At 49.6% G+C, this 60,948-nt stretch overlaps 2 protein-coding genes across 2 annotated transcripts; both read left to right on the forward strand.

Moving 5' to 3' along the window:
- Nucleotides 1-11,629: 11,629 nt before the first annotated feature.
- Nucleotides 11,630-13,744, forward strand: ID3 (inhibitor of DNA binding 3). The gene is made up of 3 exons (XM_080920881.1): nucleotides 11,630-12,550; nucleotides 12,665-12,747; nucleotides 13,246-13,744. The coding sequence occupies exons 1-2, from the start codon at nucleotides 12,251-12,253 to the stop codon at nucleotides 12,722-12,724; spliced, it is 360 nt and encodes a 119-aa protein (XP_080777007.1). The 5' UTR covers nucleotides 11,630-12,250; the 3' UTR covers nucleotides 12,725-12,747; nucleotides 13,246-13,744.
- Nucleotides 13,745-37,067: 23,323 nt separating this feature from the next.
- Nucleotides 37,068-56,450, forward strand: E2F2 (E2F transcription factor 2; the record flags this gene model as incomplete). Its single annotated transcript, XM_080920773.1, has 7 exons — nucleotides 37,068-37,325; nucleotides 42,325-42,430; nucleotides 44,350-44,569; nucleotides 45,256-45,414; nucleotides 47,747-47,861; nucleotides 50,387-50,579; nucleotides 56,167-56,450. The coding sequence occupies 7 exons, from the start codon at nucleotides 37,068-37,070 to the stop codon at nucleotides 56,448-56,450; spliced, it is 1,335 nt and encodes a 444-aa protein (XP_080776899.1).
- Between the last annotated feature and the right edge of the window lie 4,498 nt (nucleotides 56,451-60,948).

A 60,948-nucleotide genomic window follows, 5' to 3' on the forward strand; every position in this document is an offset into this window, starting at 1 on the left:
CCAACGTGTTCTCACCAGAAGGCTTTCCCAGCAACTCAAGTGTACCCTAGGACTTCCTGGCTCTAAGAAACAGTGGTACAACTTGAAAACCTCAATAGTATCAGAGACTCTACCCTGAGCAATGAATGAACTGGGTGTGATGGTAGCAGACACTTGCAAACCCAGCATGTATGAGGTCGAGGCAGGAGTATCAGAAATTCAAGACTGATTCTTAGCTACCTAAGGAACATGAGGCCAGCCAAAAGTAATTTAAAAAGTTTAAATGAGCCAAGCATTAAAGGTGCGCACCCTTAATCCTAGCATTTGGCAGGGACAGCCTGGTCTATATTGTGAGTTCCAAGACAGCCAGGGCTATATATAGAGTTCTCAAGGAAGTGAGATATAAGATGCAGGGCAGCTTGTGACAGGGTGACAGACACTGTCCCCTTTCTGAGTCATAACGAATTATGGCTAAGGATAATAAAGGCATAACTGCCTAAAGCTATTGGGAACATTTTCCTCCTTGTCGTCTTCCTTTTCCTCCTGTTTCTCCTCTTCTTCCTCTTTCTCCTCTTTGTGCTCTTCCTCTTCCTCTTCTTTATCTTCTCCTCCTCCTCTTCTTCCTCCTTGTTTTTTCACTTCTTTTATCCCCCTCAGTCCCGGTGTGAACCTGTAGATAGAAGTGATCCTCCTGCCTCCATCTCCTCTTGGATGATAAGCCTGTATTACTATGAACAGCGTCTTCATTTATTTCCTATGAGTTTCATTGAGCTGTAATTTACATAAGATTCATGTGCTTTAAGTACACGGTAAATTTTTTGCATATTTCCAGAGCAGTGCGACTATCCTCACCAGCCTAAGAATATTTCGTCATCCCCCACAAACCCGGTTCCCATTAGGATTCACTCCCCAGTCCCAGACAACCACCAATCTACCCCATGTTTCTCTAGATTTGCCTTTTATGGAAATTTCGCATAAATGGAACCATCCATTGAGTTTCCCTCACTTAGCACAGTTTTGGAGATCCATCATGAGACTGCATGTTCCCGTAGTTTTTAATGGCTAAATAATATTCCATTGTGTGACCCTATCATACTTGGGTGATGTAGTCACCCATTATAAACATTTGAGTCATTCCTGCTTCTTGGCGGTTATGGAGCTGCGGCAATGAACATCTTTATGAGTCCTTGGGTAGACGTGCTTCTGTTTCTCCGGATATCCTATAGCTGGGAAAAGATTGCTCAGTCACATAGTAAACTTGGGCTTAACTTAAAAGCAAGCCCTGTCAGCCTTTTCAAAAAGTGTGTGTGTGTGCATTCACATGCATGAGTCTGTGTGCACCACAGGTATGTAGGAACTGGAGTTACAGCTACTTATGAGCCATCTCCTATTGATGATGGGACTAGAACCCACGTCTTCTGGGAGAGCAGTGAGCGCCCTTAGCCCCTGAGCCATTTCCAGCCTCTCGCCAATCCAATGTTTTGTTTGTGTTGATATATTCCGTTCAGCAACGTGTGAGAGTTTGCTGAGAAAAATTAATTACAGAGAGCTTAGGATGGTATCTGGTTATAGGGGCTATTTAAAATGAGAGGCTAAGAAGATACCTCCAGGGCTGGAGAGATGGCTCAGAGGTTAAGAGCACTGACTGCTCTTCCAGAGGTCCTGAGTTCAATTCCCAGAAACCACCTGGTCTGCAGGGGTAAATGCAGGCCGAGTGCTGTGTATATAATAAATACTACAGGCCTAGGAGAGACTCAGCTCCAGCCCTGCTGAGAATTAAATCCACGGTGCTGTGCATTCTAGGCAAGTGTTTCACCACTGAGCTACATCCCCAGCCCAGCAACTTGTGGCCCATCGAGACAGTCACTCCAACCTGTTGGAACCCTTTTTCTTTATGTTTAGATGCCCTTTAGCCCAACTCCCAAAGATACCCTATGTACTTACCCAGCCTTGGCTAATCTGTTCTCCCCTTGACCCCTGTCCATTCTGCCTAATGGACTTGGCCTCACATCATCCTGTGTCCACCTTCCTTCTCTTCTTGTGTCAAAATGCCAGCCATCCTCAAGGCTCAGTGACTCTTAATGGCCAGTCAGTAGACAGGGTCCAAGCTGACAGTCCAGCCCCTGAAATGTTGTTGGTCCACACTGACACAATGCTGAGCTTTAAAACAATCACTACACCTTAATGACTTACTGTGGAAAAAAAATAGTGTAAAAAAAAAAAAAGAATAGGTTTTACATCAATTATGTTTTGGAATAATAAGGTCAGATGGTCATTGAAACCAGTTTCACATGAGCTTGATAAAATTTCATGCTTGTTAAAATTATTTATTCATTTATTTTTGCTTTCTTGAAACCAGAGTTCCATGTAGCCCAGGCTGACTTTGAACACCTGGTGTAGCTAAGAATAACCCTGAATTCTTGATCCTCCTGCCTCTACCTCCCTTGTATTAGGATTACAGGCTTGTGCCACCCTACCACGATGTCCTCTTTAAAAGACAACAAAAGTCCCTATGAATCTCCGATTTGCTAAGAAAAGAACACGGAACCCTCTACACTTATTTCACTTAGAGGGACCTCTCCCCCTTCCTCCCCAGTCTCCCTGTAATTTTTTTTTTTTTACATGTTTCTACTAGACGATGTAAAGTTACATATGTGGCTCACATTTGTGGTTCATATGTGGACAGGGCTTGTAGAAATCAGAGGACAACTTTTAGGAATCCTTTCTCTTCCTTCACCACACGGGTCCTGGAAAGTTACCTCGCCGGCCGTATTTCTTACATTTTAACGTCTGTTGCCTTGCGTGCTTGTATCTGGCACAAGGCTCAGCACACTCCCGTGTAGGGTGGATGTTGTGACTATCCTTTCTTTACAGAGAAGGAAATCCAAGGGAGACGGTGACCTGGCCGAGGTCAAAGATTCCAGTTTCAAGCCTAAGATGCCTGACTCCAAAGCCTATCTTCTCCCATGGGGCCTTGCTGCCCAGGTTACTATCCGGGCTGTCTAGAGCTGGAGTGAACTTGTTCTAGATTAGACCAGCTAAGAGTGATAATGGATCGTGTTAATCAGCCCAAACAGAATGCTTGTCTTTCATACAGACAGAAATGAGAAAACAGATTAGTATAACAACACATGTGCTATCTATTGACTCTTGGGATACGTGGGTAAAATAAAAGGCCAAAGACCCCTGATCTGAGCAAGCATCTTATATTGCCAAGTATGGGGACTGATGCTCACAGAGGAGGATGGATTTTCCAAAGGCTGTGCTATGCTGGCAGTCCTTGGATCAGTATTTGCAGAATCCTCGGCTCAGATTCTCTCGGGACATCAGTCTTTACTGGGAAGGTTTCTGCCCTCAACCACCTAGAAGCCCTTTTCTTGACCCAGTCCCTTCCTCCCCTTCCGGACTAGAGTGAGGAAGGGCACAATCTACTTCCCACCAGGTCCCAAAGCCACCATCCAGTGCTGGGCCAGGAATTCCTTCAGAGACTTAAACACAGTCAGAGATAATTGTGAACTCTCGGAGGTCTCCAAGGGCCCTCTGCTCCATTTCTCTCTCAGTCTCCCCAAAGTGTCTTTCCAGAGGTTGTCCTAGACTTCCCAGCTCTGCCCCATCTTCTCTCACTCATGATGAGGAGGTGTTGAAACACCCACCTACCTCCCCCTGTGCCCTCTTCCCAGCCCTGTCCAATGAAGCAGGAGAAACCGCAACAGAGACACGCTGAATCCATCAAACCCCCGAACCCAGGAAACCACAGGCAGAGGCTGAGAAGGCGCCACTGGAATAGAGGCGCGGAAACAAAGGCTCAGAAGGAATGTCCGGGACAAAGAGGGAGGGAAAAAAAATGGATGTACGGACTTGGGAAAAGGCCTGGGGAGAGCGACGAATGGAGCCAGAAATGAGGGAATCTGGAGATGAGAGAACCAGAAGAGAGAGTAATAGGGAAGATGGAAAAGTCGAGAGTTTGAAAAGGGGCGAGCGATGGAGACAGCGCTGGCTGGAGACCCAGGCGCGCGGGGCCGGGCGCGGGTCCCAGGTCCCCGGGGGCGGACCCTGCTGGCGGCGCCTGGCCCTGCTGCGGCCGTCGGAGCAGCCACATTCCTCCGGGTTTCCCACACATTCGCCATCAAAGCGTCCCCAAAGCCCCAGCTTTTCCCGCGCCCCTCCCCCGCCACTGGCTGGAGAAGCTATTTTTCACCCCCCTCCTGGTCTTTAATCTGTTGTGGGAAAAGAAAGCGGCTTTTGTTGAACGAGGGGCTGCTGGGGGGGGGGCGGCGGGGAGGAGGCGCGGGCGATTGTGTGTCCCCGCAGCTGCGCGCCAACGCTGGGGTGGGGGCTGCCGGGGCGCAGGCCGAGCTGGGGTGCCGGGGAAGGTGAGCCAGGGTGGAAGGGACAGCCTGGTCGCGGAGTTCAGGCCAAGTTGGATCTACCCATGAAGGTGTGTTAGGGCTACAGGTTGTAGGAATAGCCAGGGTGCGGTGTGCAGGCAGGGAGGGTGGCAGTGAAGACACATGGAGGAAAAGGGTACCAGAGTGCCATTTACTAGATTTCAAGAAGACAACTCACATTGCCTGGGCACATAGAAGTCTGCTCAGGCTGGGACTGCAGCCCTGCAAAGGACTGGGCGCCATTATTTTGTTTGATTTTCATAATGCTGGGGATAGCGTCCTGGGTCCCTTGTATGCCGGACAAGCACTCCACCTAGGAGCTACACCTTCAACTACACAGCTTGCATTTAAATCCGGCTTGCATGGGACCCTCACCTGTAGGCCAGACACACTCAGGAGGTCTCACACCAGAGTGAGACAACACATGCTGCTTGACCCCAAAAGTTCTGTGAGGCTTCCAAGGGAATTCCTTGGAATTTCATGCCCACGGCGTAACTTTGCAACCCTCACTGTTCCGGCCTTGCTCAGGTTATTTCGAGCTTCAGTCAGTAATGGGGACTGACCCATGCTGATCCATGTAAAATGCCTGCTCAGTTAGGTCTGGTGGGACACGGCCTATAATCAGAGCACTTACAAGGCTGGGGCAGGAGGACGGAAAAATTTCAGGACAGCCTGGGCTACATAGCAAGACTCTGTCTCATAAAACATATAGAAAGAAAAGAGCTGTCAGCACAGAAGTCAGCTTGGTGGCACACTATGATACTGGATTGGTGTGACCTGCAGGAGGCTGGCTCCCTGTGAGCTTCCGCTCAGTCTCTGCCTTCTGGCACCCCAGCCTTGCCAGTCCTCTGCAGAGCTAGGTGGGGGTGTGGGGGGAGCAGGGGGGGTGGGCTCTCTTTCCTCTCTGGCAAGGTTAACCCTGTCTTCAGGCCCATTCCTCCCTCCCCTCCCATCTCCTTCCCCTGGCAGCTTTTGAACTGGTGCTGGGCCTCAAGCCAAAGCAGGACAATGTCTGGGCAGGGTGGACACTGCTCCTCAAGGTCTATTTTGTCTCCGTCCTTCCTTGCTGCGGACTCTGGATCTCACCGTACTTCCCTAGAAGGACCTTTCCTAAATCCCCGAACTCAGCCGTCTGTGGCAGGGAGCATTATGCCTGGAAGTCACAGAACCAAAGGATAACCTGAATTTGAACTTTTACGTTTTTATTTCATTTGCAGGGCTGGACATCAAGCCCTACAGCTGCCCCGCTGCTGTCCCGTATTCTCTCTGCCCAACCCCCACCTCCCAGGTTCAGTATCTAAGTTAATCCTGCAGGCCAGGACCGGGTGCTGTACACTTATAATCTCAGCACTCAGGGAGCAGAGGCAGGAGGATCTTTACAAGTTACATAGGCTAGTCTGATCTACATATGAACTCCAAGCCAGCCGGGGGTGGGGATGTACAGAGAGACCTGACTCAAAAAAACAACCAAAAAAAAAAAAAAAAAAATTCCTATCTGTAAGTGGTGTTGTCCCCAAAGTGCTGATGATTACTGGGAACTGAACTCATTTGTCATCCGTGTGTGTGTGTGTGTGTGTGTGTGTGTGTGTGTGTGTGTGTGAGCACATGCACATATATTTGGTAGTACATATATTAAAGTTGAAACACTACAGAAAAAAAATAGGCTTGGCCTGTGAACAAGTCGCCCAAGTTAGTGAAGCATGCTGTATTAATTTTTTTTCCTGTTAGCATGTGTGTACACATGATGTATGTAAGGATATACATGTCACGGCATGAGTGTGGAGCTCAGAGGGCAACTTTGTGGAGCTTATTTTCTCATTCCAGCTTCATATGGGTCCCAGACTGAACTCGGTTCGTCAGGAAGCACCTTTATCCACTGAAGCATTTCACCACAGTCACTTGTGAACATCCTCCTGACTCTGCCTCCTGAGCGCTGAAACTGTTAAGTATATGTCACCAGGCCCTGGCCTGAAGGACTTAAAGCTGCCAATACTTAGAAGGGACACAGAAGAATTCCAGGTCATATTGGGCCACATAATTAGACTCCATCTCAAAAACACCCACATCTTCCCCTCAATAAAACAAATATTCACACAAGGAAAGTGCTCAGAAAATAGCTCCTTCTGGCTTACCCTATGCCAGAAGCAGAGCTAGCTCGCCCTGGGGCATCTCATGACTAATTCTTTGGTCACAGTGTTACCTCTGAGGAAGTGTCACACTGGAAGACAGATGGGATGGTCAGAGAGTTGGAGATTTGGGTGTGTGTGTTCTGTCTCTAGCACCTAAATAAATAACCTTGTCTGTCACCCTACCTAATGGGCCCAATTTACTTTATTTATTTATTTATTTAATGTATATGAGTACACTGTCACTGTCTTCAGACACACCAGAAGAGGGCATCGGATTTCATTACAGATGGTTGTGAGCCACCATGTGGCTGTTGGGAGATGAACTCAGGACCTCTGGAAGAGCAGACAGTGCTCTTAACCGCTGAGCCATCTCTCCAGCCCCCAATTTACTTTTCTCTATCTGGTGGAACACAACCTTCTCAGGGCTGGTGAAATGGCTCATCAAGCAAACTTGATGACCTGGGTTTGGTTTTCCTTGAGTCATACAGTGGAGGAAGAGAAACACATTTTGCCTTCTGACCACCATACATTTACCATGATGTGTGTGCTCATACACACACACACACACACACACACACACACATATGAATACATGTAATAACAATAATTCCTAAGAGTTCCTTTGGAAAGATGGAAGAGAATTAATACTCTCAGAAGGATAAATGTTTACCACCTAACAGCTACGGGGCCTGCACACAAGCACTTCCGTCTCTCTGAGCCTCTCTCTACTCCTCCAGAAAATGGGTCAGTGGAGCAGGCATGGTGGAGCACATTTGTAATCCCAGCATGAGAGGCTGAGGTAAGAGGATTTGAAGTCTAAGGACAGCTCAGGCTAGCCCATGAGCCTCTGTCTCAGAGTAGTCATGGAGACAAAGCAGGGCTGGGGCTAAGGCAGAGAGTGGAGGCGCTTGCCTCTCATGGGGTCACAGGTTCCATCCCCAGTACTGGAAAACCAAAACCAACCAACCAAACAAACAAAACAAAACCAACAAAGATTAGGTAAACAGTCCTTGCCAAACAGGACTCAATAGCAAGTCAGTGACAGCTCTAAGTGTTTCTGAAGTGTTTAAAAGGCCATCTTAACCCCCCCATCTCCATCTCTATAAGAACCCATGTCTCCCCCATACCCCAGTTGTTCTTCATACTGTCTTTCTTAGGAACACCCACATTTCTGGCAACTACTTCTAGAGGAAGACCAACTTCCAGGGGTATCTTAGATCCCACCAAACACATCAAATCACGGAAAGGTTCTGACTTCACATCCTTTGTCCCCACGGTCCTCCCAGCTGTCAGATGGTAAATATCATTTTCTTCCCAATCTTATGGAGCTGATAACTGAGAAGGAGCAGCCTAAGGGAGACAACGTGAGGGTGAGTAACCTAGCCAACGCCGGGGTCTCCTGTTCCTTACTCGTGTCCTCAGGTTCTTGGGTTGTACTTTGGGGTTCAAATTTGCCCAGAGAAGGAGGGACAGGCTCCCAGAACAACTTCACAGCCACTTTCTCAACAAATAGGTAGATATCGAAAAACCGCATGGGCCCGGCAAGATGGCTCAGTATAAAAGTGCTTGCCCTGGACTCCTGAAGGTCTGCATTTGATCACTGGACCCAGAGTAGAAGGAAAGAACCTGGTTCCCAAAAGTTGTATTCTGACATTCTCAAATACACTGTGGCACATACACATTGTGGCACATGTGTGACTGCAGTTACATATACATACACGGCTAACACATTCACAGACCTTCTATGTAACTTCGGACAAGGCTCTAAGGTCACCTGGATCCCCAAGTCTACACATGGAGAAAAGATAGCCAGCTAGGTTGACAGCAGCCCAGTTTAAGCAAGACATCTGCAATCCTCATCATCATGACATTGACTTTGAAATTCACAGCAGAGAGACCCCACTACCACCACGTCTTAAATTTCTAAAGACCAAACAGTAATAGCTTGCAGTTCTGCCAGCTCCTCAAAAAAAAAAAAAAAAAAAAAAAAATCAGAGAGCACAACATGGGCTCCTTTTTTTTTTTTTTTTTTTTTTTTTTTCCTTTTTATAATTTTGGCAGAGGAAGATGCAGTTCCTGGAAATGCTTACAAAATGATTCCTGACACTAGGAGGAGATAGTTAAAAGCGGGGGGGGGGGAAGGAAAGAGAAAAGTTATCTATACACAGACTGAAAGGAGGAAGATGGAAAGAAAAGGGAGAAACAAAAGAACTAAAAGAGAAAGGGGGGCTTTAAAGGGCCCCAATTCAGGGGACGTTATCAAGGTCTCAGCATCTGCTATTCACAAGCCGCTCGCCGGCTGGGGTGGCGCAGGCCCCGCCCCCATCTCGGGTGTCCGGCGCTCATTGGTGGGAGAGGCAGTCGCCGGCCGGTGACTGCCCGAGGAAAGGTTGCCTGGGACACGCATCCCTGTGTGAACGCATGACGTCCCACCCTGGCGCCAGGCTGTCTGGGGCTGAGTCTTAGATCAACACAGCTGTGGGACCCGGACCCACAGCTGGGCAAAGGAGCGGATTCCTCAACAAAAAATAGGATTGTGGGAAAAGTTCTGAAACAAAAACAGCGCAGACAAAAGCCTTAATGACATCCTTTCATAAAAATAAAAAATGCAAGAGGGGGGAAAAAGCTGGTAAAAGGAGCAGAACTGGGAACAGAAAGTTCAGAGGCGTTTGGAGTAAGAGGCTGAGGCCCCGCCACCGCTAAACAAGTTGCAGAAGGCCAGGGCGAGCCGGCCAGTCTGCTGTGCAGGCAAGAGAGAGCCTTTGGGGTTTAAATCTATTCAGTGATCCCAACCCGACCGAAACCCGCTCCTTTCAGACTTAGACTCTTAGGTCAGAAAAGACCCTTAAAGGTCATTTGCTCCCTCCCCCAAAGTAAGGTCCAGGAAGAAAGGATTTGGGTCCAACGGTGAGTTATTGGCATGCAGAAGGACAGAATGCGGCTTGATAACCCCACAGCACCTTTCTGCCCTAGCCCCACATAGCCTACGGCTATTTCAGCCTGGAAGCGTCATGAGGAAATCATAAATGCTATATGAAGGTACTTTACAAACTGTAAACCCAGCGACCGGCTATCCAACCCTGAGGCAACAGACGTAGTAATGGAGGACGGGGAGATAGTGGACCTGGGTGGGCTAAACACCTACTGCACATCTGGCCCCATGAAGACGGAGGGAAGGAGGAGTGTGCTATTCTCAGAGAAGAACTGTATGATTCTTTTCTTTCTTGAGACAGGGTTTCACTCGCTATTCCCTGGCTATCCTGAAACTCACTATGTAGACCAGGCTGGCCAGGAACCTCACTGCTACCTGCCTGCCTCTGCCTCCTGAGTGCTGAGATCAAAGGCCTTTTTTTTTTCTTAAGATAAATTAGGTCAGAGTCGGGTATAGTAGTGTGCCCCTTTATTCCCAGCACTAGGGAGGCAGATGGTCTCACAGTTTGAGACCAGCCTAATCTACTCAGAGAGTTCCAGGACAGCCAGGGTTACACAAAGAAACCCTGTCTCAAAAAATAAACAAAAGGGGTCAGTTTCATTAGCTCCATTTAACAGGCCTGAAGACTGAGGCTCGAAGAATAATTTATTCCAGATTCACACAGCTAGGGAAATAAAAACAAGTTACGTTTTGAACATAGGTCTACGGGGCACTGAAGGCCATGATTTTTCTAGAAGCTCCTGACTTAACTATTTTGCACATACAAACAGAAGTAAGTCTTCACGGCAGCCGAAGAAAGGGTTCTCTGTTCAGTTTTCAAGGAGTCCACACAGCCAAGGAGATTTCCCTTCCCGTGACCACATCCCTGGCATTTGACTTCTTCAGCGTATACAGTCTGCCTTGTGTTTTCCCAGGTTAGATCCTTCCTGTGTTACTGTGAAACAGTGTTTCCAGGAGAAAACTTTTCAGAGCCATCTTTCTTGGGACACAGGGGCCCAAGGTATGATGGGAAGAATGAAGCTTCCAGACTGGTTTACCTGTGATGTCATACGAGAGAGCCAGTTTATATGCACTGTGCTGGTCCACACACCTCATCCAACTGTCAGACAAGCATCTGGGGTTCTGAGTCAGAAAGTATTTATAATAATCCTTTAGTGCCCTCTCTCTCTCTTTCTCCTCTCTCTCTCTCTCTCTCTCTCTCCTTATATGGCTAATCAAAGCTGGGTTTGCTCAAGATTATCTGTAGATAACCAGCAAATGGCAGAGGTGTCGGATTGAACCCAGGGCTCTGGCTCCCTGGACCAGTCCTTCCAACTATTGGAACTGTCCCAGCTCAGAGGTCCCATTGTTCTGATGACCAATGCCACACACTACTGATCGCTTAATTGTTTCCTGTGTTAATCTTGTCCCCAGACATTGTGAGATTCTCGAGAGCAGGAGCCTGTGTTTCTTGTGAAGCAACTCCATAAATATTTACCAGGCTGATCGATTAAGAAGGCATTTATGACTGCGGAGGAACCCCACCTGTTCTCTTCCAAGACGGAAACCAGAATTTGAGAACTGCAGAGGCTTTCAGGTTCTGGGAAGCAGAGACAGGCAAAAGAATAGAGTGCACTGTCCCTTTTGCAATATGGGTTTGCCTGCCTTCTGGCTCCTCTCCTGCTGTCTCAGATGGTGACCAGGGCTTCTTCAGCAGGACTAGGAATAATCATGTCCAGGTGGCTGCCCTTCCACAGCAGAAAGGGACAGACCACAGGGCGATGAAATTGCTATCACTTTCTTCTCAGACCGTGCAGTGTGCAGAGCGAGGGAGATTGTGCAAAACGAGGATGCAGAAGTTAGACTGCTGACCCATTTGGTGTATGTATGCCCACGGAGGGAACCTTCTAAAAAGGTTTATGCAGCAAGCATTCCTTGTACCCTCCATATTTGAAACCTTGTCCAAAATTCGAATCAAATTCACTTCCAAAACACAACTGGGCATATGTTTAGTTCCTTAAGGAGTTCATGGTGCAAAAGGTCCTCGGTTTTTCTTACTCCATGGAAAAGGATTGGACTCAGGCTGCTTTCTTCTCTCTCTTACCCCCTTTTCCCCTGTTGCTCAGATAAATAGTGTTCTTTGCTCAAACCTCCCCTTCCCTCCTCCTTCTGCAGTCTCAGCGCCTAGCCCAAATCTGTTTTCTTCATTGTAACCTCAGCTTCACCGCAATTAATTTTTCCCCCCTCTGGTCACAAGATAATTCCTGACGCCAGTGAGTCTGGAGGTCAGACGAGCAGCAAATTGGGGAACAAGGCGGCACTAATTCCTTACAAGTTTTTCTCTTGAAAATTCTTGAGAGAGGAGAGAGACTCTTTAGTTTCTTTAGTTGTTTAAGGGATTTATGACCTCGGAGCTGTGGGTTCGAACCAGTATTGGACAGGGGGGAGGGGACCTCAAAGAACTTGGGCGCCTCCAGAAAAGGCAAATTCTTAAAAGTTAATGGTTTTAAGTGATTTTTTTTTTTTTTTTTTTCCAAATCTGTGCTGGCTCAAGAGCCCCGCCTCTCCTCGCTATCAGTGCTTCCTCATTCCTCGCATCCGAGGCTCGGCGGTCCCCGGCGTCAGACCAGCCTGAGGAAGCCTGTTAGCAATTTAAACCCACTGTGAACGCCCAGGGCTGGGGAGGCGGTGCCCAGGGTGGGCGGGGGTGGAGCCTTGGCGGTCTGTTTTGAATAAGGGGTGTGTCCTAGAGCGGACACTATAAGAGCGGGCAGCAGCAGGCGCGCTCGCACAGTTTGCTGCTTTAGGTGTCCTTCTCTGCTCTTTTACCTTTACTCTCCAACATGAAGGCGCTGAGCCCGGTGCGCGGCTGCTACGAGGCGGTGTGTTGTCTGTCGGAACGTAGCCTGGCCATCGCTCGAGGTCGCGGTAAGAGCCCGTCGGCCGAAGAGCCTCTTAGCCTCTTGGACGACATGAACCACTGCTACTCGCGCCTGCGGGAACTGGTGCCCGGAGTCCCGCGGGGCACTCAGCTTAGCCAGGTGGAAATCCTGCAGCGTGTCATAGACTACATCCTCGACCTTCAGGTGGTCCTGGCAGAGCCGGCGCCTGGACCCCCGGACGGTCCGCACCTCCCGATCCAGGTACGGGAAGGAGCCAGACCGGGCTGATCTGAGCGTGCGGGTTGGGAATGCTGCGGGTCTTCCCCACCGGATCCTCTGAGTGCCTTGGCTAACTCGTCTCTTATCCTTTCTCAGACAGCTGAACTCACTCCAGAACTTGTGATCTCCAAGGACAAGAGGAGCTTTTGCCACTGACCCGGTCGTCCTGGCACCTCCCGGTAAGTTTTCTCCTGAAACGGGCGAGGAGGGAGGTTTGCATGGGAAATCCTACCTTTGACAGAACATTGGGAGGCTTAGGGTTTAGAGAAAGCCAAGCCACCGAGAGGCAAAAGACTTCTCCGTGATCACTTAGAATAAAAGAGAATAAAAGACAGAACCAATGTCAATATCCCGTGCATTCCTAAGGCACGCTGTCTGTGCTCATCCCGGGTGGCCAGAGCCCAGGGGAGTGGGCGCGCGGGTCGCACCAAATGAGTTTTTCAGTAAAAGGAGCCCCCCTCCCTTCCACTAGTGTTATTTCCAAGCGGGAGGGGGAGTGGTGACTCCGCCTGTGGTCCTTTGGCGCCAACTGGGTGGAGGCAGTGTGGGGCGCGGAGTTATCAGCTGGAGGTAGAGACCGAGTTTCCTCCCTGGCGCCGGCCAGTCTGCGGCATCCTCCGCCTGGGCGCGCTCGGCGGAAACTGACGGCTCCCTCGCTCTTCTCCTCCCCCGCCCAGAACGCAGGTGCTGGCGCCCGTTCCGCCTGGGACCCTGGGACTCTGGGACCCTCTTCTCCAGCCGGAAGCCTGAGGGCATGGATGAGCATCGATCTTGCTCAGCCCTCTCCACTTACCCTGAACTCATGCCTCGAGGCTGGACCTGGAGCCCGAGAGCGAAGGACTGAACTTTGGGTGGCCTCAAGAGCTTGCACTCGCCGGTCAGCTGCTGGGCAACGTCACTCTGTCCCCACCCTGACTCGAGTCTTAAAGGACTGGCTTTTCCGAGAATGGGGTGTCGAGGGTGTATGTGGGGGGGGGTGCGAGTGGCTACCCTCCACACTCTGCCAAGGCAGCGCAAGAGCTGGTCTTCTGGTTCCCTCTGAGAGAAGCTCTGCTGCCCTGATTATGAACTCTATAATAGAGTATATAGCTTTTGTACCTTTTTTACAGGAAGGTGACTTTCTGTAATCATGTGATGTATATTAAACTTTTTATAAAAGTTAACATTTTGCATAATAAACGGTTTTTGAAAACTTGGTTGTGATATCTTTCGCCCTCCAGGGAGTTTGGGATGAGCAAGATTAGCATACCCTTTTAGGGGGATGAGAAAGTTCTCAGTTGAAACTGAGGGGGTAGGGTGGCTTAGTAGGAAGGGCTCGACATAGGACTCCTCAGATCCATTGGAGGTTAAAGGCAAGGACTTGTGGTCCTTACTCTCAATTACAGGAGCCTCTCCTACAAGTGTGAGTCTTTTTTTTTTTTTTTTTTTTTTAGTTCTTTACTCTGCAGCCGCTCTTAGATGCTACAGATTATTGGGCATACCTTCCTGGCTCCTCGGTATAAAGTGTGGGGATGAACCATTTTATATTAAATAAGCCGCCAGGCCTGCTTCCCCTTTGTGCTTTCTGGTCTGGCTTCCTCCCAGACTTCAAAACTTGGAGAAAGAAACCCTGGGGATCCAGGTTTTCAGCATTTGTGAGGCAAAGACATACAGACCTCTTCCGGGTTTGAGACCAGGCTATATATATGTAGTGAGTTCCAGGATGGCCAGAGCTACATAGTAAAGATCCTGTATAGGAAAACCAAACCTGGAGCTGGAGAAATGGCTCAATGGTTACGGACGCTGACTGCTCTTGCAGAGGTCTTGTTTAATTCCTAACAATCACATATTGGCTCACAACCGTCTGAATCGGGATCTGATGCCCTCTTCTGGTGTGTGTCTGAAGTTGGTATCAGTGTACTCATACATAAAATAAATCTTAAAAAAACAAACAAGCAGGCTGTTACCTCAAATCTGCAGCCATTTTTCGGGGGTGCAGGCTAGCTGGGGAACCCTCTTTAAAGTTTCCCTTAATGTTCAGTAAACTTTGACCTGGGATTTGAAGAATAGTAGTAAGTAGTATTGTGGTTGGCATTAGACTGGCCATTTTTGGGGTCAGGCCTGGGAGTTGGGCAAAAGGCAACGAAGCTATCAATTCGTGCCCCCTTTATCCACCCCCCAACGAGGTGCCTCCCCAGGTGGGCTGCATCAGACCCCCTTCCTCACTGAATTCCTGTTTATATGATCTCATCTGTGTCGGCCTTGGCATGTGTTAACTTCTGTTTCATAACATCTCATTACCCTTTGAGCATTAACCCTGGTGAGCTTTCTGGGGTGAAGCAGGGTCGTGGGGGAAGGGGGGAACAACCTCTTCGCCAATCGTCCTTCTAGTCTCACTAGTAGTTTTTAACCTGTTCTGGGACCTGGTTTCCTCTGAGCTGGTGGAAGATATGCGCATCCTTCAGAAATCACACAGGGAATTTTGCAGAGTAATAGCAGACCTCCCCCCTTCCTGGGGTCCTGTTTCTATGTGAGAAGACTTTGCCTTAAATTTAAGACTCCAGTGGCATCCATCTTGGGTTGTGTTAATAACGTATGCTCTGTTCTCTGAATAAGTCCTGGGTTGCCTGAGAACTGCAGGCTACCCCTCCCATGAGCGAGTTTCCGAATTTGTACCAAGCAACAGTTCTGAGGCTCTGTTCACTTAGGAAGTTCACCAGGGAAGGGCCTGAAGCTTCTGTGGAGCAAGTCGCTTCACCGGGAGCCCAGCTGCCTCCAAGGACCCAAGATAATGATGGGAAACTTCTTTGAAATGCCTCACACACCTACGAGGCATTATTAAGCTAATTCCAAGGAAATTGCTTGTCAAGACTCCCAGGGCTGAGCAGTTCAGGTGGCCGGGACAAAAGCTTAGGACCATCTCGCCAATCCATTAGTCATTAGAAACTGAAAGCAGTTTAGCCCTAGGTCAGAAACCTCTGAGGTAGTCTGCTGTGGTAATCATTTAGGGGCGTGCCTACAGGTGCTCCGAGTCCATTTCAGCCTAATCTTTTTTCTAATCAGCAAGGTGAGTTATCTTGAATAGGTTGATCAAGGTCACAGCAAGGAAGCGGGAGATGGAATTTAGGAAAGACGGCTTCCTCTAGTTTTAAAGTCTGGGTTCTCATCTCTACTTCTGTCAGAAGTGACTGGGGAAAGAGCCCAGTAAGAGTTTGTGGAGGAAAAAAAATAAACACGAAAGTTATCTTAGTTCTGCATGAAATGGAATGATGGTACATCCCCTGAAATTGTATGGTTCAGATAAAAGACCACACATGAAATATATTCCTGGCTTCCTTTTAACTATGTAATTTAGAGTCCTGAGCTGATCTCGCAAGCTCCGAAGCACACACAAGCACGCACGCAAGCACACACAAAAACACATATATGTTAGCACATGGCTATACAATTCCTAAATCGACAAAGCAGGGATTCAAATTCCTGCCCGCGACACTTGCAAAGGGTGGCCTTCCAAGAATGGGACGCCCCTCTTCAATCTCAAGTCTTCCGAAGAGTTATGGCAGTCCGTAGTTACCACTCTTTCCCAGGCCACCCCCCACCCCCCGGCTGCACCCTTAAAAACTTCTGGCGCTCGCTTTCCCGCAAAAGTGCAGCTCTACCCACTAGCCCGCCTCCAGGCGAGAAGCGGCTGCCCGGCGCCAGGGCAGGGCTGAGTCTCGGCCCACGTGGCCCAGAGGCTGGGAGGGCGTGGCTCCCGGCCCCGCCCCCAGCTCGGCCCCGCCCCCGCCCCGCTGCCCGCGCTCCCCCGCCCCCCGCGGGCCCTGGGGGCCGCTCGCAGGTGTTCGCTGGCGCCCGGATGTCTGAGCTCTGGCTCCACTCTGGCTCCGGCTCCCTCCGCAGCCTGCGGGCGGGGCTTGCAGCCCATCCGGAGCCTCGCGGCGCCCCCGCTGCTCTGCCAGCAGCAAGGCTTGCAGCTTCCAACCCGGCCTGGGGGGAGCCAATCCCCCCCACACACACACACACTTACACACCCGGCCGAGTCACTGACCCCACTGCTCCCGCGCTGCCCCCATCGGAGCTCTGGCCGCTGCAGCATTAGCCGCACCCCCACCCGGGTTTCCTGACTCTCGGCCCGGAGGCCGCCTGCATCGCATCCCGCTCCTTCCTTCCTTCATTCTTTCAGGCAGCGCACATTCCTCGGTCGCCTGCGACTTGCCCTGCACAAGGCCTTGCCGACCTTCCGAGAGTGGCCTCCGGCCACCAGGCTTCCCTGTCCTCCCACCCCACCCCGCCCGAAGCTGGCTGTGACACCCTACTTGACGCCAGAGTTCTCTGATTATTCTCTCTCCAGTCAGGTTTCACAGTCCGAGGCCAGGCTAAGGGGTCGATGTTGTAATTATGAGAGGGTCAGTCTGCAAGCCCACTAATGGGTCAGAGAGTGGCTCGAACTGGGGTTCCAACTAGCTGTGTAATGGCTTGTGGCCAGAATAAAGGGTCCTGGAGACCAAGATTTGGGGTTGCCTTTGACAAGCTATGTAAGGAAGGGCAGCTTTCTGTAAGTAGGATGTGATGTCACGTGCTACTTAAGAGTCTTGTCTTGACCTCTAACTTGAGCACTGAGGAGGTCGAGTCAGGAGAATCCTAAATACAAATGCAGGAGTCTTGGATACGAAGCAAAAAATAATCTTAAAAGTAAAAATAAGGAGTTGGCGAGGGGGCTCACAGGTTAAAAAGAAAAACTAGCCTGGTCTTCCGGAAAGCCAGAGTTTGGTTCCCAGCACACACTGCAGATCCAGAGCAACCAGCGCCCTCTTGTGGCCATCATGGGCATGAGCACACATATCATACCCAGATAATGAAAATAAATCTCTAAAATAAATACGTACGTGGAGTCAGGCGAGGCAGTGAATACCGGTTATCCCTATACTTGGAAGGTAGAGGCAGAAAGATCAAGAATTTAAGGCCATCTTCCACTACATTGAGAACTGGAGGCCAAGCTCAGCAGGTTAAAGGAACTAGCTGCCAAGCCTGAGGACCAGAGTTCAATCCCCAGAGCGTCCATTATGAGAAAAGAACACCCTCCCGTGTTGTCCTCTGATCTTCCGTGCATGCTTCAGCATGCACATGCCCCAAACACAGTCACACACAACCCACTTTTATAAAGTCCTCCGGAGGCCAATCTCAGCAACAGAAGACTCTATCTCAAAAAGCTACAAAAGACCAGTGCATGGGGCACTGGAGAGATGGCTCAGTGGTTAAGAGCACTAGCTGTTTTTCCAGAGGTCCTGAGTTTGACACCCACACGGAGGGCTCACAACTGTCCATAACTCCACTTCCAGGGAACCCAACACTTTCCACACAGTTACGCATTCAGGCAAAACACCAATTCCCATAAAATAAATAATTCTTAAAAAAGAACATTGGACAGGAAACACTGAACGATCTAAGCATAAAAGTACAAGGGAGAGTTCAAGACCAGACTGGTCCACAAGTTCCAGGACAGGAAAAAGGAGGGGGGGGGAGGAGGAGGGGGATGGGGAGGGGGATGGGGAGGGGGGAGGGGGAGGAGGAGGAAGAAGAAGAAGAAAAGCTTGAGCCTAAACCTCCTAGATTCTAGGTCTTTCCAACCACCAGCCACGGAGGTGTCCCTCAGCCAGGGCGTACTGTCATGCCTGCTTTGGGGATGGGGTGAGCTGGAGTCTTGCCACAAGAGCTTCACCCACAATTCTTACAGAATAACTTCGGGGGGGGGGGCTGCTGGAAGGCACAACCCTGAAGAGGCTCTGAAGAGGGTGCTCAGGAGGACACTTATGCTCTGCCCCGGCCCAGCCCTTTCCCTGCACCTCAGCGCCGGGAGGGAAGGAAGCCTGTGAGAACTGCCCCGGCGGCTGAGCGGCCTTCTTACAGACACATCCGGAACTCATTACCCTACATCAAGGTGGTCGCTGGCAGGGAGTGGGGTTGAGGCTAGACGTGTGTAGTGTACAGCAGGAAAGAACTTAGGCCCAGCTGAGTCTCCAGGATGGCTCACCCACTCCATGACGCTGGTTCTTCTTACGGAGTCTTCTTTGGTTTGTCAGCCTGTGCTCTTTCTAGCATCCCAACAAACAGTTTTAAGACACTGGCCTCTGTACCCTGTGCCAAGGCCCTGTAGGTTAAGTGGAAGACTTGGGGGGGGGCACCAATACAGATGAACACATTCTCCCCATCTCGCACCCCCCCCATCCTCACCAGGGCTGGAGGTCCGATGGGTCTGCCAGCGGCGTCCAGATGTATGACAAGCTGCACTCACTATTCATGGTCTCTTGGTTTTCTCCCAGGACTTATCCTGGTGGGGGGTCCTACAACCTGCCAATCACCCCTTTCATTGCAGATGCAGATGCATAGACCAGAACATCAAGACACTGTTCAAAAGAGCCTGTCAGGAGTGCACAGCACCTTACAGCCTACGTGACAACACAGTCTGAAGGAAGGGTGTGTCTCCCATCTCACCCCCTGAGGTCCTGTGACCCTAAGCCATTAGGGTCTTCTCGGAGTGCCCAGTGTTTGCTGTCTGCGAGGCTTTAGAATTTTTGCACAGCTTGGGGACCCAGCTGAGCAGTAGCCGTTTGACCTCTAACACCATTCCCATCTTCAAGTAAAAAGAGAAGGATCTCATTACTTAAAGCTTTGAGACTGAGAAGATGGCTCAGTTAGGAAAGAGCCTACTATGCAGGCACTGAGGACCCCTGAGTCCTCATCTCCAACACTCACATAAAAAGCCGGCACAGCAGCCTGTGCTTGTAATCTGGGTACCAGGGAAGGAAGAGACAGGAAGGCCCCGGGGAGTGGGGGCGGGTTACTAGTAAGTCATTATGGCCCAACCCCTGAGCTCCAGGTTCAGTGAGAGGCCCTGTCTCAAATATAAGTTAAATAACGGTAGAAGAAGATGTCTGACCCCGACCTCTGGAGTCTGCACATACATGTCCTTGGACACACATTTGCACACACACACACTGCAAAAGCCCATACTGATCCACACAGCATACAAACGTCCCAGCCACGGCAGCTCTTCTGGAGCATGATTTCCGTGACCCTCGAAGCAGACACACCTGGCTGGATTCCTGGCTTTGTCCTTAATCGGCTTTGCCACCACAGCTAAGTCATTTTCCTCTCAGAGCCTAGCTGCATCGATGACACGTGTAAAGCTCCTGGCACTTGATGGGTGACCTCCCACCAAGGAGTCTGCGGGGTGCAGTGTCACATTCCCTCACAGCCCCCCCCCCCAGAGGCAGAACTCAGCATCCCAGGGCTGCCTTTGCAGTGGGTGTAATCTCCACAGCTCGACAGCCCGTCCAGGGGAGCCCACCAGTACTTAAGGAACAAACTGAGCAGGCAGGCCATCAGCTGGACTCCACTCCTGAGCTCTGGCACCTTGGACAAACTGCTTAACCTCTCTGTGCCTGAGGTGCCTCTCTGCCATCCCTGAGAAGAAACAGCATCCCAGAATAGATGATGACTTAGACAAGGTCATAAGGAAAAGAAATACTCACAGACCTGGGACTGAAAAGCCAAACTCTAGGGGTCAGGGACCAGATGCTTGGTCTAGTGACCTGTTCACTGTGAGCAGCCTCTCACAGCCTTCTAGCCAAAAAAGTCCAGGAGGGGTATTTGTCCTCCTATCTGCTCTGTCCTCCACCCCTCCTGTTCTTTCTACATTGCCCCTTTTTCTTCTTACCAGATTCCTCTCCAACTCCCTCCATATAAAATATAAAACAATGGCCTTGAACTTTAAAAAAAAAATTATTTTATGTATGTGAGTACACTATTGCTGTCTTCAGACCCACCAGAAGAGGGCATCAGATCCCATTACAGATGGTTGTGAGCCACCATGTGGTTGCTGGGAATTGAACTCAGGTCCTCTGGAAGAGCAGCCAGTGCCCTTAACCATTGATCCATCTCTCCATAAAAAAAAAAAAAATATATATATGTGTTTATGTTTTACTGTAAGTGTGTAAATGTTCTGTCAGCCGCATATCTGTGCGGCACATGCATGCAGTGTCTGAGGAGGCCAGAAGAGGGCAGCAGTTCCCCTGGAACTGGAGTTACAGACAGCTCTGAGCTGCCCCATGGGTGCTGGAAGTTGAACTGGAGTCCTCGGAAGAGCAGCCAGCGCTCTTAACAGCAGAGCCATCTCTCCAGGCCTGACCTTGAACTTCTGACCCTCCTGCCTCCACCTCCTACGAGCTAAATCACAAACATGCACCGTCATACCCTTCTCCTTCTTTTCCTATTCACCACCATCACCACCACCATCATCACCATCTAAGGTTTGCGTTTGGGCACAATAGGCCACAGCCTGTGGATAGACAGCAGAGAACATCTTGCAGGACTCAGTTCTCTTCTACCAAGTGAGTCCTAGGGAGTGAACTCAAGTCTTCGGTTTGGTGGCAGACACCTTTACCTAGTGAGCCGTCTCACTGGCCCATGGTTGACCTTTGCTAGGGAAGCACTTTACCAACCGAGTTCCGCCCTAAGCCTCCTATGTGAGTGACCCTGTTAAAGCTTCCGTTTGAACATGTGATGGTTAATATAGATATTCAGAGATTTTGTATGTTGTTTTTCCAGACAGGGTTTTTTTGTGTGCATTCCTGGCTGTCCTGGAACTCATTCAGCGGATCAGGCTGGCCTTGAACTCACAGAGATCCGAGTGCCTATGCCTGAAAGTGCTGGGATCAAAGGTGTCACCTGGTCAGACATTCTAATATCTGTGGATTAAATAAATACCTGTGCGTGGCAGACTTTCCCTTTTACTGGCTAAGCGGATTTGGATGTATGACTTAACCATTTCTGTACGCAGTGTCCACATCCTTAGAATGGGAGCAATGGTAGTTTCTTTCTCTGACAGTTGTGAGGACCAGTTAGCATATGGTACCAAGAACTGTCCTTTCTCTCTCCCTTTCTCCCTTTCTCCCTCTCTCCCTCTCCCTCTCTCTCTCTCTCTCTCTCTCTCTCCCACCCTCCCTCTCTCCCTCCCTCCCTCCCTCCCTCCTTCTCCCTCCCTCTTTCCCTTCCTCCCTCCTTCTCCCTCCCTCTCTCCTTCTCCCTCCCTCCCTCCCTCCCTCCCTCCCTCCCTCCTTCCCTTCCTCCCTCCCTCCCTCCCTCTTTCCCTCCTTCCCTCCCTCTTTCCCTCCTTCCCTCCCTCCTTCCCTCCCTCCCTCCCTCCCTCCCTCCCTCCCTCCTTCTCCCTCCACCTGGCTGCCATTCATTATCTCAGATGCCAGGAGAGGCCTCTGTTCTCAAACATTCTGTAGCCATCCGTGCTGTGTCTTCGTGTAAAAATGTGGCATCGTTTTTTCCCCCCTCTTTTCTCTTTAAGTTAAATTGACATCTCAGGAAGATATACCAGATTTTTATCACATGGTTTTTGTGAGACCCGGCACCAGGCCAGCTTCACACAGCCACACATGTGCCTGCATGACACAACCCTGCGGACACACATGGTCTGAGAAGCCTGGGCCACGCTGAGCTCCTTTCCAAATGGGCCGGAACAGGCCGTGAAGAGCTGAAGGCGGGCTGAGCAAGGAAAGGCCGCCACGCCCAGCCCTGCCTCCGTCCCTCCTTGCTACGCAATCTGTGGAAAAGCTTCCTCCCTTAGCTTTCTCAGCTCACCTATAAAAAGAGTTCATGGTCTGTACATTTGGGGTTCTTTTGTGTATCGTTGGGGATTAAACCCACAGTCTGGTGCATGCTAAGCAAGTGTGTTCCTCCATCACGACAGGTCTCCAGTCCCTCACGGGTTCTGGCAGGGTCTACAGAAAACGTGGAGAATTCCTGACTCAGAGATTGCCATGTTCCCAATGATGAGCGCCCTTACACATCTGGCTTGTTTTCAGTTGAGGAAAAATTGTTTTAAGACAGTGAAACTCGGCTGGAGAGATGACTCGGTGGTTAAGAGCACTGACTGCTCTTCCAGAGGTCCTGAGTTCAATTCCCAGCAACCACATGGTGGCTCACAACCATCTGTAATGGGATCCGATGCCCTCTTCTGGTGTGTCTGAAGACAGCTACAGTGTCTTAACAGGTCTGCCGTATTACCTCTTAACACCCCAGTTAAGTCAATGAAAGGTTTTCCTCATACAGTTATTTTATTTCATCCTCAATTATGAATAAGAGATTAAATATGTTTGGGTTAGGGAAGGAAGACCAGCAAGGCAGAGTTTTCAGTCTAAAGTGAACATTTCTTTTGAGCCATAGTGTGTGTGTGTGTGTGTGTGTGTGTGTGTCTGTGTGTGTGTGTGCTTAAATGGCTAATAGCTTTCTCTGTTGATTGGGGTTTTGTTGTTGCTGCCCATGGTAATGGAAATTCACTCTGGTATGCCAGGAAAACACCCTGACCACTAGGCTATCTCCCTAATGCCTCCCACCCAGTAATTCTGAACCCAGGCACAGAGGTGCAGTCCCATCATCCCTAGCACTGAGGAGTCAGAGGTCAGAGCATCGGTAAAAGGGATAGCCTGGGCTACTGAGCAAGGCTCTGTCTCAGCAGACGGAGAAAAAAGCAAAACCAAGATTATTCTGAGAGCTCCCTGAGGTGGTGAATGTGCAGAGGTGAGGCCAGGGAGAGATCAGGGTCTGTGCGCCCTCCCCGCAGGTGAAGTTCTCAGAGCGAAGCCTTCATCTGGACCACCCTCTGGTCTCCGCATTGGGGGTGTGGCTGTCAAGTCAATGGTGCTAATTAGGACAGCGTTCCTTATTGGACACTTGGTGTGTGAGGCTCTGGTGACCTGAGTTGGGTCCCACAGTGAAAGGACAGAAGTGAATCCTAAAACCCCTCCTCTGACCTTCAAGAGTGCCTTAGGCAATAGCACAGGCAACATAATTACCAAAGTCATAGAATGGGGAGGCACCATAATTACAAATGCCACAGGGTGTGGATACAGAGGACATTTAAATTGTCTTTGCTGATTCTACCCTTAAAACGTCTTTGGTTTTTGAGACAGGTCTTTACTCTGGTCTAAGCTATCTTGGAACTTCTTATGTAGCCCAGGCTAGCCTCATACTCATAGCAATCCAAGGACACAGAAAGAATTTCAATTGTCTTTGCTGATTTCCACACTTAAAACGTTTTTGGTTTTTGAGGCAGGTCTTTAAGTCTAAGCTATCTTGGAACTTCCTATGTAGCCCAGGCTAGCCTCAGACTCCCAACAATCCATCTGCCTGGCCTCTCAAACGCCAGGATTATGAGTAAGAACCACCACCACGTTCCACTTCCTGCTGTCTTTCATTGTTATTGTTTACTTGGGTTTTCGTTTGTTTTGAGGTGGAGCCTCCTATGGCCTTGTCTATCCTAGAACGCAGTATGTAGTCAAGAATAACCTCGAACTTCTAATTCTCCTGCCTGTGCTGAGATTACAGGGTGTAACACCACAACTGGTTTATGCAGTGCTGGAGATGGAACCCAGGGCTTCATTCAGTGTGAGGTAAGCCCTCTACCAACAGAGGTCCATCTGTAGTTGTTTGTATTTATTTATTTTTTTACATACAAAGAATCTGTTTTACTTTTTTCTTGTGTGTTTTCTATATGCAGATGAGGCAATTTTTTTTTTTCTTGAGACTTATGCATTTGGGACCCAGTCAGTTGAGTAGCCTGGCAGTCTGGGCTGAGGATGTAGCTGGAGTGATATTTGCCCGGCTTGTAGGTGGCCTTGGGCTCCATCGCCAGCACCCCCACGGGGATAGTTGTACACCCTCACTTCCTTAACATTAATATGGAGTTAGTGATCCGCTGGCCTTATTCAAGGCGTCCCAGGAGTGGGATTCAGTGAGGACAGCTCCCTAACTTTTCCCTTCCCTCCTCTCCTACACAGCAGCCTATGATGAGGTCTAGACAGCAGGTGACAAAGCTCTTCTGAGCTTCTTTCTTCCTTCACACAGTGTGGCGCCTTCTACAATGATCCTCCATTCTGAGACCCTGGGCCTGTTGCTCAAGTCCCATCTTCTTCAGAAAAGCTCCTTGAACTCCCATGTTACCAACGTCTTGACCATCACAAACACCCCTCCGCACCCTGGATATTCCAACACCATATAATGGACCTTAGTACCAAACAGGTGTGTGTGTATGTGTGTGTGTGTGTGTGTGTGTGAGAGAGAGAGAGAGAGAGAGAGAGAGAGACAGACAGACAGACAGACAGACAGACAAGCAGGCAGACAGATGCAGAGACACAGAGGGGGCAGAGACAAAGAAAGAGAGAGAAACAGAAACCTGGAGAGATGGTTCAGTGGTCACCAGTACTCTACTGTTCTTGCAGAGGACCCAAGTTCAGTTCCCAGCGCTTACAGGCAGCTGACAATTGTAATTCAATAGACAACCTCTGCACACACATACACATAATTGAAAACAATCACACACACACACACACACACTCACATTTTAAGAGGTCAGGCATGGTGGCACTTGTCTTTAATCCCAGCAGAGGTGGGCAGATCTCTGTGAGTGGAAAGCCAACCTGGTCTACAGAGGGAATTTCAGGCCAGCTAAGATATACAGTGATAACCTGATTAAAGAAAAAAAGAGGGCTGGAGAGATGGCTCAGTGGTTAAGAGCCCTGACTGCTCTTCCAGAGGTCCTGAGTTCAATTCCCAGCAACCACATAGTGGCTCACAGCCATCTGTAATGGGATCTGATGCCCTCTTCTGGTGTGTCTAAAGATAGTGACAGTGTACTCACATTTATAAAATAAATCTAAAATAAATGAAGGAAGGAAGGAAGAAAGCAAAGAACACAGATTTGGACTGGATTTGGACTGGCAAGATGGCTCATATGGAAAACCACCTGCTGGGATAACACGAGTTCAATACCCAGCACACACATAAAATCCCAGAGCAGGGCTGGAGATACAGCTCAGCAACTAAAGCACTGGCTGTTCTTCCAGAGGGCCCAGGTTCAATTCCCAGCACCCACACGGCATCTCAGCGCCATCTGTGACTCCAGCAGGCAAAACATCATTGTACATAAAATAAGAATGGATGGATGGATGGATGGATGGACGAACAGACAGATAGACAGATGGGTAGATAGATGGATAAATACCAGCACCCTTGTGATCTCTGCTCTGTGGAGATAGAAGCATCCCTGGAGTTTGCTGGCCACTTCGTCTGGCTGAGTGTGCAAGCTCCAGGCTTAGTGAGTGACCCACTCTCTGACAAAGGAAAACAAGCGGGCTGGAGATGGCTCCTCGGTTAAGAGCATTTGCTTTGCTGAGGCTCTGTTTCTAGGACCTAGATGGTGGCTCACACTAGCGCTAGTTCCAGGGGACCCCGTGCTCACTTCTGCCCTCTGCTGGCCACAGGTATTCATGCTGTGTCAGTGCATTCATGAAGGCAGAGCATTCATACACATCACATACATTTTAAAAAGCTAAAATAAAAAATTTTAAAAGGTGGATGGTAACCGAGAAAAACACTCAATGTCAACCACTGGTCTACACACACACACACACACACACACACACACACACACACACACAGAGATACACATACACACATGTACACACACATGTATACACAGACACACACAGACACACAGATCACAGATACACAGACGTAACACACTTACACACATACACACATGAATATACAGGGGGGGGGGTGAATGAACAGGGACACACACAGAGGAAAAAGTTATTGCTATTAATCTGATGCATGGTATCAAAGTAAGACCCTGTTCACCCTAGGCAATGGCTTCAAGATTAAACCACCCCCTCAACCTTCTAAGAACTTTGTATAAACTCAATGCGTTTCACCCTTACACCTTTCTAAGTCCCCAAGTCACAGATGGGTACTCGAGGGGCAGAGAGAGGGTCCTTGTTCAATGCTGTGTCTCAAGGCAGGCCTCAACCTCTCTGAATCTCGGACTCACTCTGAGCACCTTCCTGTCTGTAGGCTTTGGCCTGACATCTGCAGCAGTTCACTAAAATGGTGCTGTCCTCATGTGTTAAGGATGTTGAGATTCAGGTAAGCGAAATAAGTCACCCAGTCACACGGTGAGGGAAAGACAGCATCATGAGTTTATCAAAGCTAGCCCCCCACTCCCCACTCCACCCCATTCCAGTGCAGGTCTTTTATTTAGTGTCTGGAGGCCTCTGTGTCTTCCTGTTAGGGACCCTCAGATCTAACTTCCATGGCCCTAAGAAGTGACTGAGTCTCTGGTGCAGCAGCGTGGTACCCCAAGGCAAGGCTGACTACAAAGACTGCCCCCCTTACCCACCTCCTTCAGCCTCAGCAGCTAGGGTCAGGGGGCTCACCGAGAGGGCACTCAAGGCCAGGCTGCAGCCACAGATCTATGCACACAGCTCAGAAACCCCCAAGGCCCATTGTCTCCCCAGGAGACAATATAGATAAAGGACCTAGCCAAGTGGGCTGCTTGCATCCTTCTGTAGTCATGGAAACCCCTAGGGAGACAATTCCAGAGCCCTCCCTGTCACCCCCCTACACCCTGCAGCTGTGTCCCAGCCCCCTGCAGGAGGGGAACTGTTGTTAATTGCCACCGCCCCTCCCCACTGCCACCTCTAAAAAGGACACAGCTGGATCCCCCTCAAGCCCCCTCCCCCAGCAGAACTGATACTGCTGAAGGGTCCTTGGGCTTTAAGTTCTAAACCTTCTGGGTCAGCTTAAGGTTCCGAGGTGATGAGAAACGCACTTGATCCCAGAGTCAACTACCAGAGAAAAAGGCCCAATAGAATCCGCCAATTCAGAAAGTGATAGCATAGGTTTCCGGAGTGTGACTGCCCTCTTGTGGCCATTGAGTGTAACTGTCGGCTGTCCCACTGGAGAGAGAAATGGTTTCCCTGGTTCTGTAACGACTGTGTTGTGATTACTCTCACTCTGTGCGGTGGGAGTTCTTATCCTACTTTTGAAAGTTTAAGCTGAGACTCCCAGAGAAGATCCCAATCAAGTTAAGAGGATCAACCTAAACAGCATTAATTCAAAATACTGGCCACTGCTTTACCTGCCTCAAGGCTGTAAAGGGGGAAATGACCAGGGTGGGTGGATGAGTAGGAGGGGGAAGTGCGTTAGAGGGAGATGCTAAGGTTCTTCCTCCAGGGCCTGGAGAAGGAAATGCAGGGGAATGTCAGCCTCCGAGATGACCCATCACCCTTCCAGGGTCCTGACTCAGTATTTCCCCAGACACAAAGTTCCAGAGACTGTGTCAGTGGCCGGAAACTATGTCTGGGAAGGGGCTACCATCTGCTTCCCCTTCGCCTTGTGAAGACTAAGCCTGACAGGAGACATGGAGCTAGACCAGGAGCACCTTTAATCTAATGAGGCAGAAGAGTGTGTCAACAGCTATAATTACGGTGGAATTGGCTTTGGGCTAAGATACAACAGGTGGTGTGAACTGGGGTCATAGTGGCATCTGGGGACGGGCATCAGCTATCACTACCCAACACCAGTAAGATTCCAAAGTCCTGGGACTCTGGGCTAGGAGTAAATTTGTTTTTGTTCTTTATTATATATAAGTACACTGTATCTGTCTTCAGACACACCAGAAGAGGGCACCAGATCCCATTACAGAGGGCTGTGAGCCACCATGTGGGACTTGAACTCAGGACCTCCGGAAGAGCAGTCGGTGCTCTTAACCGCTGAGCCATCTCCCCAGCCCCTAAATTTGTTTTTGACGTCTGAGTGCCCATCATGCCAGAGAGGACATCAGATCTAGTTCACACTATAGATGGATGTGAGCCACCGTGTGGTTGCTGGTCCTTTTTGAACCCTGTGCCTGAGATCAGTGGCAACTGGAGCTACTTTGGTTTTGCTGGAGACTGGACTCAAGGATCGGCGACTAGGCAAGTGCTGTATCTGACACCCTCCCATGCCAGGCCGGGCTCTACCACTCTGCTCGGTCTGGAGTTCAGATTTTACTCCAGAGTTTCGCTTCTATTGTTCTGAAGCATTTAAGGCACAGATGAGTTCTTGTTTTTTGTTTTTTTTTTTTTTTTTTTTGTCTTGTTTTTAATTGAGAGTACTTTGAATCAGGAACAAACATTTTCAATGACTTAACAGGCTGAAAAAGAAAGACAAGGGGCCTGGTGAAGCACACTGTAGTTTCTGGTCTCCCAGTGCCCGGTGCAGCGGGGAGAGGGTTGGAGTTTGAGGTCAGCCTAGGCTATACAGTGAGGTCTATCCTTGGCTACATTGAATGCTGGAGGCCTGCCTGGGCTACCTGATACACCCATCCCAAAAACATCTGCAAAAAAAAAAAAAAAAAAAAAAAAAAAAGATGAGACAGACAGACAGACAGAGACAGGGAGAGCTAGCAAGCACAGAGTGTTTTTTCCCCAAGGTTGGAGGCAAAGAAAGACGTTTTAAGCAGAACACTGTGAGTCCTCGAGGAGTGGAGGAAGTTGGGAGAAGTGTGCTGATCAGAACTCAGGGCCAAAATGTGAAGAGGCTGAGAATCAAAGGTCCTGGTGGCTGGGGAGTGGGGCTGGGGGCTGGGGACGGATGGTCCGGCCATGGTGGGGAGCTGCTTGCTAGACCATAAGCCAGAAAGAGACAAGGTGAAGCACTCTCAGGAACAGGAAGAGAAGAGATTGATCATGGCGCTCCCCCAAACTACTCCAGACACGCCCATTGGTTCTCTCTCTGTTTGGATCTAGTCTGGCCTTGAGCTATAGGCAATCCTCTTGCCTCAGCCTCCCAAGTGCTGGAATTATGGGCACAAGCCACTAACTAAATCCAGAAGAAAAAAAATTTTTTTAAACTAGACCAGCAGTAAATAAATAAATAAATAAATAAATAAATAAATAAATACATGCAGCAAACGTTTAAATTAAATTTATTCGCTGACAATTTCATGCATGTATGTAATGTGTTCTGATTACTCTTAATCCCACCCTTTTCTCTACTTCCCACTCTCAGGCCCCCTTATCCCCAAGAGCAGCATTTTTTTCCTTAGTTCTTAGAGTGTAGTAAACAAGCGCCACATCAAGTGTCCTATCACTGAGCTATATGTGCAGATGGATGGCCCCCTTTCATGTGGGGTCGCCTCCCCAGGTCCCAACATCTGTGAAAAACATTGTCAACATCTGGAAACATCTGGAAAGAATCTGCCCAAACCGGAAGCCCGGGCCGCGTCCTTCTCTCCACTGTCTACGCATGCGCCAGGTGCGACAGCTGACCACTAGATGGCAGCCTTCCCCTTCTTCCCCAGCCCTTGTTCAGGGGCACCGAGAAGGAAACCGGGCAAGCAGGAGGACTTGCGGAGCCCACTGCTTGAAAGAATGGGGGTTCACCAGCAGCGCATCGCCCTTGGGCCTGAGAAAACAAAGACTTAAAATCTCGCGGATAGGTGGGAACAGGGCCGGTTCGTTACGTGTTCTCCTTCCCTCAACTCTAATGAAGACCAACCCATCCCCAGCAAACACTAGTTCAACCTCTGCCTCTGTGCAGACCGCCCATTCCTGGACTAGTCCAGCCTCTTCTGCTTGGCGAAATATTTTAAAGGCTCATTCATGTTGGGGTATAAATGGTTCTTCTTTTCTTTTTATGGTATATATATATATATATATATATATATATATATATGGTATATATATGGTATATGTATATATATATATTTGTGGTATATATATATATATGTATGGTATATATATGGTATATATATATATTTGTGGTATATATATATATATGTATGGTATATATATGGTATATATATATATATATTTGTGGTATATATATATCCCAAACACACAGACTCACACAATTGTATGGCTACGGTTTACAGTTTATCTCATTTATCCATTCATCAGTTAATGGCACCTGGGTTATTTTTACTCTGTAGTCATTAAAAATAAACTGGCTATGAATACTGTGTACACGTTTATTTGTTTGTTTGTTTGACAGGGTCTCCCTTATGACTGGCTTGGATCTCATGCCTGCCTCTGCCTCTGCCTCTGTTAGAAGCAAAGGCATGTGCCACAATGCCTAGTTTGCTTCTACTGTTTTGTTTCTCGAGACAGGATTACTCTGTGTTTCCTGGCTAGCCTGGAATTAGCTCTGTAGACCAGGCTGGCCTCAAACTCACAGAGACCTGCCTGCATCTGCCTCCTGATCGCTGGGACTAAAGGCATGCACCACCAACACCAGACTGGGCTTTCAATTTTCTGATGTTTATATCCAAGAGCTGAAGGGATGGTTCAGTGGTTAGAGCACTGACTGCTCTTCCAAAGGTCCTGAGGTCAATTCCCAGCAACCACATGGTGGCTCACAACCATCTGTAATGAGATCTGATGCCCTCTTCTGGTGTGTCTGAAGATAGATACAGTGTACTTATAATCAATCAATCAATCAATCAATCAATCTTAAGTTTTGGAGACCAAGCCTCACCATGTAGCCAAGGATAGCCTTGAACTCATAGAGATCTGCCGGCCGTCCAAGTTCTGTGATTAAAGGTGCGTGTCATGCCCAGACTTTATGTTTGATTCATTTACCTATATATTGATTTAACGAAGGAAGGAGCCATGTTGAGACAAGATTACAGGCCTGCTCTGTCTGTGTGTGGGTTTTTGAGAAACCGCCAAGTTGCTTCTGGAGCAGCTGCACAGGAATTCATCGCTCCCAGCAACACACGGGGCTCGGATTTCTCCACATCCTGGCCAACACTTGCTGGTGTCCATCTTTCTATGTTGGCCATGCCAGTGAGTGGGAAGCAGATGCTCGTGGTGGTTTTTCTGCCTCCCAAGTGACTGAGGATATTGACTGTGTGCTGATGCACATTTTCCCCGGGGAAGCAACACACACACACACACACACACACAGGCACATTCATATCCCCATCCCAGATTCACTTCAATACAGCCAGCATCAGCCTCATCGTTCAGGGGGAGAATGGAGGTTCAGGGGTGTTCCAGCAACCACGTGGTGGCTCACCATCATCCGGAATGGGAGCCGATGCCCTCAGAGCAAGTGTACTATAAAATAAACAAATCTTAAAAAGAACAAAAAGGGCGCAGGACTTGAGGATGAACTACTTTGGAGTCTATGAACTTAACTCTCCATACAGAATGGCTGTACAGTCTGGGGCTGGAGAAATGGCCCAGGAGTTAGGAGCACCGCTGGTCTTCCGGAGGACCTGGGCTCAATTTCCAACGTGGCAGCTCATTTCTGTCTATAGCTCCAGGATCCCAAACCTTCACACAGACATCCAAGCAGGCAAAATACCAATGCACATGAAATAAAAACAAATACATTTCAAAACTAGAAAAGGGATTCTAAATTTTATTTTTATTTATGTATATGGTGTGTGTGTGTGTGCACGCGCGCACACACACGTGCACCTGTCCAGTTTATGATACAGAGTGGTAGCCCATGATTTAACTAATCCCAGCACTTGGGAGGTAGAAGCAGGTAGATCTCTGTGAGTTCAAGGCCTGGTCTACATAACAAGTTCTAGGACAATCAGGACTCCATAGAGAGACCCAGTCTGAAAGAATCAAAATATAAAATCAAAATATTTTTATTTATACATGTGTGTGCGTGCACACCTGTGTGCTTGTGCATAAAATATTTTTATTTATATGTGTGTGTGCATGCACACATGTGTGATTGTGTATACTGTATACATGCAGGTGCACACCTGTGTGACTGAATATAAAATATTTTTATTTATATATGTGTGTGTGCACACCTGTGTGACTGTATATATAATATTTTGATTTATACATGTGTGTGTGCATGCACACATCTGTGATTGCACATACTGTGTACGTGCTGGATCCCCTGGAGCTAGAATTGCAGGTATTGAAAGCCTCTATGCAGAAGTTGGGACCCCAAGCTGGGTCCTCGTCTCTGCAAGAACACTAAGGGTTCTTAAGTACGGAGCCATCTCTCCGGTCCCATCGCATTGCGTGTTCTCTAATTCTGTGGGGGGGAGGGCGGCGTAGTCCTACAACCCTAGCTGGTCTGATATTGCTATGTGGCCTAGGGTGCTCAAGGCAATCCTTCTGGTTTAGTGTGCCAGCTGCCAGGATTACAGGTATGAGTCACCACATCTGCCTCCCTGAGAAGCCTGTACCAAGTATTTCAGGCTTTGATAAACAGGATTTTTTTTTTTAATTTGTTTTTTGAGGAGACACATCAGCGGATGACCCACATGGAGAAGGGAAGTTGGCTCCGGCTTGGGGACTTTTCCGAGGCTCTTTGTGCCTGACAGGGACTTTGTTATCAGCTCTGTGCCTCAGGCAGGTCCTTACTGCCCAAGTCACGGTTTCATCATCTGGTAAATGGTTCGAAGTATCCCTAATGCACCCAGTGGTGAGCAGTATGTGTGTGTGTGTGTGTGTAAGTCACAGTTTTATCATCTGGTAAATGGTTCGAAGTATCCCTAATGCACCCAGTGGTGAGAAGTATATGTATGTATGTGTGTGTATGTATGTGTGTGTATGCATGTATGCATGTGTGTATGTGTGTGTGCATGTGTGCATGTATGTGTATGTATGTGTGTATATGTATGTGTGTATGTGTGTTTATGTATGTATGTATGTATGTATGTATGTATGTATACAGGGTCTCATATAGTTCAGACTATCCAAAGATGTAGTTGAGGCTGACCTTGAACTGCTGCTTTCACCTCCAGCTTCCAAGTGCTGGGATTGCACATCTGTTCTGCAGCCTGGTCAGCCCTGGCTCACTGGCAAGGCATGCATTTCTGAGACTGGTGCTTCGCTCAGCGTTCTTGGTATATGGCCTCATAGAGTCGGCTCAGCGGTTAGGAGCACTGGCTCTTACAGAGGACTGGGGTTCAATTCCCAGCACCCACATGGAGGCTCACAACCATCAATAACTCCCTCCAGCACTGGGCATGTGCGCGGCACCAAAACAAATGTTCAAGCACAGCAATTGTACACATAAAACCTTTTTTTAAAAAAATGTGTACATCTTTTTTAAAAAAGACCTCAGTGTCTTGGGAGATGGAGATTGGGGTTTGGTCTTAATTTCAATCCTATGAAACTTTTGGTCAAATCTCTTTACATCCGAGGTTCTTATCCTGTGGGTCTCCTTTTGGGGGGTGGGTGTCGAATGACTCACTGGAGTTGCCTAAGACTGTCAGACAACACAGATATTTAAATCATAATCCTTAGCCGTAGCAAAAGCACAGTAGCTTCGAAGTAGCGATGAAGTTGATTTATGGGGGGGGTCACTGCAACATGTGAAGCGGTGTTATAGGGTCTTGGTCAGCATAAGGAAGGTTGAGAGCCACTGCTGACATGGCTGGTCCTCAGTTTCCCCATGTGCTCATGCTGTACCTGTTATAAGATGACTCAGAGGCTTCAACAAAATAAACACGTGCTTTCTTTTTTGTTCTTTTGAAACAGAGTCCCAGTATGTAGCCCTGGCTGATTTGGAACTCACTACGTAGATCCGGCTGGCCTCAAACTCGGAGATCCGCCTGCCTCTGCCTCCCAACTGCTGAGGTTAAAGGTGTGGAACAACATGCCCGGTCAATGGCATGTGATTTTTAATCTCACTACTTGGGAGGCAGAGGCAGATGGAGCTCTGTGAGTTCGAGACCAGCCTGGTCTGCAGAGAGAGGCCAGCCATGGTTTCAGAGTGAGACCCTGTCTCACAGGCACCACAACTTCTACCAAACAATCAAAGTGAGCACGTGAATGCACAGCTGGGTGTTTACATCAAGCACCTAGGATGCTCCTGGTAGTCTTCTGTGGATTCCTTGGGGCGACCCAGAAAACGAACAGAAGGGCCACTTTGCCATCCAACTTCAAAGGCACAAGAGTCAAAGCTTCGAGGTCCAACACCCTGATCGACACCAAAACAAGAAGCAAGAACTGAAGCGGAAGGAGACCGGCTTGATCCATGCCCACACCTCTCACAGGAATCCATCCGTTCCCAGGCACTGAAACTCCAAAGCCAACCCCAACCACCCGAAACTCAACCACAGAGAACTGGCTCTGGGCCCCCTCACTGGCTGCTGGTTCTTTTCTCTCAGCTCCACCCTGCCACCCCCATTCCCTCCCTGGCCCTGGGGCCCTGCTTCGGCTCCAAACCTGCTCAGCCACAATTCTGTCCAGGTTCCCTCATCTGTAGAATGGGGACAATAACACTGCAGTGTGTGGGATTCAGAGGAGACCTCGGAGGTGAAGCGCGTGTGGTGTGGTCTTGCTACAGACCAGTGGCCAAGTGGGAGCTTTCTCTGTACTGGGTGGCTGAGGGAATGGAAGTTCAGAGAGGTGGGGCGACCGTGGGTCTGCCCAGGGTTGTTCAGCTAGGAAGTAGTGGGGCAGGACTTCGTGAGGGACCCCTAGACTTTCTGATTTCAAATCTCACTCACTGTTGCTGCTCTTTGCCGGACACGCAAGCAAGTTAAAGTATTTATTATCCACTTTCAGCATGCCACGCCAGGCCGCCTTCAAAGAGACAGCACTGAAAAAAAAACTTAAGAGAGAAAGCAATCATTTACAGGGCAAGAAAGTCAAGCCTTGCCTGAGGCAAACCACAGTAAACTCGAAAAGAGTAAAGGCCTGCAGGGAGAGAGGAGGGCAAACAGGCAGGGAAAGCTTCCTGGAAGAGGAGAGGTTTAAGCTGGGACTTGAAGGACCAGTGAGGTAGCAGACTATTTTTATTATTATTATTATTTGTTTGTTTGGCTAGTGGTTTTTTAGTAGTGGTAACTCTGGCTGTCCTGGAACTCACTCTGTAGACCAAGCTGTCCTTGAACTCAGAGATCTACCTGCCCCTGCCTCTCAAGTGCTAGGATTAAAGTCATGTGCCACCACCTCTTGGTGGTCTACTATAGATTAAAGGGGTCTGTGTGCCCCAGATAAAGTCGAGTGTAGTAACAGCTGCCAACTGTTATGGACCAGGTTGTGTAGGAGGCCCCTCTTTTTCATGGGATTTCTCTGTGACCTCCAAGGGGTGTCATTAGGAACAAGGGAAAAAGGGCCAGAGAATCGAGAGATCTTCCCAAACAGCTTTTGTAAAGGGGGTAGGGTTGGGGACTCCTGAGGGCTTTGGATGGCAAAGTCCGAACTTGAAACAATCAAACCAAACCAAACCAAAGCCACACAGCAGACCTTGAATAGGCCAGCACCTGCGGACGTCCCTGACTCTCCCTGCCTGACACTCAACTAGCCTCTCTAAATTTTCAAGTCTTGGAATTTAAGTGGATGGTCAATAAGGAAACTTTGTGTATGAGGGAGACTGTTGTGGTAAAATAATTGTTTAGAAGAAACACAGAGGTGTTTGACTCAGTAAGAGTGTTGGGAAAATGTCCTGTCCTGACAAACTCTGGACCCTCACCCCTGCTGTGCCTGTTAAGGGCAGGGAAAGCTTGGGAGAGTCGGGGGAGGAGCTCTTTAAGGAACAGAGACTCCCAACCTGGATTGTCCTACATTTGATTGCCAACTCTCAGATCAGCAAATCTGTGAATGACCCTAGGCAAACTCTCTGCCCCTCCGACTCTCTGGTCTCACCCCCTCCCACTTCTCAGAGGTTAGTTTTCCTGAAGAAAAACATAAATGGGAGGCGTCACCCTTCCCTGACCCTCCGCCAGTCACAGCCAGGAGGAACAGGTTCCTGGCTTTCATTTGAAGAGAAAGGGGACATATTGGTTTTATTAATTAATATATTAATAAACGATTTCATATGGCTAAGCAACAAAGCGAATAAACAAAGGTTTTGTGGCCAGGGAAATGCACTTGAGGGTCAAGGCTCAAGTCCAGACTAACTCTCCTTCAAGTTTTTGGTCCCTCAAGGAAAAGTCCATTCCTCAGTGCTCTTCGTAGTACTGTTGGTCGTTAGGCTACCAGATGCACCTCCTGCCTCAGTTTCGCCGGCTGTTACAAGAGGACGCAGAGTCAGCAGATGTCGCGGCCCCTTTAAGCCACTAAGCTCCTGTGTAATCGTTGTTTCTCAGACGAAGCCTTTCCGGGGGTGGGAGGGTGGGAGGAGCTTATATATGTCGTCGCAGCCAATCGAGGTGCGGCATTTTCCGCGGGAGATCCGAATTTGGCGGTACATAGTTTGGCGCTAAAAAAAAAAAAAAGAAAAAGAAAAGAAAAAGAAAAAGAAAAAAAAAAAAAAAAAAAAAAAGAAAGAAAAAAAGGAGAGAAGAAAAGAAAAAAGGAGTCCAAGCAAGGGACGGGAACTAGAGGGTGAACGGAGAGCTCAGCGGGGCGCACAGAACACCCTTCCCGGGTCAGAGCACACTCTTGTCGGCGGAGTCCGTGGGCATCCGGGGACGCTTTCACGCACCGGGGCGACCCCGGGCGCCCAGACATTCGGGTCGCGGGACCGAGCCGGGCCAGCCCCTGGCAGTGCCACCCGCGCCACGCGATCTCCGAGTGGCGATCTCCGAGCTCGGCAGCGCTGGGCGGCGGGCCAGGAGGGGAGGGTCCGGCCTTGCCCGGCGGGCGTCCATTGGCGGCTGCTCCCGGCGTCCGCGGTGCAGCCGGCTGCAAAGCCCGCAGGTGCCCCGCGCGCGCGCGCCAGACCCGAGTGGGTAGGGGGCGCCGCACTCGCCATGCTGCGCGCGCCGCGGACCCTGGCTCCGGCCACGGCGCAACCCACAAAGAGCTTGCCGACGCTGAATCCCACCGAGCTGTGGCCTTCGGGTCTGAGCAGTCCCCAGCTCTGCCCCGCCACCACCGCCACCACCTACTACACTTCGCTTTACACGCAGACGGTGCCTTCCTCTGCGGCGCTGGGCACCTGCCTCGACGCCACTCCCCACGGACCCGAGGGCCAGATTGTGCGATGTGTACCCGCAGGCCGGCTGCCGGTAATGCTGGGGACCCCCCTGTACTTCCCGTATACGTGGTCTGGGTGGGGAAAAAAGAGAGAGGGTGCTTGGGACTCCGCACAGCTTGATTACAGCTGGTTGAGGTGGGGAAGCGGGACTGGCGACAGAGAGAACCCCTTCCTTTTCCGACTCCATGAAGTAATCTCGCCTGCTGTTTCGGCGTGCAAAGAGCACTGGACTGGGAGCCTGGAGACCCAGCCCAGTGCCCCCAGCGCCTGCGTGACCTTGAAGGAGCCCACAAGGCAACGAGGTTGCTACAGTTCATTCATTCTTTCATTGTTTACGCCAGAACCAACACCTGCTATTTCAGGCCAGGGGCTTGGCCTGTGGAATTTCCTGGTGACTTTAAATCCGGATAGGTCTCTTAGGTTTCTGGTCCAGCCTGGTAGGGACAAAGTTGTCTAGCCAGCTCCTCCTCAAGTGCTGTCCTCAGGTCCTCCCCACAGCCTGGTCATCCTCCGAAATAGCCAGTAACAGATGCAAATGTAGTCAGGCAGTCTCTTGGGTTTCTTGTTCAGGTGGACTGTGTCCTCCGCGGTGCTGCAGATGCGGTGTCAGGGAGGGCCTGAGGGAGCTTGAGTGAGGGTTGGGTGGCTGGTTTCAGCTCAGCTCACTCATCACTGTGGATTTGGATAAGTCAGGGCCTCTGTTTCCTCTTCAAGAAAAGGTTTTACATTTATGTGGGGAATGGGGCTGTTTGTGTGCCACGATGTGTTTGGAGGTCAGAGGACAACTTTTCAGAGTTGGTTTTCTCTTTCCCAGTGAGTCCTGGGGATCAAACTCGAGCCCTCCAGCTTGGTGGCAAGCTCCTCTACTCGCTGAGCCATCTTGACAACCCTCTTCCCCCTTCTAGAAAATATACCTTCCTCAGCTCCTCTCTTCTGTTACTTCCAGCTCCAGGTTTGGAAGCAGGTGCCAAGGAGGGGAGATGGTATTTGTAAGGTATGGTAAGTCAGGGGCAGGGATAAGATCACCCTGTGTCCCTGGGGGCATTTTGTCCCATCTATGGACCTGTCCTACCCCTCCAGGGCAGGCTCAGAGCTCAGTGATCTTAGGAGCTGCATAGATCAACTCTCTGGCTACAGGCAGAGAGCCCCCCCCCCACCCCCGTTTCTGCCTTTGGAGTCAAGCTTTATTTTTACCTCCCATCATCCCTTTCCTGGGAGTGCCGGAAGTTTTTGTTGCCATCCCCATTTTACAGGTCGAGAAACTGAGGGGGGCTCTCATGTTGCTCTGTCTGGTCCACGGCATCTTACGGCCGAATGCGTTTGTGTTGTTAGCTTGTGAAGTAAACTTTGTGGTGTAGAAGTGGGAAACTGAGGGTCAGAGGTCATCCAGGGAAACGACCCATGAGCCGAGTCTCTCCATACAGGCGTGTTTACCCCTCAACTGCTCATTTTAGGAGCTAGGTGCCCCCCAGGAAAGGGGAGTTTGGAGGGCTGATCTCTCCTTGGACCACCTGCTTTTGGATGTAGAGTGTCAGTAACAGCTGGGGTTTTGAACTTCCCCACCAACTCTGCATCTGTCTGTTCTGCACCCCCAGGGAGGGCTCAGGGATCTTAGCCAGAGTGGCTCTTGCATGCCAGGCACTGCTTGGCACTCTGAACCAGTTATCTTTTTTAAGGGATGAGGCTCTCATTAGGTGAAGAAACCAAGCCGAGGTGAAGTCACTTGCCCAACTCACAAGCCAAGAAGTGGGGGTGTCATCCTTGCATCAGACTCCCTAAAAGCCTGCCAGGCCCAGAGACCATCTCTGGTCCATCTCCAGATGCTGGGGCCCCAGTGCCCCGTGGGCAGGCCTAACCCCCTGCTTACTCATTTTACAAGGGTGTGACCTGGAGCTGCTCCAAACCCAACCCTGGGTGTGGCCTTCTGCTTTGTGGCTGCAAAGTGTGGGGTGAGCAAGATTTGTTGGGGAGCCTGCAGCTGAAGGGGTGACAACTGTTGAGGTGTAGAAGCCGGGCCAGGAGTTAGGTGTCCTTGCTTCCTGCCCACTGGTCCTGCTATCTACCAGCAAAAGATTCCAAAACTTTCCCTACTGAGTCTGACCTCTGGCCAGGTTCATGGCATTTTTCTCTTGGTCCTACAGCCGGTATCTGTGAGGACAGTGGGGGCTGTTCTGTGTTTCTCTTTGCCTCTTAATTTGTGTTGTTCACATAGCTGCCCTGGAACTTACTATGTAGGCCAAGCTGGTCTCGAACTTAGAGATTCACCTGCTTCTGCCTCCTGGGATTAAAGGCACGGGCCACACACCCGGCTGTTGTTGAGATAGGGTCTCGCTGTTGCCAGGCTGGTCCAGGATGTCTAAGCTCAAATGATCCAGATAAGCTGGGCATACATATACTTACGAAGTCCTAGCACTGGAGAAACTGAGGCAGGAAGACTGAATCTTCCAGATCCAGCTGAGTGTGGTGGCGCAGGTCTTTAATCCCAGGACTCTGGAGGCTGAGGCGGTATATGGATCTGTGAGTTTGAGGCCAGCCAGGGCTGCATGGTGAGAACCCGTCTCAAAACCAAGAAGATTCTGCCTCTGCCTTTCCAATGGCTTAGATTGTAAGACAAACAAATCTTTTTAAATTCTACCCACACCAGGCCAGGAGAGAATGTATAGGCTCAGGGATAGGATGACATGTCTCAGGCTGTCCTTTGGAGCTAACGGCAAAGTGGTCCCTAATTTTTACCTCAGTACCTGCCCTAGCTTGGAAAGGAGACCCAGCTCCCTGCCCTTGTGACCTTGGGCACTTCATTTCCCTCCTCTGATCTCCGTGCTCCCTGTGTTTCCCTGCCAGCTCCTCTGTTCCTCCGGGGCTCTGGAGCAAGGGGTGTGTTCTACACACAAGGGCTTGGCAAGTAGATGAAATCCTAACCAGGCGCTGCTTCAGAGGGTCCAGATTAGAGCCGCGCTGGCCTCTGGGTGTGCTCACAGACCTTTGTTCTTCCTATCCCCTGCTGTGCCTTAGAAGTTCACCCTTGAACTTCATTCACGGGGATACCCTTGCCTGAGTGGCTGCATTGCCTTACTGACTCCTTAGTGTGAGCAGACTGACCTAATTCCGTAAGTGGGTCAAGGTTATCTGACCTCCCAGCCCGCCTCGCTAAGGTGAGAGAGAAGTCTAGCTTTGACACCACCTGACCCCAAGCCCTCTGCTGAGTCTTTCCTGGTGCCACCTGGTCTTTGACAGCTCAACACAGCCACATGCTGACTTCTGGGCAGTACCAAAAGGAGTTAGGTTGGTGTCCTCAGATGGGGGACACATTGCTACTTAGGGACCCTGGGATTGCAATGAGTGTGCATCCAGTGAGAGGGAGGGGGAGAGAGGAGGAGGCAGCGTGGCGGAAGTGTGGGGTGCTGGAAGCAGATGGCCATACCGAGGCCTTGGCCCACATTCTGGCAGTCCCTGGGGGAGTGGGAATAGATGGTTGGCTCTTGTAGCCTGGCACGTGGCTTCGGCGTTGGACAGACCTGGGTCGGTACCCTGGCTCTGCTTTTTGTCTGTGTGACTTATGACTTAACCTCTCTGTATCTACTCGACTGTCAAGACAGAGGGCCAGAGCTGATAGCTCAGCTTGGATTATAGAGCAGGTCTCCTCGGGTGCCTGATTGGGGGTGGGGGGACTTTCTCTGGTGACAGGATGGGGCTAGCCTCTCTGGAGTCTAGGACTTGGTCAGTTGAGAGGTAGGTGAGGAACACTCAGGAGACTCGCTCAGAGAGATGAGCAGGGGAGGTTTTTGGATTCCGAGTGAGCCCCGTGGTACAGCGGCCAGCCTTCTGGAAGCAGTGAGCAGAATTCTTGTGCCAGTCCAGGGAGACTTCCTGGAGGGGGCAGGAGTCAGGGAGGGGAGCTGACACCTGTCTGGCCAGCTGTGCTGAGCAGCAGTTAAGAAGGCACAGTCCTGTCGAGCATGACCTCACCACCAAGTGTTTTAAAACAGATCTCTCAGCTGGGTGGAGGTATCTAGGGGACAGTGAAGGAAGGAAACAGGCTCAATGGTCCCAGAGGGTGTGTCCAGGAAGATGCTGGGATCTTGTTTGGGGAATAGACTGCATTTCCTGAGCCCCTACTGTGTATCTCCTACTGAGACCTTTCTCTGGAGTTCTCGCCACCACCCTCGAGGGCAAGATGTTCTGCCCATTTTACTGAGCAGGAAACTGAGGCCCTTAGCTATGGTGACACTTGTCCCTAGGTCACACCGTGAGACTTCAGACTTGCTGGAGATTCCAGCTGGCCCTTTGCCCAGTGTCCCAGTGCCCCAGTGTCTCTGCCCCACCCCAGCCCAGCTCTAACCATCAGAGAGGCCCTTTCCGGGCAAGGCAGCTACAAGACTCATTGTGGCCCTGTGGTGGTAGTGGTGGTGGTGGGTGGTGTCTGGGTAGAGAGGAGCAGATGGGTTGTGGTTTGGTTTCCCCAGCAGGTGTTTCCCAAGCTTGGCGGGAACGGGGAGGGGCAGCAGGGCCTCAGCTGCTTGTCCTTAAGACACTGGGGAAGGACTCATTGTGCCTCAGTAAAGAAAGAAAGGGTGACAAGCAGCCCATTCAGGGGGCGCTGGAGCCCAAACGGGGAGGGGGAGTGTTTGCACTGTTTCCCAATGTGGGTACCTCCCTGGGGTGTGGCACTGAGCCAGGAAGTCCCCTGGGCCTGGGCGGATGCTGGTCCCACCCTGATAAGGGCCAGCTGTGGAGCTGTGATGGGCACCGGGTCTCAACCAGCTGCTTCTGAAAGGGACCAGTCCCCAGCCTGATGTAGTTTAGGTCTGGCCCACAGAAGTGGAAATTTTATTTGCCCCTCAGAAAATATGGGGTTCCCTTTAGTGGGCATTGCTGCACCAAGGGCTGTGGCAAATATAGGGGAAGGCTGTTGGTGGCCTTCTTGGCCTTGCGGTTGGTTAAAAAAAAAAAAAAAGAAAAAGAAAAAGAAAGGCTAAGGAAGGCCTGGTCCTCTAACTCTTCCTCTTCCCCTCTCTCCCTGTCTGTCAAAGGCCAAAAGGAAACTGGACCTGGAGGGCATCGGGAGGCCTACTGTCCCTGAATTCCGGACTCCTAAGGGGAAGTGCATCCGCGTGGATGGTTTGCCAAGCCCCAAAAGTAAGAGCTTCCGATGGGCACCGGCAGTGGGGCGGCATGAGGCAGGAGCCCCCTGTGTGGAGTTATCAGACAGTTTCCCTTTTTGAGGTTTCTTGGGTGTCACTCGACTCTGTTCAGTAGGTAGGATTTGTCCCGATTACTGATGAGGTAACTCAGGTCGAGGCCAGGGTCATAGAGTCAGGACTGACGCCTCAAATGGTTCCCTCTACTCTAGGCACCTGCCCCCCCAGAGCTAACCACGATGACTAGTGTTTATTTGGGAGCTCGGGGTTTTTGTTTGTTTTTAAGTTTTCATATTTGGGTTAATCAGACCTTTTTCTAAGAGACATCTCTCGGAGCATTAGTAGCTAACCAGACTCCCACACACAGACTGCAAAGTGATTCAAAGGAAGAGGAACTTGGAGTAAACCAGCAGGTACCACCCGAAGGTTTCCAGGCTGTCCGGCTAGAGCAACGGCTCTCAACCCACAGGTTGTTCATCGCCTCTTTCACAGGGCTCACCTAAGGCCACCAGAAGACACCAGATAGTTACCTTCTGGTTCATAACAATAGCAAGATTACAGTTAGGAAGCAGTAGCAAAAAAAAAATAATAATAATAATTTTACGGTTGTGGGTCACCACAACACGAGGAACCAGTCAAGGACTGCAGCGTTTGGAAGGTTGAGTCCCACAGGCCTAGACCCTTCCTAAAGCTAAGGTGGAGGGGATTCCCACCTCTGAGATTTTTCTGTCAGTATTCTGGTTAACCTGGGAGTGTAAGCCAGTATGTCAGGAAGATATATGGATTTACCCAGAGACCTAACGAGGGCCTAGGATGAGGTAGAATGCAGAGATGTCAGGAATTAGGGATTCAGGGAAGGGCACCCACCTGACATTCTTGTGAACCCCTCATTATCTCTTGTAATTGAAGCACAGCTAGTCAGGAGGATGGGGAAGTTTACTCTCCAGTTGGTTGATCAGAGGTGACCCAGAACCAAGACTGAAGGATCCAAAGCTCAGTAGGACAATAATACATTGATCAATTATTAATGTCTGCCATGAACACAAAACCGGAGTAAGCGGTGTGTGTGCCAAATGCTTGGCCTCTGTGTGTTAAGGGAGTCTCAAGTCCCCCTTCTTGAGGAACCTGAGACTAAAACTTAGTTCCTGTGGCTAGTTTAGACACCGACTTCTATGAGACTTAAAGTCATTTGATTGCAAAAGTCCCCTTGTGGTTTAATTCACTTCAGCTGGAGAAGTAGTGTCACAAGAGCAAGCCTTGTTGAGAAAGGGACCTTTTTCATGGACCTGGCCCCTTCGTTTGACGTTTGATGTTACATGATTCCCCTCAGATAATTATCAGGCTACAACATGGAAAGAAAAGGGCAAGTGGGGATCTATAAAAATGCTCTCAAATCCAGGCTTGTCCTTTCCTCCCAACCACGACTCTCCCAGCTCCTGGGATAATTATTGGCGAGGATAAATGGTTTGGGAGAAAAGTTGGAGCCTGCCTGAATTTTGAATCTTACTTTGCCATCTGCCGAGTGAAACGTACAAAAGACTTAACCAGTCTGTGCTTCTGTGCAGCCATGTAGGGTATTCCCTTAAGGAAGTGCCCAGAACAGTGACCCTCCCAACAGTAGGCAGTTGTTGGGGCTGTTGCTGTTTGCTCCCAGCTATGGTGGAAAGGTGCTCTGAACCGGGAGTCGCGACCCTTGGCTTCCGATCTCGACAGCGCACCCTAGCGGAGAGACCTGGAGCAAGCCTCCTTCCCCTTAGGCTACCAGGTCTTCGTGGCAGTGAAGAACCCTCTGCCTGGGTGCTCTGCGTGCTGGCGGTGAAGGGTGGGATAAAGTGTTTCTGAATGAATCTGAACTGGTGGAGAGAACCCAGGCTGGCTCTCCCCCAGAGCAGTGTGTGAATGAGACCTTTTCCTCAGCCCCCAAATCTCCTGGGGAGAAGACACGCTATGACACGTCCCTGGGGCTGCTGACCAAGAAGTTCATTTACCTCCTGAGCGAGTCGGAGGATGGAGTCCTGGACCTGAACTGGGCAGCCGAGGTGCTGGATGTGCAGAAGCGGCGCATATATGACATCACCAACGTGCTGGAGGGCATCCAGCTCATCCGAAAGAAGTCCAAAAACAACATCCAGTGGGTGTGAGTGCCTGGGACCGGCCATGGCACCATCCAATGGGTGCATGTGTTGGGGGCGGGGCCGGGAACATTAGCCAATAGGTGTGAGTTTTAGGGTGCCCTCCCCAGCAACAGAAAATTCGCACGAGTGCAGGGTGGGGGTGGGGGGTAGCCTGTATGTTTGAGTGGGGTGGAGTGGGTGTTAAATGCTGGAGTAGTCGTGAGAGAGCCAAGGGACTGGGCAGAGCGGAGGAGTCCTAAGGGTTGTAAAGGCCAGAGAGGACCCTAGCTCCTTGTATTAGGGGACCCAGGATCACCCTCTTGACTTAGGAAAGCCTTTGGGAATTGCTCAGGTATGGGTCAGACTCCTCCTCACTGTTCCAGGGTCTGAAAGCATCCTGGCACGAACCCTTAAGGAAACCCAGGAACGGAGCCAGTGCTAAAGTCAACAACTTTTTACCGTCTGATGGAGGCTGGGACCTAAGGCTTAGACGCTGGGGTTCAGGCTTCTCCCTAACCTACCCCCGGGCTTCAACTGGCTAGTTCATCGTAGTTCCCAGGGAGCTGGGCATCCCCACTGATTTGCATAACAGGAGAGGGGGCACCGCCGGCGGCTAGCCCCGGCTTGGAGTTTCGCCAGCTCCCCTGTGCAGTTGTGCAAGGCAGTTCTGAGGTGGGGGCCATGACACTGGGGGTTGCTCTGTTCCCAGAGGCAGGGGAATGTTTGAAGACCCCACCCGACCCACCAAGCAGCAGCAGCTGGGGCAGGAGCTGAAGGAGCTGATGAATGCGGAGCAGACCTTGGACCGGCTCATTCAGAGTTGCTCGCAGAGCTTCAAGCACCTGACCGAAGATAATGCCAACAAGAAATATCCTTTCTGCGGGGAGGGGAGGAGGAGAGGGAGCAGGGCTGCTGGCTGACGAAATGCACCCTCAGTTGATCCATTACCTCCTTCCAGGGACTAGCTCCCTCTAGGGGACAGTCACACTTGTATCACCCTCTCAAGCTTTAGGGGAGTTTGGGGTTTGTTTTGGGTTTTTTTTCTTTTGTGAGATCCTGCCAGGGAGACTTAGGTACTGTGCTAGGCCGGTACCACCATATATGTAGATAAAAAGAAAAAAATACAGTGGGCGTTTGGACCCAGTCTAGACTTCCGATGATGTAATTTTTAGTTACTCTTTTTCTTTCCTTTTAATTACATGTATCTATTTGTGTGTGGAGGGGTGCGGTGTGTTATGGCACAGGTGTGGAGGTGAGAGGACAGCTTATGGGAGCTGATTATCGCCTTTTACCACAGAGGTCTCAAGGATCAAGCTGGCATGTTGGAAGGAAGTGTCTTCATTCCCTGTGGCATCTCACTGGCCCAGAGCATTTGTCCTGTATTTCTTCTCCTTTTATTTAGTCTTTGACAGTTTTATACATGGAATACATTGATCATATCTTCTTTCAATTTCCCTGTCCATCTCTACATGTCCTCTCCTCCCTTTTCTTTCTTTTTTTCCTTGAGACAGGATTCTCTATTTAGCCCTGGCTGTCCTGAAATTTGCTCTATAGACCAGGCTGGCCTCAAACTCAGAGCAGCTTTTTTTTTTTGCTTATCAAGGCAGGGTCTCTCTCGATAGCTCTGGCTGTTCTAGAACTCACTGTGTAGGCCAGGCTGGCCTCGACCTCATTTTTTTTTTTTAGGTTTGTAAGTAGGTGTACACATGCCAGGACTCATCAGTTCTCTTACCACATGAGGCTTGAAGACCAAACTCAGGTCCTTCGAACTTGCTGAGCTCTTGCTGTCTGTATTTTATTTTCTAAAGATTTGTTTATTGTATTTATTCTATATAAGTACACCGTAGCTGTCCTCAGACACACCAGAAGAGGGCATCAGATCCCATTACAGATGGTTGTGAGCCACCATGTGGTTGCTGGGATTTGAACTCAGGACCTCTGGAAGAGCAGTCAGTGCTCTTAACCGCTGAGCCATCTCTCCAGTTCTGCCAGCCTTTATTTCTAAAAACATGTATTTAACTGAGGTTGACCCTCTCATCTCCCACCATCTCCTTTCCCCCATCCCCTACTTGTAACCCACCCCTTTTGGCTTCCAGAAGGGTCCAGTGTAGGACTTAGTATGTGACAGTTGAGGGCTCTGCCCCTGACCCTCTCATGAAATCTTGTAACCCCAGATAAAGCAAAAGAGCTGGCATTGTATTCCATTACAGATGGCTGTGAGCCACCTTGTGGATGCTGGGGTTTGAACTCAGGACCTCTGGAAGATCAGTCAGTGCTCTAACCACTGAGCCACCACTCTAGCCCACTCAGCTTGCTTTCCTGTAGAACCCAGGACTACCACCCCAGGGATGTGCACCTACCAGAGGCCCTCCCCCCTTGATCACTAGTTGAGAAAATGCCTTACAGCTGGATCTCATGGAGGCATTTCCTCAACTGAGGCTCCTTTCTCTGTGATAACTCCATCTGTGTCAAGTTGACACAAAATCAGCCAGTACACCTAGAATTCCCCTTTTTTGGCTTCTATTACCCTTCCCTCTCCCAAAACTCTCCCCACCTGTTCTGACCACCGCCCTTCCCCCACTCATGATACACACATGGAAATCAGCAGTTAGGCGTCACACCTAAGAGAGAACAGGCTCTCTTCCTTTTGGGAAGAGGGTTGGGTTGTTTTATTTTTATTATTTTGTTTTGGTTTTTTTCGAGACAAGGTTTATGTACGTAGCCCCGGCTGTCCTAGATCCCCCTCTGTAGGCCAGGCTGGTCTCAAACTCAGAGATCCACCTGCTCCAGCCTCCTGGGTGCTGAGATTAACAGCGTGTGCCACCATCAATGCTGGACCAGTGTTTGTTTTTTCTTAGCCTTGCTTCATGTGACGTTTTCCTGTATATTCCCTTTTTTGTTTTCTTGTATGCTGATACAGTTCCAACGAGTCCATACCATATTTTCAGCATCCATTCATCTGTCGATGGGCATTTCATTTTCTTGTGGTTGCAAACAGCCACACTAACCCTGGATATACAGTGTTTGCTTTCCCAGAATGGAAGGTGCTGTACCATTCAAAGAACAGCCTCAGGTCATTCAGTTTTTCTGAGCTGCATCCTGTACAAGGATGTGATATTCGGAGTCTTAGGAGGGAAAATGAAAGCTGGTTGGGATGTACATTTTGACGAGGTTGCTTTTCTTAACTTTCCTGCCCCTACACTGGCCTATGTGACCTACCAGGATATCCGTGCTGTGGGCAACTTCAAGGAGCAGACAGTGATTGCGGTCAAGGCCCCGCCACAAACAAGATTGGAAGTGCCGGACAGGGCCGAGGTTAGAGGGGAGAGCAGGGTGGGAAGGCCCTGGGTGGCTCTGTAGTGTCTGTCTGGCCCTCCTTGTCCCAAGCTTCACTGGTCCATTCTGAGTCTGGGGCAGAAAAGTATCAGAAACTGGAAGGAATATGGAGATTAAGTTTTGGCCTGAGGGCATCTCTGGTTTTACTGGGATTTTCTCTGCGGTTAGGGCTGAAAAGCGTCTTCACCCGTTCAAGGTGAGGACTGAAACCTGAGGATGGAGCCCAGTGCATCCCATGTGCTAGGAAGCATGTTCTCTACAACTGAGCTGCACCTATACCCTTGGCTCTTTTGAGACAGGGCCTATCTATGTGGGTCAGTCTGTCTATGTGGGCCAGTCTGGCTTTAAATATACTGTCTAGCCCAGTCAAACCCCAGATTCAAGGTCTTCCTGCCTCTGTCATTTGAGTGCTGTTGTTAAAGGCAGATCCCACCATTCCTGGCACAAGACCAAATTTTTATTTATTTATTTATTAGAATCTTTATAATGAGTACACTGTAGCTTCCTTCAGACACACCAGAATCTGAGGGCATCAGATTCTATTATAGATGGTTGTGAGCCACCATGTGGTTGCTGGGATTTGAACTCATGACTTCTGGAAGAGCAGTCAGTGCTCTTAACCACTGAACCATCTCCCCAGTCCTCCCCCCTCCCCTATTTTAAGACCAAATTAAAAAAATTTTTTTTATTTAGTCACTGCATGTGTGTGAGAGAGAGACAGACAGACAGACAGACAGACAGACAGACAGACAGAGACAGCATGTGTGTGAACATCAGGGCAACTAGCAGGAGTCAGTTTTCTTGTTAACATGTTTCATTAATCTTGACAGCAGGTACTTTTCTGTTGAGGGAGCTCTACCCCAAGACCAACATTTTATTTATTTATTTATTTATTCATTTTATTAATTTTTGTGGAGACTCATTTAGACTTTTATGTAACAGTTCAGGTGTTTTGCCTGTATATGTTGTCTGTGTGCTATGTACATCCTGTGGTCGGGAGACAGCTGGGGTTTCAAGCTCTTGTTAATTGCCACTTGGGCACTCTGGGAGTTGAATCTGGGTCCCCTGGGAGAGCAACGGGTACCCCGTAATCACTGAGCCATCTCTCCAGCTCCAAACTGAATTCTTCAATACTCCTGTAAGGCCTGTGGCGCTAGTCCAGAGGCGTCCCGATCCCTCTCCTAAGCCGCCTTCATCTCTCTTCTTGGCCACGTCAGCCTGTCTGGAACTCAGCATCCTCAGTGAAGGACTTTTGCGAATGCTGTTCCTCTCCCTGCCCGGTGGACTGCTGGCTGTCCTCAGCTTTCAACTTGAGGCTGGGTCCTGAGTCACTTCCTTCCTCATCAGCCCCAGACTAGATCCTCTTTTTTTTTTTTTTTCAATCACACTAAATCTCAGTTCTCTGTCCATTTTTGACAACATTCCTCTCAAACTCACTCTGTAACCAAAGAGGACCTTGACATTCTGGTCCTCTTGCCTCTGCTTCTGGAATGCTGGGAAGCAGCACATCCAGCATCCGTTTAGATAGTGCAGGAGGGAGTTAGAGCCTTCCTTGGACCTGCTAGGCAAACCCTCCACCAAGTGAGCTAGACACCAGCCTCTTGGTGCTCTAAGCCTTACAGAAGAATGTGCTGGCCAACTTGTTCTAGGGTGTGGCACATCCAGAAATGTGTTTGGAGGAACCCATTCTGCAGAGGTAAGCCCCCTCCCCCCCAGCTCAGGGTCTTATGGGTTGCAGAGACCCGGGCAGTGTGCTAAAAGGTACACACTGTAAGTGTCCTGGAGGTGACAGGTGAACTAAGTGTCAGAGGTTACTAGGGTTTCTGCCAGGCGAAGTGATGCGTGAGACCTGAACTTGTGCGTGACTTATGTAGGAAAACAGTGGAAAGGGACAGAGGTGGAGAAACCCAGTCCATCTGGTTTAAACCCATATGCAAGGGGAAAACCGGGAACAAGTCCAGCATCTGAAGATCGGAGACAAAGTTTAATCCAAGGACTCGTCCTGTTTCTTATCGGCCTAGGGCCCTGTCTACCCCTTGCCCACCTCTCTGTGCTGTTCTCAGGAGGGCTCCCCTTGTGGTAGAAAGTGTGTGTGACAGCAGTTCAGCCACTCTGGCAGGAAGGGACCTTCTGTTTCCCTGTCCAGCCAGAGTCCTGTGCTTTATGCTGGTTGGGATGACTTCAGCCATGTGACACCCCGAGGGAGCCACATAACCCTGACTCTCCTAGCTGCATCACAAGTGGGGAAGGACATCCCTGGACTTGGAAGGTGATTTCCATCTTCTTCATGGCAGGATGTAGGTAGGGAAGGCTGATTTCCTCGAGGAAAATCAAGGCATCCTCCCTATAAGGAAACTTGTAGGCCCGACAGTGGAATGGTGATGTCCTAGCAGGGCAGGGCCGTGTCAGGCTTGGGCTGAGCTAGCCTGCGTGGGTAGCGTTTGAACCGGCTGACCTGTGCATCCGTGTCCAGCATTGTAAGATGGCTTCTCTTCCTCCCCCAGGAGAACCTGCAGATTTATCTAAAGAGTACCCAAGGTCCCATTGAAGTCTACCTGTGCCCAGAGGAGGGGCAGGAGCCAGACAGTCCTACCAAGGAGACCCTCCCCTCCACATCTACCCTCAGCCCCGTTCCTGATTGTGCTCAGCCCAGCTGCAGCATCTCTGGGATCTCAGAGAGCACCGTAGAGCCTTCAGGTAGGCCTTCCCCGGGAGGGGAGGTGGGCGTGGCTCTAATTCTTCCCGGTCGGCTTTGGGAGGTCCATGTGCATCCCTGTCTCTCCGGGGAAGCTGGGGCAGCTCAGCCGTGTGCCCTCTGACAATTTCTGCTTCCATTTCCTTATCTATAAGTTGGGCAAGAGTAGTTAATATTTAACTCTCAGGTTATTAAAAGGATTAGTGAACTAATATAAACCGAATGCTTGACCTGGCATTAACGTTACCCCTACGGCCTCAACTGCTGGGTGGGTGGCTCCCAGCCAAGCACGTGGCACAAGCCACGGAAAGCGGTGGCATGTGTGGGGTGGGAGCTGAACCCAGGCATGATGCATCCGAGGGAAGTGGGCACCGATTCACTGCCTCGGCCTGTGGGTTTTTAAAGATATTTTAATTAAAGGTTTATCATAAAGACTTTGTAAATAAAAAAAAGCCACCATGCACCGAAATGAACCACATCCAAGTTCTATACATTTCAGTATACATCTGTACCGTTAGGATAGCCAAGGCTGAAGACATGGCTCAGCAGCTAAGAGAGCAAAAGGACCCAGATTCGGTTCCCAACACCCACATGGTGGCTTGCAGCTCCAGAGCTGCCAGTGGGTGTTTGGGTACCTCCCAGAAAACACACAAGCATTCCTACACACACTCACACACACATGCACCCACATCATTCATACACACTCATGTACACACAAGCACACACACTCAACACATGCATGCACACACTCCCCACATGATCCACATGATGCGCCCCCACACGCATACGGGCAACATATTCATATACATAACATAAATATAATTTTGTTTTTGTGACAGTTTCTCTGTACAGCCCTGGCTGGCCTAGAACTCACTCTAGACCAGGCTGGCCTTGGACCTGGAGATCCACCTGTCTCTGTCTCCTGAGTGCTGGGGTGAAATCCCTGCACCACCACTGCGGGGCTAAAATTTGCTTTAGTCATTCTGAAGCTGTGGATCTTCACCTTAGATTACACACTTCTGCTCCTGAACATGTTTATGCTCTTAGCCACCAACCAACCTCTCCACCCTCCAACGCCCCCACCAGAGAACTAGAAACATAATTAATTACCTTTGTTTTTGTTTTTTTTAAAGATTTATTTATTATATATGAGTACACTGTAGCTGTCTTCAGACACACCAGAAGAGGGCATCAGATCCCATTACAGATGGTTGTGAGCCACCATGTGGTTGCTGGGATTTGAACTCAGGACCTCTGGAAGAGCACTCAGTGCTCTTAACCACTGAGCCATTTCTCCAGCCCTACTTCTTTATTTATTTTACATTTTTTGTTATATGTGGACACGAGCTTACCATGACACGTGGGGAGGTCAGAGGTTGGCTTGCAGGAGTTGGTTCTTTCCTTCTACCATGTGGGTCCTAGGGATTGAGCCCAGATTGGCAGACTTAGGAGCAAGCACCTTTACCTGCAAAGCCATCTTGGTGGCCCCAGGTCTTCTTAACTGTTTGAGACAAGGTCTCTAACCCAAGTCCTAGCCGAGGTCCTCTGTCTTCTCCTCCCCAGTGATGGGATTACTAAGGGTTACTACCTCCATGCCTGGTTAACGGGATTTCCAGAGGAAGGCTGAGAACTTTTTCTGGTGACAGCAGCTAAGTATTTTTTTTCCATTGTGACTTCACATTTGGCCGTCCCTTCCCATACCACACCTTGAAGGAGGCCTCATCACTCCTGGTTTAGCATGAGATAACCAAGGTGGAGAAATGAGGCAACTTAGCCACAGACAGCTGGGAGGCAGCCTGGTAGTGTCTTGACCTTTGGTCTACAGGGGCCCAGTGCTGTGTCCTCGGGCTCAGGATAAACCGGGAAGGGTTCCTGGCTCGAGGGCCCACACCTGGCTGGGAGGTGGGTGGTACAGCCAATGACTCAAGGTAGCCAGAAGCCACCTCTGAAGAATGGCTTCACCTTCTATGAGACTCTGCCCCAGGTCACCTGGACGGGTTCTTCCAGACTGTGGAGGCCAGCATAATACTTTTTAAAAAAAGATTTATTTAGTTATTATATATAAGTACATTGTAGCTGTCTCCAGACTCACCAGAAAGGGCATCAGATCTCATTACAGATGGTGTAGGCCACCATGTAGTGCTGGGATTTGAACTCAGGACCTCTGGAAGAGCCGTCAGTGCTCTTAACCACTGAGCCATCTCTCCAGCCCATATTTTTGTTTTTTAAAAAAGTTTTATTTATTTATTTATTTAAAGTATAACCCTAGTGTTTTGTTGCTTAATTTTTGTACAGTTATTTATTAGGGGTGGTGGTGCGTGTACCGCCCACATGCAGAAGTCAGGGAACAACTTTCAGGAGTTGGTTCATCTCTTGATACCGCGTGGGTCCTGGGTTTGAGCTCGGGTTTGCTGCAAGCGCCCTGTCCCATAGTAAGTACCTCGAACCATAGTGTCTAAAGAAAGGAAAACTAGAACTGATCTGGTAGGAAAGACTGGTGTGAAGTTCTACAGGACATAGGTTAACTTCCGCCTAAGGCCAGTAAAGCTACTGGTGATTTTGAACTTGATTTTTCTTTGTATTAGTGGTTGTGCTGGCAGCTGAACCCAGGATTCTGCACATGCCCGGCAAGCCCTGTATCACTGAGCTCCATCCTAGCTTGGCTTTTACATTTGTCAAGGGTTGAGGAGGGGAGCTAGGCTTGGGTGTTAGGAACATTTATTTATTTATATGAGTGACCTGTCTTCACATGCACCCACAGGAGGACATCAGATCCCATTACAGATACTTGTGAGCCACCATGTGCTGAGAATTGAACCTGGGTCCTTTAAGAAGGACAGTCAGTGCTCTTAACCTCTGAGCCATCTCTCCAGTTTCCCAACATTTGCTGCTTTTGCAGAGGACATGAGTTGAAACTCCAGTTCTGGGGGGAATCTGATGCCTTCTTCTGACTTATGCTGGTACTGCATGCATATGGCACCGTACATACGTGTGTATACACACACACACACACACACACACACACACACACACACACATGCAGGCACAATGCTTGTACACATAACAGATAGTCAATAAACCTTATAAAAACAGTTGGGTAGAGGGCAGCTGTATTTCACAAGCTGCACATGTCCCACAAAGGAGGAAATAGCGTCCAGCCCTTTACAGGGTTTTATTGACCTTGATCTCATTCTCTGATTATAGGAAAGCCCAGAGATAGCAATTGTCTTCCTTAGGTCTCACAGCAAGTCAATGGAAGATCTGGGACAGGAACCCATGCTCTTAACTCAGGACCTCCCCTGTGTTGTCGTTCAGGGACCGGGCTTCTCTGTGTGCCAGCCATCTGTCCCTTTGGGCACCTCCCTAGTCACTATCTTTTAACCCAGACCTGTGCCTCGGGTGCCCCACCCTCACCCTCCTGCAGCTCTGCCCTCTCAGTCAGCCGTCAGCATGTACATGGCCCTCCAGAGTTAGAACTTCCTGCACATTAGCCGTCCTCTGAGACCTTGTGTGGAGACAGTGGTAAAAGCGTCCTGTAAGCTTTCTAGTTAAGACCCGAAGCCCAGAGCTGCAGCTGAGCTCGGGTAGAGCATTGTCCTGGCCACTGAGGTCCTGGGTTCTGACCCCACTGATCGGGGCTGGCAAGAAAACCTGGAGGCACTGGGGCGGGCAAGATGGAGCCAGTTTGCTTGGGACCTTCTCACTGAAGGGAGGAAAAGGGAATTGTTCTGAAGGTGTATACTCACACACATACACTTCCACAAACACACACACTTCTATGCACACTCACACTTAGACTCACACACACTCACACATACATTTACACTCACACACACATACTTCCATGCACATTCACACATAAACTTACACTCTAGTACATACACTTCCACACACACTCAAACATGCTTTACACTCATACACTTCCATGCACACACATACACACACTCTTCCATGTACACTCACACACACATACTTCCATGCACATTCACACAAACACTCACACACATAGACTTTCATGTACACTCACACATGCATTTACACCCACACATATACACTTCCATGCACACACACACTCTTTCACACACACTCTCTTTCATACACCCTCACACACACACATATACTTCCATGCACATTCACACATACACTTACACTCACACACATACACTTGCCCGCATACTCACATACATTTACACTCACACTCATGCTTCCATGCACACTTAAACGCACTCGCACTAACTCAATACACTTCCATGAGCACTTACATGCATACACAATTACACCCACTCACATACTTACATGCACACACACACACACACACACATGTACACTCACGCTTCTGTGCACAGATAGGGACTGCATGTTCCATGCTTGACGTAGAGGTTTTTGGTTGTTTTTAAAGATTGCTTATTTTTATTTTATGTGTATTTGCCTCTCTCTCTTTGTGTGTGTGTGTGTGTGTGTGTGTGCGCATATATAACTATGCATAAACATTCAGTCCTGTGCAGAAGCCAGAGCAGGACATCGGGTGTCTCTCTGTCACCCTCAGAGTGGTTGGCTTGAGATGAAGTCACTGGGTCTGAAATAGCTATTACTTGGCCAGACGGGCTGGCCTGTGAGCTCTCGGGATCCACCTGTCTCTGTCTTCCAAGTATAGGCACTCAGCCACGCCGGCTTTCATGTGGGCACTGGAGATTTGAACTCAGGTCCTCCAACTCAGTGCAGGCAGTCTTAACCACTAAGCTAACTTCCTGGCCCAGGATCTTGTTCTGTTGTCCCCCATGTATGATGTCCCTGCCTCTGTCTGTCAAGGGCCAGAATGGTATGAGCCACCATACTTGGCATGAAACTTTGCTCTAGGTTGTCCTGTAAGGATTTAATGGGTTGAGATCTTGCATTTGGTCTTTAGTCCACTTGGAGCTCATTTTGAGAAATGGTATAAGGGTCCAACCTCGTTCTTCTGCACATGGACATCCCAGTCTCCCGGGACCATTTGTTGAAAGGACAGGGGATAGTAGGGTCAATGCTTTAAAAAAGAGATGTATTTGTATCTCTTGTTCTTATTTGTGTGGGGGTGTGTGCATATGAACACAAGTACTCACAGGGGCCGTGGAAGGCTCCTGATCTCTGGGACCAGGAGCAACCCATTGTGAGCTGCCAGGCATAGGCGCTGTGAACCCAACTCAGGTCCTCTGCACAAACTGCAGACTGCCACCTCTTCAGCCCAGGAGGGTGATTTTCAATGATAGGCATTATCGGGGTGTCGCGTGCTGATATGATGATATCAGGAAGGGGAGTCTGGGAAGCTGGAAATGTAGGGACCAGAAAATGGCTTCAGTTGCAGTCCTGTAGGGTAGCATAGTGGCCTGACACAGAAGCCCAGGGGTAGGTTTTTTTGGGAGCAGGTCACTGCACCCAGTGGAGGGGAGAAGAAGAGAATGAGGTTTCTGTGACTGGTACCTGGAGACATTGGGCTTCCCTGGGCCATTAAGTAGAAGAGACGGAGGAGGGGCCAGCCATCCAGAGAGCAGGAAGACTGCCCTGTGTGCTCAGGGCCGGACGTGACCCTTGTCTGTTTGTCTCCAAAACCAGTATTGATGCCTCAGCCGGTACCACCGCCACCGCCGCCACCACTGCCACCGCCAGCACCATCCCTTGTCCCCTTGGAAGCCACTGACAACATGCTGGAGCTGTCGCACCCACTTCTGCAACAGACTGAGGACCAGTTCCTGTCTCCAATCCTGGCTGCCAGTTCCCCTCTGATCAGCTTATCCCCGCCCTTGGACCAGGACGAGTACCTGTGGGCCATGGATGAGGGGGAGGGTATCAGTGACCTCTTCGACTCCTATGACCTTGGGGACCTGTTGATTAATTGAAGCGTCCTGCGTCTGTCTCTACCTCCTCACAGACAGATTGACAGGCTCTCTGCCCAGATGGGGGGGGGACACTGGACACCAGGTGTCACCCTCCGTGTGCATGTGGCTCCATTCCGGCCTTCTTTCGGGTGGAGGCCATGGCTGAGGAGAGGATCAGGCGAAGCCCTGATCCTCCTCCTCTGACCTGAGACCCCTTCATGAAGAACTACAGGTGCAGGTGGCCATGTTCAGGGAAAGGGTCCACTGCCTTCTTCGGAGGGGCAGAAGGGGCCCTGGCTTTTTCAAGAAGCACTTAACGTCTTTGTATTTATTTTTAGTTGAGTTGTATTTGTTTGTCCACCCTGAGTTTTAGCAGGGAGATTTGTTCTAGTTTCTCCTCAGACAGGCCCACCCATGCCCATACCTAAGGGTACGTCTGGGCTTCCGGCGGTCTAGGTCCCCCCCCCACCATAGAGTGGTGCCAGGGTCCTGAGGAGACTATCCAGTTTGCTTGAATGTTAATTGCACTTAGGCTTTGTAATTTTTGTAAGTGCCAGGCCCAGCCATGGCATCGGCTTGGGACTCTCCATCCTAGAGAAGGTTCCAGTCGCTATTCTGGGGGAGCTAGGCAAGGGGGCTTGCTTCCTATTGGACCTCTCAGCTTTCCTGGGCCTCAGGATGTAAATTTAGGCCTTCAGGAATTAGCCCAGAAGAGCTCCTGGGAAGAGCAGGAGACACGTGTTAAGGCTCCCAGATGCCCTTCCTCAGAGTTTCTGTCTTGCTCAGAGAACTGGAAGATGGAGGCAGAGAGAGAGAGAGAGAGAGAGAGAGAGAGAGAGAGAGAGAGAGAGAGAGAGAGAGAGAAAGTTTGAGAAGAAACAAGAAACATCCTGGGGACTGCCTGTGCTTCCCCAGGAGGATTAGTTTGTTTCTTGGTTGCGGTTGTTGGAGGGGGAGATTCCTTCAGCACCCGCTGTCCCAGACCCTCACTTCAGTTCCGAGGTCAGACGTGACTGAAGGTTGGGGGCAGGTTTCCACCTTTCCCCACTGGAGTGCTGAGGGAGTGACTAGGCAAGGGTGGGGTGCTCTTCCCTGCAGACTAGGCCTCAGCCTGTCATGAGGAGACAGGCTGGTGCCTGCTACCTCTCCTGGAGTGAGGATCTAGGAAGAGCTGAGTCTCACTTTTTCCCATAGACTGACCATCCGGCATCCCTGTGGTCAGATGGGGACAGGAGTCTGCTTTTTCTCCCTTGCCTTTCTGGAGATGGAGAATGAGCTAAACCAGGCCATGTGTCTAGAGAGGTGTACCCAGGGGTAAGGGGGTCTGAGAGGCCTTCCACCTACCCTCAGGGATCCTGGGTTCCTCAGGGACTCAGTGGGGCAGCACTTTTTGTTGTTGTAAGTTTGTAGCATTAAATTGATTTAAAAGATGAAGTTGGCTATGCCAGGTAGCTCCTAGCTGGCTGACTGGCCATTTTGAAGTTTGGATGTTGAGTTAATATGTACTGGTACCCATTTGGGTTAATTTGTCTTATACTTGGCTCAGCTTCCTGAGCCCACAGTTAGTCCTGTCCAAGAAGTGGTCAGTGACTCACAACTCCCCTACTTGAAATCTGTGTACTTTTATAGTGGGGACCAACCTTTTGACACATTTGACCTTGTTGTCTCTAAAAGTTCACTCTCAAGAACTGCATAGATAAGCTACCAAAAAAAAAAAAATCTCATGATGTTTTAAGTACGTTTACAACTTTGTATTGGTCTGTTTGAAGGTGTCTGCGGCAGGGGCTGCAGATTGGACACATTTGCTCTAGAGATGTCTTTGGTCTCTACCAAACACGGGGGTTTCTTAGACCACCTGGAAGCCCAGCGTGCTCTAGACACAAGGGGCTTGTGTGATGAGGTTGCTACCCGGGATCTGGTTTGATGCGAGTGAAGCTGGAGACAGCATTGCTGCTCTCTGGTCTTTGCCATTTCGCCATGTGCCAACTCCAGGAAACAGAGATGCCTGACCTCTGTGCCTTGGGCTCTGGGTGGAGAGCTAGGGTTCTGAGGTTAAGAATGCAGTCCAGGTTCGAGTTCAGTCACCAAAGGCCCAGCACAGGGATGGATGGAGGCCTTCCCAACAGCTGTCTTTTGATCTCCGAGCTGTCTCTTCAACCCTACCTGGTCAAGGGACTGGACCTCCCAGCAGAAACCCAAGGCTAGCATGGGAAACAAGTTCATGCCTCTTTCTTGCCAATGATACTTGAGACCTCTGAGTTCCTAAGAGTGCTTTAAAAGAATGGGGTATACCCCCATTTGGAACCTTGTTTTGAGTGGTATGTCTTTTAGGCCCTATGGAAACTTTCATGCTAGGGTGGGAAAGATGTTAGTTTCTTTCTGAGGGGAATACTTCCTTCAGGGAGGTTTTCCAGCCCCACCAGTGTCCCCAGGGGCTTGATGTCCCTGGGGACCCCAGAGCACTTAGCAGAGTTAAACTTGTAAATAGGCTTGGAAATGCACCATGTGAAGATGTCAGGATAAGTCCCTTTTCTGTGGTGGCATGACCAACTAGTGTGGCTGTGAGGAGTGGGGGTTTGGGGAGTTTATAAACTATTTCAGGGGGTGCAGCTTGGTTTTCTCTCCCTGCGTGTTCCCAGCCTCCCTTGTGCACAGATTAGTGTTGTAAAGTGTTTGCTCATGCTGGCATTGGGCGTTCTGTTGCTTGAGTGAATCTGAAACCTATGGGGTTGATTAGAAGCAGGTTTTTTTTTCCTGTCATACCCAGAGGCCCTACCTCACCCAGGTCCTGTCTTCTCCCACAAGGCTCTTCGGGAGTCAGGGAGGCTAGCCTGTCTAGCCAGCCTCTGGCTCCTGGGAGATGTGAAGTCTTGTGGGGTTTGATCGTTTTGAGGATGCCTGGGAGTGTGAGGGTCTGGAGTCCCTGCGTTGGGATTCCATGTGGGTCACCTACCTCCTGGTTTCACCCAAAGTCCTGCCTTGAACACCAGCAAGTTTCATTCTGTTGTGCTGATTGGGCATTAAATAACAGCAGCTCTAGTAAGCTTTGTCTTGGTGTGATTTCTTTTTGTAGAACTGGGGAATCCTGCCTCTCATACACATTAGATCTGTACATTGAACTGTACCTCAGCCCTGTTGTGCTTCCTGAATGGCATTTATTACTGGCAGAGGGTCCAGTCCCTTGGCTGGGGATAAGGAACATATTTCCCAGCCGATATGCCCCACCCCGGTGTCCTCCCTTCCCTGCCTTGCTGTTCCCATGCCTGGAGTTAGCGGTGCCAAGCTCTGCGGCGTGACACGCCTGTGTACTCCACTCCTCACCGGGGTGTACCTTTGCTCCCCTCATAGCCGCCCTAACCACATCCACTACGTTTTCTACGTCTCAAAGCGGGGTCCCCAATCAGAAGCTTCAGCATCGTACACATGGCTGTGGGTGTACAGAGGCCAAAGGCCAGTTTCAAGTGCCTTCCACCGTCACTTGAGTCTAGAGCTGCCTATTTTGCAGCTGGGTTGACTGGCAGCTTTGGGAATCCTATTGTACCTCCTGGCCCAAGCACTGGGCTCCAGATGAGAACTGTCATGCCCCTTTGTTTTTGGTTTTTGGGGTTTATTTGTTCGTTTTAAAGTGAACCCAGGTACTTGTGTTTAGTCATAAAGCAGTCTTACCCACAGAACCATCTCTCGCCGCAAGAATTTCAAAAAAACATTATTGGGCTGGAGAGATGGCTCAGTGGTTAAGAGCACTGACTGCTCTTCTAGAGGTCCTGAGTTCAAGTTCCAGTAACCACATGATGATGGTTCACAACCATCTGTAAGGATATCTGGTGCCCTCTTCTGGTCTGCAGGCATAAATGCAGGCAGAGTGCTGTATACATAATACATCTTAAAAACAAAAACAAAAAAAGCAGCTCAGGCTAGCCTCAAGCTTTTATATTTTTTATATATATATATAATGTGTGTGCATGTGAACCAAATTGAAATTAAACAAACCAGAACATCTTTAATGTGAAAAGGCACCTTTAAAAAAATTATTATATATAGGTACACTGTAGCTATCTTCAGACACACCAGAAGAGGGCATCAGATCTTATTAGAGATGGTTGTGAGCCACCATGTGGCTGCTGGGAGTTGAACTCAGGACCTCTGAAAGAGCAGTCAGTGCTCTTTAAAATGACTTATTTTATGTGTATGGGCATCTTGACCACATATATATCTGTGTACCACATGCAAGCAGTGTCCACTAAAGTCAGATGAGGGCTTTGAACATTAGATCCCCTGGAACTGGAATTAGAAACAGTCTCACATGGGTGCGGGGAATTGAACCTTTGTCCTCTGAAGGGCATGGAGTAACTCGTAACTGCTGAGCCATCTCTCCAGTCCCCACATGAAGTAATCGTAAGGAAATGAACTCATATGACTTTAATAGAAAGACAATCTAGAGCTAGACATGGGTGTGAGCTCCTTTAATCCCATCACTGGAGAAGCAGAGGCAGGCAGATCTCTAAGTGAGTTTGAGGCT

Source organism: Micromys minutus (genome assembly GCF_963924665.1).
Source record: "Micromys minutus genome assembly, chromosome: 9".
In the NCBI taxonomy this organism is placed as follows: Eukaryota; Metazoa; Chordata; class Mammalia; order Rodentia; family Muridae; genus Micromys; species Micromys minutus.

Excerpts from the sequence above, each read along its gene's own strand:
- ID3 (XM_080920881.1), top strand. The coding sequence starts at position 12,251 with ATGAAGGCGCTGAGCCCGGTGCGCGGCTGCTACGAGGCGGTGTGTTGT. Across the intron at positions 12,551-12,664 it reads GTCCGCACCTCCCGATCCAG|ACAGCTGAACTCACTCCAGA; the intron begins GTACGGGAAGGA and ends ATCCTTTCTCAG.